The sequence below is a fragment of the Mangifera indica genome, chromosome 10, assembly GCF_011075055.1.
Source record: "Mangifera indica cultivar Alphonso chromosome 10, CATAS_Mindica_2.1, whole genome shotgun sequence".
Classification (NCBI taxonomy): Eukaryota; Viridiplantae; Streptophyta; class Magnoliopsida; order Sapindales; family Anacardiaceae; genus Mangifera; species Mangifera indica.
Window position 1 is genome coordinate 6,326,710 of NC_058146.1, and position 72,089 is coordinate 6,398,798.

Here is a 72,089-nt window from a genome sequence, read left to right on the forward strand (position 1 = left end):
TTTAATCTCATTCTTAATGTTCTTTTTTTTATTTACCAAAGCTTGAGACAACGTTATAGTATATAGGGGCCAATTAGTGAATCTTATATAGACAATTGTAATAATTCCATCATACATTAGTTGTCTTATGTATTCATATTGTAAGCTAATGTATCCAAACTTACCATTGTAATCTGACTAAATGTTGTAGACATAGTTACTTCATTATAATATGTAAAGGGATAATTGACATCGATTGTGACCATAACTTTATATCCAAAAGACCAACTTGTCACAAGGTTTGAAGTTGATATGAATTGTTTAGTCTTATGATGACATTAAGTTGCCCACTTGGTCAGCCCACCTAGATTGTATACACCTACAATAAGAAATATAGAAAAAGAAAGCTCAATGTACAAGAAAATTTTCAACCTTTTTATTAATATAAAAAAGGAATACAAAGCTTCTTGAAGGGAAATGTTTACACACAATTTCTTCACTATCTCCCTACCTTTCACAACGTTTATTTATAGGAAAATACAACTAGTAGATATCTCCCATTTTTAAACACCATCTAATAGCACTACTAGAGCATGTCTCAACCATTTCACCTCTTACATGTTGCTATCAAAGCTATAAACTTTGATTACACCATGAAATGTGTCACAAAATACCCAAAAATATTAAGGATACAATGCTTATGTTTTCTTGAACATTGAAAATATTCTACAAAATTCATGGAATGAACATTCCATATGTCTATAATATAATTCATGGAATGCCACATTCTATTCGTTTTATATGCTTCCAAGGTTCATGAAATGTCGGTTCCATCAATGGAACACCTACTCCATATAGAAAAACTTAAAAACAAGCTAGTTGCACCAAACCATTGTAGAAGGTTTCAAGTCATTTTGCTTTAAAATAACAAAAATTGAAATACTTATTCCAAACATTGATTTGTGGTCTTAAGTATGAAATGTCTATTCATTGAATAGACATCCATTCTGATTTTAGTTATGCTCATTTCTTTAACTTGAAACACTCGTTCTAATCAAATTATTAAGTGTCAAACCTTAAATATTATTTTCATATTACTTGCGCCTTTTAATCCTATTCAATGTAAATTTTAACTTGTATAAATATTACAATCCACCATTATATCTCACACTCAAGATGATGAACCTTTTGGTTTATTAAAAGACAAAAAGGGAAAATTTTATCCTTTCATTTTATTCACTAGCAACTAACACCTTAAATTTCTTGATATAACCACTAATGGGCGGAGATTTTGGGATATGAAAGTAAATGCTGGAATCTTTAGTCAGAAAAGCATAAGAACCACTAGTGTTACCAAAGTGGTTTCTTCCACTGGATCAAAAGATTTAGAATTGTGACAATGGGTATTGCAGTTGTACCAAATTCCAAGTAATTGGAACACAAACAAGACGAGCTGAAAGAGATGGGGCAGTCCTGCAAAGACCCACCAAGGAAGATGTAAATAAGCATCTACAAAAGACAACATGAGCATGGAGACAAAGTTTCCACACACCTGAAGTTCTTTTGCAGACTTAAAGAAAAGTGAAAGTAACAAATTGTTCTTTTGCATTAGATCATTGACCCATTTCCCTTCTCTTCCTCTTTTATATATTCTTTCTCTAATGAGTATGTTTTTGGATGAAAGGGAAATCTGGGATCCTAAAGTCTCCATATATATATGTATTTGCATAGTTATTAAAGCATCATCACTCTTTTTCTTTTGGGGTTTCTTGCTTTTATGCCATTATCATTTGAAAGTGATGAATGAGGGAACCAAGGAGAAGTTTAATTTGGAGTATAAGCCTTCATGTGGAGGTGTTTTTGGTTATGCTCTTTTTGGTCAAAAAGAGAAATTGAAATTTAAAGCATAACTCACCCGACTAAACACAAGAATGTGAGCGATAGACATGGTGAATCAATTTTGAAGAAGGTGCTACCTGCTTTTGAGGATTCATGAGAGACTGGATCCGAGCCAACACTTTGTGCTTTTATTTATCAGAAAACAATAATGGTTCAGTTTCTGTCAGATTTTAGGCACCATCGAGCTATGTGTGTAAGCTTCATTAGTGACTAATCTACTATTAATATTGTATTTATTGATGTTAATACTGCTCCTTAAAGGAGGCCCAGCCCTTGGGAGGTCCCTTGCAGAATGTGGAGGCCCAGAAAATGGAAGCATAATCTAATGATTATGTTTTAATTTAAAATTTTGTATCAAGTGTACTAAAGAAGTGTTCATAATAATTTGCTGCATTTTGTCATATCAATCAATATCTACCATATTAATTTGTATAAATATATCAAATCTATAAGTGTAAAGATCGAAACTCATATTATATAAAATCAATTGACTTGTTTTAAGGTTCAATTTACTACACTTTATATACCATCACTTATATTATTTTTTATTTGATAATAAACTTTTTAGTCTCCAACACCCTCTTTTAAATGCAACCTTCATAGATTGTTAGACCCGTCGTTTGGTTGAATGCGTTGTCACTTGATATGGAAAAACATATTTGGTATATAAGTGTGAAGATTAAAACTCATATTACACAAAATTAATTAACTTATTTTAAAGTTCAATATATCATACTTTATATACCATTCTGCTTTTCATTGAATATAGGACATTTTGGTCTCTCACACAATCTAATGCCAAGGTCTTTGGTCATATAGAAGGGCTAAACAGGCTTTACATAACAAAATTGAGCCAATAAACAGTAAAGAGGCTCAAGCCCACAAACATATAGCAAAAGCACTGGACACAAAAGCAACTACCCTTGATTATTGACGTGTTAATGTCTGATAATAAATAAAATGATTTTAAATTAAAAATTAAGTATAAAATTAAATTATCTAATCGCACTATTATACATCAATTAACACATGTAATCTTACTCATTACTGTCCGGTGGACCATTATTGATGAGGCACTAGATCAACAGAGTTATTAAATTAATTATGGTAAATTATTGTCTTTCATAATTTCAGCTCATTCATTTCAATAACTTGCCTCGCATAATAATTATAATTATAATTATGGGTATTGTTAATTGGCTAAATCATAACGTTAAATTTGTGCAGTCTAGCAATCAATTACTAATAAAGGGTATCTATTTTGGGTATATAAATATGTATACATTTATTTATATAATTATATGATTAAATAATTTTGAATTAAAGATAAAATAATATATAATTATATGATAACATATATAAATATATATATTTATATACGTAAAATAAATACATATAATATTACTCTTAAACTAATGCGTTCCCAATATTCTATGTTTTTTTCTAAACTATTAGAAAACTTAAGAAAAAATAGTTTGATTTGTCTAAAGAAAATGAGAATTTCGTATGTTAGTGCATGAATTTTGTCCACAAATAAAATTATGACCAGACCGACGGACACGTGTAACGGAGGCGGCAACACTACTAGACTTATTTAAAGTTTCGCAATTTAATAACAACAAAATTAATAATTGCTACGCGTAATTTTATATATAAATAACATCATATTATTATATAATTAGATAATTAAAAATTAAAAATTAAATAATATCTAATCACAAAGAAACATGTTATAATTTATATATAAAAATCATTCATATAGTTTTATTATTAATTCAAATGCTATTACGATTCAATAAATCTATATGCATAACTTTATATATAAACAATGATATATTATTATATGATTAAGTATTATTTTATCTTTAATTTTTAATTATATTGTCTAATTATATAATGATACGTTATTATTTATACATAAAAATTATACATTTATTGTTAATTGGATTAGACCAAAAAAGGACCGGACCCAAAGCTTGAAATTTAGGTCCAGCCCATAAACCTTCCGAATTGGGTTGTAAGCCTAGATATTAAACCTATAAACCAGCACGATCCAGACCAATCATTGATGAAAGTTATATATATATATATGTATATATACGTATGTTTGTATGTATGTGTGTGTGTGTGTTGGTTGTTTCTTTTATATAAACAATTTAAATTTTCTCAATTTTTTAATTTTTATTTATAAATTTTTTAAACTTAATTCTTTCATTATATTTTTAATTTTATTTTCTAAAAACTCTCTAAATTTATAAATAATAATTTTTTATATTTATAATTTTATTTTTATTTTAATTTTATCATTACAAAATATTATAAATAAATCTAATATCAAATAAATTCAATTTATTTAGATAATTGAATGATATATATATATATATATATATATATATATATATATATATATATATATATATATATATATATATATATATATATATATATATATATATGTTTGTAATTATAAAATATTAATTTATTTATATTATGTTATAATATTTTTTATCATATAACTATGGTATTTCTCCGTCACAAGTGAAGAATTATAAATAAAATATTTAGGATATTATTTTTTATTTTAATAATTAAAAAATAATTTATATTTAAATTTTTTAAAATTTGTTTAAATCGATCATATGAATTATCCTGATTAAGACTCAATTTGATTTGAAAGTCTATCATTGTGTGGGCCTATGACCCAACCTAAGCCATAACCCGATAAACTAAATCAGAGTTGGAGTTGGTATGACCCGACCTACAAACATGTGTAGTAGTTACAATTAATGCAATTTAGATTATCTATCACCTAAATACCGAAGGAAGCCCTACTATAGTAAAAGTCTTAGACTTAGATTTTTCCAATCCAGAAAAGAAATTGTTTAACAAATTTTCCCGGAGATTTTATAAAGCAATATGTTCCTTCTTAGGTTTCATAAATAACAACTAACCCCCTACCTTCATTATTCAATTAAGATTTTGCTATTCAATTTGTGGGATTAAGTGTAAAATATTAGGGTTGGAAATGAATCATCAAGCTGAGCCTGAACAAGGTTTAACTCGTTTTGGACTAAACTCAGTTTGAACTCGTCTAACTTACTCAATCATGTGTTTATGTTCAGCTCATTAGGTAATTTTACTACTTGTTATGGCTCGCATTAGTTTGGGTTCATGTGCACTTGCTCGAGTTCACACAAGATACTCATCTCAACTCTATTATTCGGCTCAACTTTAGGTTGCCATTTCAGGCTCCTTTTTTATTGCCAAACTTTTTGCATCCTTGGATATTGAAAATACACCCTTGAGATATGTTTGTTCAAATTAGTAAAGAAAAAAAAAAATCAAATAAGTGAGAATTCATAAATGATGTCTCGAAAACACTCTAAAAACAAGAGAAAGCAAAAGAACAAGAACCCATGTACCTGATTTGCTATTAAACACAACCCAAAATCGCAAACAAGTAACATGCAAAAATCAAACACGCCTAGATGAGTCGCAACCTCTTAGAAGAAATTTAAGTATTAGTTGTTCTGCAGATAACATATGAAGCATGTAAACTAGTATACTATTCTCATCAGCGGCGATAATTTGTTTATATGGAAACGTCAACAGTGACAGAAAGAAAAGTAAATAGGAGCTTGTTGTTTTATCAATGAGCCTACTGTCTCATTATCGATAAGTCTGTCATTTTGTTGTCTTTGGTCATCTCATATAACTAGAAAACTTGTCAATTTAGATTACACTTTGGCTTTGCAAGAATCGCAACTCACGAAGGTGGAGAAAAGAAAGAAGACCACATTATGCAAATTAGGTTACACACGAGATGACGCCATTTTTGGGGTAGGAATAAGTTATTCCACAAGCAAGCCATGCTCAGATCACAAGCTGAGCAAGATAAGCACCACTCACGTTTTGGCTTAGGCTAAGGTTCATTTTCATTTCAACTTCCCAACTTGTACTCGGGTTTGTGTTCATTGTCTCTGGTTTATATTTGAATTCATTTAAATCAAACTTATTTTGAGGTCAAACAAGTTTATTTTGAATTTAACCCTATAAAATATGTATATGTTAATTAATGGAAATCTAACATAACAGTGATTAGAAGAGGTAAATTGTTATATTTTATACCTGAATGGGAACTCTGTTGATTAATTAAACCCCAAAGGGAGCATTTAACTGAGAGAAGGAGGCAGTGAAAGTAACTTCTCATCTACCTAACTGATTCGAATTTATAAAAAGCATGTCCATGTCATCATTATGGTCTTCTTTTCCAACCGTATTTTCTAAGAAAGTTTTGTCACCGAAGTAATCAGAGTCATTTCCCTTTATCACAATTCACAAGTGAACTTTTCCTCTCTTGCTAAAAACATTGAAAGATTTCACCTTTATCTTTTAACTCTTCCTCATATCATAATCTAAACAGCCATGTACGGTTTAACGAAGCTAGGCACTGTGCTCACTATAGTATTTTCAGTCTCTCTTTTGGCGTTATTAGCCAATCTTCTTTATGTTTTATGGCGGAAGCAAGTTTTCCGGCGACGGAACAGCCCTGATATACCTCCAGGGGACCCGTTTTACAAATTTTCGTCATCGAAGGAGCAGCTTCTGTACTTTTTCTGCTTGAAGAACCAGTCCCGGATCGAACCCGCGGGAAACCCAACGGTTTCGGACCCGCCAGAGTCGGCGGCAGTGGTGGTGGCGGTTGACGATGATGACGTGGCGAATTGGCAGCTGGGGATGTACGGACCGTCGAGGGTTTTGTTCACTATTAGAGAAGAAGAGAGAGAAGGGACCGAGACGTCCGAAGCTGAGAATGATCAGAGAGCGAAGAGCAAAACGGTGCGTTTAGAGGGTGAGAGTGGTGCGGTTGTGGTAAAAGTGGCAGATGTTGGTGTTGATTATGACGATCCGACGCCGTTTTCCACTCCGTGTGCTTCGACTCCGTACTTCACACCTTCGCCGTCTCCCACTCACGTTAAGTACTCACCGGAAAACGACATGTCGTTTCTTAGTGTAGCAGTCTGTAGCGAGTAGAGTAAAAATAGCTACCTGGCTGTCCAGAAATATTGTCAATATATAAACTAATTAATTAATTAATTAATGTCCACAGAATTTTCTTTTTTTAGATTTTAATGTTTATTGCTTTATCGTAGGACTATTAATTCCTTTTTTCGAAAAGAACCAAAGAAAATCCGCATCGAATTGTTAATCAGAATCCTGAAGAAATTGGAAATCCATTATGTTTCAATGAAATTACAGTTTGTCTGATTAATCGCCGGAGAGAATGGCGGCGCAGGCACGGGATGAGACCGCAAACGCTGGTGAGGGAGAGTGCTGGTCCTCCGTGGGTGACTTGGGAAGAGAAGAAGTAAGTGTCAGCATCAGACAAAAATATAAATAAGGCAAAAAAATATTTTATTATTAATTCAATAAAAGAATATATGATTTGATTGACTTTGTTTAATATTTAATAAAATATTCTTATTATTATGGTCAAATTTTACTCGATTTTAAATTTAGGTTCGGATAAGAGATTTAATCGGTAAAGATAACATTTAATATTTTATAATTTATTTAATCTTGAATGATTATTTTTACCTCAAACTTTAATTAAAAAATCATTTCAAAAAACAAAAATATTATTACTAAAAAATTTATAAATTTATTACCCATCTAATTCATAATTATAAAAGCTAAAAAAAAATATAAAAAATCACTGTTATGTTAGTCTTCGCTTGTTTATAACCACAAGTGTCGCCCTCAACCAAATTTAACAAAATTTTTCATTAGTTTATTAAATTTGTTGGTAAAATTTATTTATTTATTTTTTTACAAAATTGTTAAAAAACTTTTTTTTTCAATATTAGAACTAAATAATAGTTTGTTCTCTAATTATTCACTTTTGGTTCATAATTATTAAAAAAAAATTATTAAAGACTATTCCTCTCTCACTATAATTGTCCTTACGTCGTCATTAACCTCCCATGTAACTTCTTGTAATTATGTGATTTGGCCCTTATACTATCATCACTCTTTCAATATTACGCACAACTTTCTGATATCGTTGCTCTTGCTCACTCTCAACTTAATTTGGATTGTCAAATCTTGTTATATATTACTTTTCGTTTAAATCTATTATTGACGAACTTTATTTTGATTAGATCTTATCATTTAATGAAACAATAAATTCTTATCCTATAAGTTAAAAAAAAAAACAATTTTTTCACTTTTTTGTTAAAATTAAATATTAATTTTATAATAAAAAATTATTTATATCATTTTATCAATATTATTTACACTCTTAATACAAATAAATTATCATTAAATACTTTTTTTTCTTTCTCTCTATCGTTTCATTATCTCAGTCTCTTTATCTTTTCGTGTGTTTTTGTCTTCAATTGAAAATTTTCCTTTCGTTTGGATCTGATATATTATTTGCGTTACTTGGAATTCCAATCTCTTCTTTGTTTAATTTGTTTTCGTTTAAACGTACTTATTTGGTCGATGGAACCGGGGATGAGGAGTAAGTAAGTGACTTTCTGTTTTGTTTGTTAATTAATAGACTTGATGTTCTGTTTCATTGATACAGAGCTTCGAAGATAGGGTCAGGTCAATGGCTAAGGGAGAATTGCAAACTTGTCGTCTTTCAATTGTTGTTCATTGTGCTTTCAGTGATCTTGCCAAGAAGAAGACTTTCCTCACCGCACTCTCTCTTTCTTCGGATCATACCATTTCTCATCCCAAACCAAAAAAGACTAAAAATTGAATAATCTGCACGTCGCACAACTCTGTATATTCATTATTCATTTCATGCTTAATATATCAGTTTAAGCAAGCTTATGGACTAATATATGTGTATGCTTGACTTGGGGATGATTAGTTTATACATCTACTTCCCTGTGATAGATAATATTTGAATTGGTGTATATCTCTACAGGATCTTGCATAGGTAACTAGGGGTGGATTCGGGTCAAGTTGAGCCTGAACACACCTTGGCTCGACTTTGATTGGAATAAAAAATGGTTAGACTCAAATTCAGTTGGAGTTCGTCGAGCCAAAATTAGATACGATTCGAGTTTAGCTCAAATAAAAAATAACTTAATTCGATTCGATTCAATTCAAGTTTGTCTTAATTTCATAGCTCGAATTAATTATTTGAATTTGTAGTTTGATTTAGCTCGAATTAATGGTTCGAATTGATGACTCGAATGTATGGTTCGGATTTATGATTCGAGTTCATGGTTTATTAACAAAATGATGTCGCTTTACTCAAATAATATTCAAAATTTCTTATTCAAGCCACATATTCGAGCCGAAATGAGTTGTGTTTTCAAATTGTTAATTTGAACTACTAAATTCGAGCTAAATTGAGTTACGAATTTGAACTACTAATTTGAGCCAGAAATTTGAATTGGATTCAAATTGAATTGAGTCAAACACCCCTTAGCTCAAGTTCGATTCGAATTAAAAACAAGTCAAATCCTTTGATTCAAATTTTAATTAAACAAATTTAAGTTGAACTAAATCGAATCAAATTAACTTTTAAAATTAAACCGACTCTGATCATATCAAGGCCTATGGGTGACAGGGTGTACAATAATGGAACTAAGATTTTATTTGATAGTAGTAGTATTCATGGGTGACAGATTCATGATCGGTACAACTCTTAACAACATTGACGATGAATGTTATTGACAAAAATTAATTTTAAATTAATTTTAAATTAAAATTAATATAAATTAAGAGTAAAAAAATCAATTTAATACAAATTTAGAGATATGTTATTTAATTTGAGGGTTTTCTCAAAAATAATTTTATAAAAAAAAAAATTATTACATTTTTTATTACAGGATGATATTAGAAGGATTTGATAGGTTTCGCTTTCAATTACTATCGTAGGGAAAACGCAAGACTAGGTGGCAGTCAACTGATAGCCAAGTTGGATAGAGATCTTGCCACCTCAGAATATGGCAAATTTTTGTTCCAACCGTATTGGTGAGTATTAATAAGGCGTAGGTGAATGCATTAAATTGACCGAACACTTTTCTAGCCGTTAAAAGTTAAATCAATTAATACTAGCGATAATGATTGAAAAAGTTATTTATTTTGCTTTATATACCTATATAGTTATTTTTTTATTATATAAATATAATTATTTTTTAAATTAATTATGTCATTAACAAAAAAAAAATTATAAAATTTGAGATTGACAGGATGATTGGTTGGATAGGTTGATCGGCCAATCAACCAATTTTTAAAAATAAATTGGTTGATAACTAATTTTTTAAAAATAAATTAGTTAGTTAGGTGTTTGACTGATTGACCAATTACTCAGCTAATTATTCGACCAACCATCTGGTTAACCTTCTCATCATCAAAGTTATTAAAAATTTTTACATTTTCATCTCATGTTATTGATTAGGTGAATTTTATGTCTTAATTGAATGAATTTTTGTTTGATTGGGTGAGTTTTAATTGAATGAATTTTAATTTTATGTTTTAGACTACATATATAAAATAAAAAAAAAGTGACTTAATATCCCAAAATAACAATTAAGATAAATAATGTATAGAGTAAAAAATAAAATCAAAATAATAAAAAAAATTATAATCATACGAAAACAACTCTGGTGAGAGAAAAAGAAATTCTAAAATGTAAGAATATGATCGTTCACATTTAAATTAACGTTTATATATAATTATATTTAATTAAATTAATCTATACAAATAAAATTTATAATTTTGATTTATCTCTAACCTTTTACCAAAACCTTTAAATACAAGAACTCACGTTTAAAAGCGAAATTAACCAAGAAAGGTCATCATATCAAATTCTTAAAATCAACCTTAACTTTTATTTGTGTTGATCTTTATTGTTACAATAATTGTACATTTTTGTTGTGTTAGTTTATTGTTAATGTATATATTATTATTTAGATATTTATTATTTATAAATGTTTAAATGATGTAATATGTGTGCATTCTGTGAAGGCATGCAATTTTCAAGATTTAGAGGTGATTAAATAGATCAAACAACAAAGAAACTTGATTAAATTCTCTCCACCATGTAATTTTTTTAACATGGATTTTTTCAGGTTTTTTAAATGAGGAGAGATACTTTTTTTTTTTAATTAAATTTTTGCACCATTAGGGGATTTTTCATAATTTTGTTTAGGTGACCCATTTAAATTACTAAAGCCCCCTAACAATGCAAAAAATAAAAAATAAAATAAACAGGGTTTCTAGCAATTTTTTCACATGTCAAAGTAACAAATCGTTCGATTGTTTCAAGTGGCTTTTCTTTAAAAAATTTATTGAATCCAACATAAACACTTTTATTCTCTTAAATTCAAATTATATATACCTATCATTCAAGACTAATCCCTATTGTCAATTAAACGCATAGAAAGTACAAGAAACTTATAGATGAATGTGTGATTGAAAAAATTGAAGAATGTGGCTTAAAGGTGTTAAGGAGAGTTTAGTCATTATATAGTTTGTTATGGTTTGTAATGTAATTTGAAGCTAAAGAGCAATTTAGTCTTTGCGCTGAAATGTAACCCTAAGTATATTAAGGTTGAGCGCTTGACTTGAAATAATTAAGTCGGCTCCCTTTACTCTGCTCTGCTCTTTTTTGCGATTAGGGTTCTGTTCTTGTTCTTGTGAATTTAGTTAAGCCAACGAGAAATCTTCTGGTTTTCTCCGATTATGCAAGTGTCTTGAGTCTTGATGAAGGCTTGGTAGGAGGCATTATTTCACGGTGTGTTAAAGTCATGTGAGGTGTAAATCGGAGGGTATTCTGTAAGTTGTAATCGCTTATGTTCTATAGTGGATTCGACTAAGAGACTTATCTCTGCCTTGGATGTAGGGTTTCAAATCGAAACCTGAACCAAGTATTTCTTGTGTCCTTATTTTTCTCTTGTTGATTTCTTGTGTTGTTTTATCTTATTTGACTGTTTGCTAATCTCACTAATCTTGTATAAACATACTTAACAAACCTAATTCAAATTAACAAGTGGTATCAGAGCCGGTTAGGGTTTCGTGTTTTGATTGATCGATTTCTGGTGGTTTTTTAAAATCTTTGTCTTTATATATATTCTCTAGTATTACTAATCTTGCTATATATATTCTCTAGTATTACTAATCTTGCTTCTTGCCAAAAGATTACAAAGAAAATTGTCAGCGAAGAATAATGGGTCCAACTAGAATCGATATCGAGAAGTTTGATGGCAAGGGCGATTTCAACATATGGAAAAAGAAGATGTTTACAGTACTGGTTCATCAGAAATGTGCAAAAGCATTGGGAAAACCATCTGATTTCCCTGAAGGTATGACTGATGTTGACATAGCTGAGGTAATGGAAACAACTTACATTTTATTAATTTTGCATCTGTCTAATAATGTGTTGCTAAAAATTGATGATGCTAATACTGCTGCAAAAGTATGGTTAAAATTCGAATCCCTATATATGACTAAATCACTGACAAATAAAATATATTTGAAAGAACAGCTATTTGGATTTAAAATAGACCCCACTAAGTCTTTGATGATAATCCTGATGATTTGCATAGAATTGTTATTGATTTGAATAGTATTGATGAAAAATATCAGATGAAAATCAGCCAATAATAATTTTGAATGCTTTACCTGAATCTTTTAAGGATGTTAAAGCTGCCATAAAATATGGGAGAGATTCTTTATCACTGGATGAAGTTTTAGGGGCCTAAGGTCTAAAGATTTAGAAATAAAATTTGAGAGGAAATCCATTGGGGAGGGCCTTCAGATTAGGGGCAGACAAGAAAAAAGGAATAACTCAACTAATAAGAAGTCATCTAGATTAAAGAAAACTTACTGGTTATGTCATAAAGAGGGCCACTTTAAAAGAAATTGTCCAGAGAAAAAGAAGGTTCATTCTAATAAATCTGAAAACCTAGAACTAGCAAATTTTCTTGAGGGGTATGGAAGTGCAGAATTGTTAGTCCTTTCTGAAGTAGGGTTAGATGAAGAGTGGGTAATGGACTCTGGTTGTACTTTTCATATGACTCCTAGGAAAGAATGGCTTACTGATTTAAAATACATAAATAGAGGGAAAGTTTTGATGGGTAATGATGATTCCTATGATATGATGTGATTGCTATTGGTAATGTCAAGTTTAAAATGTTTGATGGTTCTATAAAAACTTTTGAAAATGTTAGGTTAGTGCCTAAGTTAAGAAGAAATTTGATTTCTCTTGGTTCACCTGATTTAAATGGTTTTTCCTATAAATCTGAAAAAGATGTTTTAAAAATCATGAAAGGTGTTTTAGTTGTAATGAAAGGAAAACTATCAAATGGGTTATATATATTAGAAGGTTGTGTGGTGTCTGATAACATGCATTCTGCTCATGATAACTTGGATGAAACAATCTTATGGCATAAAAGACTTGGGCATATTAGTATGGCAGGCTTGAATGAATTGTGTAAACTAAAGCTTATTGATCAAAACAAGCTTTCTGATTTAAAGTTTTGTGAAAACTATGTGCTTGGCAAATCTCATAAATTAAAGTTTTCTACTGTCACATGTAGATCCAATGGCATACTTGAGTATGTGCATTCTGATTTGTGGGGTTCCCCTCATGTTCCTGATTCACTATCTCATTTATACTATTTTATGACACTCATTGATGACTACTCTAGGAGAGTATGGGTTTATTTCCTAAAACACAAAGATGAGGCTTTTGAGTGCTTTAAAGACTGGAAAAATCTAGTTGAGAACCAAACTAATAAGAAAATTAAAGTGCTCAAAACTGACAATGGCCTTGAATATTGCAACAAACATTTTTCTGATTCTTGCAAGAAACATGGTATACTTAGGCATAGAACATGTAGTGAAACACCATAACAAAATGGTTTGGCTGAGAGAATGAATAGGACCATCCTAAATAAGGTTAGATGTATTCTAGCTAATTCTGGTTTAGGCAAGAAGTTTTGGGCTGAAGCTGTAGCAACTGTCTGCTATTTGATAAATGGGTCACCATCATCTGTTGTAGGCTTTAAAACCCCAATTGAAATGTGGTCAAACAGACCACCTTCTTTGCATCACTTGAAACCTTTTGGATGCCTTGTCTATGTGCATGTTAGTCAAGGTAAACTAAACCCAAGAGCTTTAAAGGCTATTTTTCTAGGGTATCCCACAGGCACTAAGGGTTATAAAATATAGCTGTTAAAAGAGCATAAGTGTGTTGTTAGCAAGAATGTTACTTTTAATGAATTAAAAGTTTATAAAGATTTTTTCTCTTTAGAAGGAAAATCTGGATAGGTTCAGTTTGAGGTGGAGACACCTGTGTCAGGTAACCAAAGTGGTATTGAGTCTGCAACTCAGTCCTTAGAGTCTAGTAAGGGACCTGATTTGGGTTTGGATACAATTCGTACTTTAAAGTACAAAATCACAGACTTGAATCAGTAACCCTCACCACAGAGTCAAGTTGAGTGTCCTCATAACCTAGAAAAACAGAGTTTATCTAACTATCAACTAGCTAGAGATAGACCAAGGAGAGAAATAAGACCACTTTCAAGATATGCTTAAGTTGATCTCATCTCTTATGCTTTTCAAATAGGAGACTTGATTGAGATGAGTGAACCCCTGAATTACACATAAGCCTGTGAAAGTAAATATAGCTCAGATTGGTTAAAAGCAATGGAAACTGAAATAGAATCTCTAAAAAGGAATAACACCTGGTCACTTGTTGATAGACCATTGAAAGAAAAGGTAATTGGATGCAAGTGGGTATTTAAAAGAAAACCAGGTATTCCAAGAGTAGAACAACCAAGATTTAAAGCAAGGGTGGTGGCAAAAGGTTTCTCACAAAGAGAATGGATAGATTACCATGAAGTGTTTTCCCCTGTAGTGAAGCATACTTCAATAAGACTCATACTATCAGCTGTTATGTTATTTGATATGGAACTAGAACAGATGGATGTCACAACAACATTCTTGCATTGAAATTTGGAAGAACAAATTCTTATGGAGCAACCGAAGGCTTTGTAGAACCTGGAGTTGAAAACAAAGTCTGTTTGCTTCACAAATCTCTGTATGGGCTAAAGCAGTCTCCTAGACAATGGTATAAGAGGTTTGATGAGTTTGTTCTGTCTATTGGGTTTTTGAGATGCAATTATGATCATTGTGTGTATTATTTAAAATATGATGCTGGATATTATGTTTACTTGCTTTTGTATGTTGATGATATGGTTCTAGCTTCCAAAGATATGTCTGCTTTGATAAATTTAAAACAAATGCTGAAAACTAAATTTGTTATGAAAGATTTAGGGTCAGCAAAAAGAATATTAGGTATGGATATTGAAAATGATAGAAGTAAGAGATCTTTGTTTTTGTCACAAGTAGGATATATTAAGAAGGTATTGAGCTTATATAATATGTCTGAATCAAAATCTGTTAATGTTCCTATAGGTGCTCATTTTAAATTAAAATATACTATCAATCTGTTTACTATTGAATATGAATTTATGAATAAAATACTTTATTCAAATGCAGTAGGTAGTTTGATGTATGCAATGATTGGTCCAAGACCTGATATTGCTTATGCTATTAGTTTAATAAGTAGATTTATGAGCAATCCTTGTAAAGAACATTGGTATGTTATAAAATGGTTGATGAAATATCTTAAAGGTACTGCAAACCTTGGGTTATTATTCACATATGATTCTACTAACAGTTTACTTGTTAAAGGATTTTGTGATTCAGACTTTGCAGCTGATCTAGATAAAAGAAGATCTCTAATTGGTTATATTTTTACCTATGGTGGGAATATTGTGAGCTGGAAATGTAACTTGCAGTCTATTGTGGCATTATCCACCACTGAAACATAATATATTGCCTTGACAGAAGCTGTGAAGATGGCTATGTGGCTGAAGGGAATTACATTGGAACTAGGTCTGAGTTCAGATATTCCTATGATTTATAGTGATTCACAGAGTGCCATTCATTTTTCTAAAAATAGTGCATATCATGAGAGGACTAAACATATTGATGTGAGGTTTCACTTCATCAGAGATGTGTTGTCCAACAAGCAAGCATTGATTGAGAAGATCATGAGTAGTGTGAATCCAGCAGATATACTAACTAAAGCTGTTCCTGTGAGCAAGTTCAAGAAAACTTTAAACTTTCTGAAAATCTTCAAAATTGTGACAGAAAAATTGCAGAGAAGGTCTCCTAGTGGAATACACTTCTTTTTCAGTTTAAGCCAAGGTGAAGCTATGAAGAATGTGGCTTAAAGGTGTTAAGGAGAGTTTAGTCATTATATAGTTTGTTATGGTCTGTAATGTAATTTGAAGCTAAAGGGCAATTTAGTCTTTGCACTGAAATGTAACCTTAAGTATATTAAGGTTGAGCGCTTGACTTGAAATGATTAAGTCGGCTCTCTTTGCTCTGTTCTACTCTTTTTTGCGATTAGGGTTTTGTCCTTGTTCTTGTGAATTTAGTTGAGCCAGGGAGAAATCTTCTGGTTTTCTCCGATTGTGCAAGTGTCTTGAGTCTTGATGAAGGCTTGGTGGGAGGCATTGTTTCACGGTGTGTTAAAGTCGTGTGAGGTGTAAATCGAAGGGTATTGTGTAAGCTGTAATCGCTTATGTTCTATAGTGGATTCGACTAAGAGACTTGTCTCTGCCTTGGATGTAGGGTTTCAAATCGGAACCTCAACTAAGTATTTCTTTTGTCCTTATTTTTCTCTTGTTGATTTCTTGTGTTGTTTTATCTTATTTGATTGTTTGTTAATCTCACTAATCTTGTATAAACATTCTTAACAAACCTAATTCAAATTAACAAAAATGTTAAGCCCTCTTATTGCAAAATTTGAGTATGCAGTCATGACCATTGAAGAGTCAAAAGATTTAGAGATCATGACAATCGAGGAGTTATTAGGGTCACTTTGAGTCCATGAATTGCACATTCAAGAACATGTTGATACTGCAGATTGTGAACAATCTTTAGGATTGAAAATATCTTTTGAAAATAATAGTGGAAGATATGGAAAAGGTCGTGGAAGCCTCGCTTATCAAGTTCGTAGACGCAAATGTGGACATGAAATTCTAATCAAGACAACTTATTTACAATTTGTTGAAAGAAAATTAAGCATGCAGTGTTGGAACTACAAACAAGGCATTATGTCTCTGAATGTCCAAGCAATGATGACAAACTTCCAAACATTGCTAAAGGATTGAACAAAGGAGAATATGAACCAACACTTTGTTTGTTCATAATTCATCACTCAAAGGTATAGCAACATGCGATACCTAGACCAAGGTGCAAGTAACCACATGTGTGGAAGAAAGAAAGTCTACATTGTGTTGCATGAATACATTTCGTTGAGACTTGTTAGTTTATGAGATGACCCAAAGTTGACAATTGTTGGAAAAGGAAAGGTGGCCATCTAATAAAAAATGGAACCATGACATTTATCTTAGATGTTTACCACATCCTAAATATGAAAAACAACATCTTAAGTCTTGGACAATTACTAAAAGAGAAGCATATGATTTGCACAGAAAATAATTTCTTGGAATTGAGAAATTCACAAGGAAAACTCATTCCCCGAGTTAGAATGACAAAAAATCGAATATTTCTACTATATTTGAATAGCAAGTCAGAATATTGTCTCACTAGTATTATTAATAGTGAAACTGAGCAATGACATCTATGTTTTGAACATTTCCATGTTCACAGTTTGAAGTTATTGTCCACAAGCGGCATAGTATAATGTCTACCATATTTAAAAATAACTGAACATGTATGGCCACATGTGTGCTTAGAAAGCAAGCATGAACAACTTTTCCTATTGGAGTCTCATGGAGAGCACAAGCATCTCCATAACTCGTAAACACTAACATTTGTAGGCCTCTTAAACCTATATCATTTGGACATAAAATATATTTCACAATATTTATCGATGACTTCAATAGACTAGTGTGGGTTTGTTTTCTTCGGGAGAAATAACCTAGATTTGAAGTGTTCAAAAGATTTAAGGCTCACACCAAAACAAAAAATGGGAGTAAACTTGTAACACTTCATTCAAACTGAGGTGAAGAATACACCTTTATTGCATTCCAAAATTTTTGCAAAGATCATGTTATACAACATCTACTTACAAAGGTTTACACTTTACAATAGAATAAAATCATATAAAGGAAGAACCAAACAATCTTGGATATGACTTGGACACTACTCAATGAAAAAGCACTATCAAGAGTTTTTTGGGTTGAAGCAATGACATGTTCGAGATATTTGTTGAACTAGTGTCTAATAAAGAGTGTTATAAATAAGACTCCATAAGAAGCGTGTAGTGGAGTTAAACCAAGTTTAACACATCTAAGAATCTTCGAATGTGTTGCCTATGTACAAGTCCCTATTACAAGACAAATGAAGTTTGATGACCACAGAGAAAATTGTGTATTCATGAGATACTGTGAAAAATTCAAGGCCTATAAGTTGTATAATCCTTAAACAAGAAAATTGGTGGTAAGCAAATCAAGATGTTATTTTTGATGAAGCAACAATATGGAAGTGAGACAACACTGAAATACTAACACATCTAAGAACACAAATTTTATCATTTGAAGAAAGCATTGTACAGACTCAATCAAACTCATAGAGCTTGGAATGCATGAATCTATGGGTATTTACTAGCACAAGGGTTTGTAAAATGTCCATTTGCGCATTTAATGTACATTAAAATATGTGAGAATGGAGAAGTCATGGTGTTATGCATTTATGTTTATGACTTACTTTTAGAGGAAATAGTGAAAATATATTTGCACAATTTGAGCAAGACATGTTCAGAGGGTTTGAAATGACTGATAATGAAATCATGTTCGATTTTCTTGGCATACAAGCGCATCACATGGTTGAGGGAATTTTTATTTCACAAAATGAGTACATGGGATAGATTCTTGATAAATTTGGTATCAGTAATTGTAGTGTAGTCAACACGCTAGTCATAGTGAATCACAAGATATCAAAAAATCATGAATACAAAGTAAGCTTATATGTCGTTATATGGAACCTCCAAAAGAATCACATTGTTAGGTAGCAAAAAGAATTATGCAATATGTGAAGGGCATAATGAGTTTTAGTTTGTTTTATGCATATGGTGAAAAGCTTGAATTGATTGGTTATACCAATAGTGATCGGGGTCAAGATTTTGAAGAAAAAGAAAATTACTATAGGTTAGGTTTTTTTTTTCTTCTTCAATTGTTTTTTCTTGGTCATCGAAAAAACAAAGTACTATTGTGCTATCCTCATGTGAAACAGAGTATGTTATAGCTACCTCCACAGTTTGTGAAGTAATTTGATTGAAAAATTCATTGTCTACTCTTAACCATAACAAGAGACAATCTTAGTTTATGTAAATTACAAATCTACAATTAAGCTAGCAAAATATCCAAAAGAGCAAACACATTGATACCAGGTTTCATTTGTTTGAGATCATGTTAAAGAGAATTCCGTGAAGGTAGCTTATTATCACACGCTTGAGTAAGTGGTTGATATCTTTACCAAGTCACTATTTTAAAAGAGTCTTTCAATGCTAAGGAGCGTGCTTGGGATGAAGGAAATTAGTCTAAAGGACAATACAAACTGTTCTAGTTTCAAGGAGTGTTGAAGATAACAAACCAGACATGTTTGTGACCTGATCTTTAGCTAAAAATTAGTTTGACTAACTCTATTCTGTTTTGTTTTACTGGTTGTTTTTCTGTTGATTTTTAGGATCAGTTTGTTTAATTTTATTTGAATAAATTGCATATAACTCCCTTATAAAAGGGTGATGTAGATGAGTAGAATTAGAATAAGCAATAAGAGTGTTTTTATTTGATTACGAGTAATCTAGTTTGCTTTAAAGTAATTTTCTTTCACCGCCAAAGGAACCAACAATTGCCACTCAAACCTGATGGTCAATTTGTGACATTGAGTGTTTAACAAGGATGCATAACACAATCTTAAATTGCAATAAACGTAGTTGCAAAGATATTCTATCATTAAGACCAAAATTATAACTTTTTACAAATGCTAGAATTAGATCTCCACCGTAAAAACATCACATAGAATGAACAAACAAATCCAGATTTAACTAAGCAGTTTTCATAATATCTTGATTTTGAATTAATTCCTAGTGACACAGGATCTATGTATCTTTCTAACTGAAAGAAAGCTCTACTTTTTAACCTAAATAAGGTTTTTTTTTTTTTTTAATTTCTATATTCCCATTGAACAATGGTAGCTCATTTAAGCAACTCTTGAAATAATTGTACAAGCACTCTAATCGACTTAAAATGCAATAAACTTCAAAGAAAGAAACTAATAACAGATGAATACTAGAAATATGTCACATGCGTTGACTCCAAAGGATAGTAAAAGTGGTAGAGCTACAAGATTCCCCAAGAAGAGAGTCTGAGTTCAAATTGCATTGATCTCATAACTAATAAAACTCTGAATTATCTCATATAATGGTTGTGAGTCCAGTTATTATACTTGAGATTTATCTAGTTAGCCAAAATTCAGTTTTGACTCAGTCCTGGGTAGGTTCCAAGTCCTATATGGTTGGAACTAGAATCAGAATCAATAGCATCTAGTTCTCCCAAATCTAGAATTGAACCTATCCGGTGTTAGTCAATTTTGGGCTCGAACCAAAATCGACAATCAGTCCTTAACGATTCCATTTTTGAGTGAATAATTTACTTACCCTGTCAAATCAAATTAAACTACTTTAAATTCCAAATAAAACCAAACAAAATTGAAAATTTTCAACTTATCAAGTTTGGTTTACAGCTCTAAACTTTTTAATAGGTATTATGATGCAAATTATCCTAAGGGATTTTTCAGATACAGTAATAAGAAGATCATCATTATAATAAAGGTGTTTACAATGATGTTTTTATATAAGTTGCTGTAATCCACAAATCTAAATACTGCATTAACAATAATTGTTTTTTTAATAAAAATAAATGATATTGCAAAAAATTTATTCATTTTGACTGCTGTTATTGAACATAGAGTAAATTTAAGATATATTTCCTTGCATGCCTCTCTATCCTAAAATCAGGTATTTTTTCACACAGCACAGCCACGGCCACTGGGGTCTGCTAATATATTCGCTCCTTTGATGTCTCTGAACACGATTAAAAGGAATCCATGAGCACAATAAAGTTCCAATATGATTAACAGACATAAATATCAGAACGAGATAATTGCTCCTTCAGGGGTACCAGAAGTTCCAGAGCAAAGAATATTAACAAGTACACTAACCTGTGGACAATACTCTTAGCAGGTAAATGATCAAGCCCCAACAAAATCTACCAAATTCTTGAAGAATTTTATGAATGGAACTGCCAGAAACATACTCAAAGTACATACAGAGTTTGTCATCTACCAGCTGTTCATAACATAAAGAGCCAAACGTAAGTTAAAATGATCCGAGGCCTTGATTTAATTCTTATATGAAGGTCCACCAAATACAACCTCCTAAATGTATTCGACAAATCATAAACATTTGTGATCATATTTCTAAGTTTGTGTTTGTGCACATATATTATATTATGTGACCGAACATATTTTTAAAATATGAATTTTATCTTCTGAACATGATAATATATTGATCCTTATCTTTTGACATAATATTATTATGATGTTTATATTTGGATATGATATTATCATTATGCTTGTGAAATTATTTTGATCATTATCTTTAGATAAAACATTATTTTAACAAGATATAATTCGATAGACTATATCTTATATTCGATATTATTTTATTTATATTTATTAAATATTGATCATCCTTTAAAAAGAATATTAGTTGGGCCCTTATTGGTTGGATTCTGTCAAAAATTATCCTAATTTGATTTAATTATAAAAGGGACAATTATGCTATTTCATTGAGAAGGAAGGTAAGCATCCTTCGACACATATACAACCTTCTTCCATTTTAGTTAGAACCTAAATATTTTTTGTTTTCATATACGTGATATTTCCTATAGTTTTTGTGCAGGATTCTCTTTGTTTTGCAGCTTAGTGTTGGGTCTTGTTACCCTGATTTCCTCTTAAGTTTGTTCTTACATGTTTATCTCTTTATACAAAACTGACATACAGTAACAAATTTGCTATTCATTAGGGCAAGATTAGAACTAAACTTATCTAATGCTTCTTTAAATAATGTGAGCCCAACTGGATTTGATGGGTTCACACTTGGTATAAAGTTGACTCCAGTTGTATCATTAACTTTGATAAATGTGCACGCAATTGAGTTTGATCTGAGACCAACTCTTGTTCTGTTCTCATAAGTTTTTCCTTGATTTAACATTTTATCTAGCTTGTGTTTTCCCTATACTCAACCTTTTTATGGTAGTCTTGGTAAGGCTAAGCTCCCTTACAGCAGAATTAAACGACGATTGTTTGTTTGGTAAATCTTTGGTCAATAAGGAAAATTTTCATTCAATTCAACTTTTTTCTTATTCTAGTTATTTTTTTTTTTCATTCAATGCTTCAACCATTTTAATTTTCTCAATCATTTAAAGCCATTGATCATACATTTGATCATAGGCATATTTGCAGCAAATGTCACAAAAATTCTCAATAGACTTAGACTCGAGGACTCATTTCCATCTTTGCTAGACTCAATATCATTGAGAGTTACAATCATTGTTTTTATTTTCTTTTTGAGTGTGTTGGCGCACATGACTTGTACGTGACCATAACCCGCATAATTTCTACATTGAATTCATATTTTTCATCTTCTTTAAGAACCCTAATATAGAAGTATTTAATTCATTTCAAACCGCAAAACTGAATGGAATTATTAAAATATTATAATTTAGTATATAAAATAGTTTGATTTAAATGGATAAATAATAAAAAAAATGGTTTACAATTTGGGGTGTGGTTTGAGCGGATAAACCAATTTAGTATATAAAAACGGATAAACTAATTTAGTATATAAAAAAATGGTTTCAAACTAAATCAAACCATAAATCATATTATTTTTTAAATATATATAAGCCAAATGACTATTTCCCACCCAACATTTAATGAAATGACATATTTTCATCATTTAAGTTTGAACAAACTAATTTTCCATTCATAAGTTAATTTATTAAAAATTTTTGCGTAAAATTGTTAAAAAAGAATTTAAAAAAAATCCTCAAGCTAAATAACACTTTATTTCTAAAATTTTATTAAATAAAATTTCTCTAATTTATATTAATTTCAATTACAAATTAAAGAAAATTACAATTACAAGTATAGATTTGGACACTAATGTGTGTAATCATATATTTGAGAGTGAACTGTAATTTTTAAAAATTTTAGGGGTATTAATGACTTTTCAAGGAGTTTTGAAAATTCAAAAAAATTTGAGATTATTTTTTAAATTTCTTAAATTTTAATATGTCCTTCAATAGTTTAAAAAACTACGGTTACACCTCTAGAAAATTAACATAATGCAACAAATTAGAGTTTTACACCACTTGTTTTTTATTATTTTCTTTATGTATATGTATTTTATATATTTATTTTATATCCTAGATAATTATAAATCAATTTTTATTTATTAAATGAAAAATATTTGAAATAAATTATTTTTTATAGATTCAAACTGTAATTTAAATGAGACTAAACTGTATGTTTTAGTTTAATTTGAAACATATAGTTTGGTTTAAAATTTTTTCAAATCGTTTTTTTCAATTTGGTTTAAAAGGTTCTTAAACATCATCAAATCAAATCATACGTGCTCCAAAAATCTAGTAATATTTCCTTCTCCAATTCTTGATATGGAATATTTTTACTAAAATTTTGCTTCCCATTACTAGCATTTATTTTTGCATGTTTTTTTTCTAAGAAATTTCACATAGTCTTTGGTCAGCATAACAATTTTGTTTTCATCAAAATTTTCCAAATCAACACCGATTCGAGCATATTATTTCTCGACCATGTGTGACGACACATAACAAAACATATTGAAATATACATGCCAACATATATTAGGCCAATCTTTTCTGCAATAATGCGAAAACAACAAAATATCCATATTATTGAAATTTAGTCGACCACGGTAGTCATTGCCTACTATTTGAATTGGTCGACCAGTTCACCAACTAATCGACCAAATTATGGATTTCCAAAATTTACTTATACACGAATTCAAGGAATTCGACCAAACTATTTTGATCTGATGGGTTTATAAAAACATGAAACACATTCTCATGGATCTTAAACGTCTTAGGCGATGCTCTTAATCAATTATCATTTAAACAATTACACGAGAACATAATATCTGAAAAAACAACCTTTTACTCACAAACCACCTAAATTCAACTGCTCAAATTAAAATTAAACTAAATTTATAAACAAATCAAAACTAAAATAATACTTCAACATGTTATATGGACCCTCAAGCATTCATATCAAAACAAAATTAAACACAAATATATTACAATTACCAAACAAACAAACAAAATTTTATCTGGATAATTTCAATACCCTCAAGCTTTGATACCACTGTTAGGTTTTCTAATGCATTATAAAACAAAAATACAAGAAAATCGTAGTGGAATTAATCACAAAAACATGAGAAGCTTGATCCCAGAATCAAAGGTTAATTATACATATAAAAATAGAAGGTCAGAAATATTCATATGTATGTTTGGAGGTTTTTTCTCTTCAAATTTGTCCCAAATATATCTTTGATTAAAATTGTTTCCGTCGTAAACTCTATAAGACTTTATGTGTCCACACAAGCTCTCAACGATGACAAAGGGACATACAGGTGCTAACATGTGATAATAGTATTGATGAAGAAAATATTTTTCCAAGGAGAGAGAGTAGCAGCAAGGAGACAAATATAAGAAAATTTTCTCAAGTGGCTAGCTCTTCAAGGTTATGGAAATAAAATGAATTCATATGACAACCCTAGTGTTTTCTTCATAGACTCTACCCCAATTCTTATGGTTAGTTGCACATTTGGATCAAACACTTTAATAATATTAATTTGGCATTTTAATTATTTTTCAAATTTTATTTTTAAATATTTTAAACAAAATTTCATAAATCTAAATTCACTAACCCAAGATAATTCGCTTTTTGTGGCTTTCACCCTAATAAAACCTCTTATGTGTGACCTATAGGGTCCCCAATATACTAAGAGTAAATAAATTTGTGATTAATCTTCAATTAATTATTTTTTCTATTCACAAACCATGAACAACCTCTACCAAGAAATTATGATCACTAAATATGCTATGAATCAGTGTTAATTGATATAATCTTTTAATGGTATGATTCTTGTGCAGTCAAATCCTTCATCATATTGGTTTCTCAACAAGGGTGGACATAGAAATAGTGTCTATCTTAATTATCTTGATTCTTGTCTTGACTTATAAAAGAGCAATTGGATTTAATTGGATTCAGGCTTCCATCCAAATCCACTTTATGGCTACAAATTTTATTGTTCATAATCGTTAATTAAATAACATCACCAGATATATTTCTTTCATACTTAAGAATGATGAATCTTATAATAATTATCTATCGCTTTGTTACACTTCTCGATGTAGCTAACTACTACTATATTTATAACCCTTTGAAAAATGCCACTTTTGGTTAGCATCAAACTAAGTAAATTGATGCACAAAACGTTTCAATGATCTCAAGTCTAAAGATCGTATGCACTACCACCTATTAGAAGATTTATTCCACAAATATTAAAGTTTATACATAGTTATTTTGGTGGATCCATCCAGTGGACATGCAATTAGCATACAATCATATGTTACACCGGGTTGACACCAAGAACCTCGACATATGAGATATGTCACCACCTTTCAGTAAGGTTGTTTAACACTATGATAATTTTACTATATTATCTGTGCCTTTGATTAGAACAATATCAATGCTATGCATATTTTTAGATTGGCCACCAACGTGTATAAGGTATTCACGATCAAGCGACATGTTGATTCCCTCGTTTCAGTTTTACCAATCCAAAAGCATTCATCAAACATATACATACACAAATTCATATGATTAACATATGAATAATTTGTTGTTTAATAATTAAAAAAGTACATTCTGGGATGATAATTACATAAACAACCTAAATAGATAGGTTTTATAGCATCTACTTTAACATGATCAAAACATAATGTCATACGATATAAGAGCAATGACTAATTGACTATAGTGTAAGTGAAAAATTGTTAGAGTAGATTTTCTAAAGTCAATCATCTAGTTGATGTAATAGTATTAAATTGTAAAATTGTATCATGTTTATATCTTTAAACTTTACTTCATTAGTTTTTACATTATGTAATTAGATTAATGTCTTTAGGATGTTAGAACTGTGATAAAGGGATTAATGTGTCATTGATTGTGAAAACTCTATGTGTACAAGTGGTGGCTATTATTAAAACATTCATAGTCTTAGCATTATTCTATCCAAGGGCATAAATAATACAATTAGTATTATCATAGTATTGATTGACTTGGTGTCAAAGGTGAAAGTGTTTACTAACAACCTGATGTAACACATAGGTGTGTGTTGAGTAAACATGTTCATGCTAACCCACCAAAAAGATTTCATATGGCTAGCAACCTTTGTATTTATGGAACATGTTTTTTAACAAACAATGATACATGTGGTTATTTAACTTAAGGTTTCTAGATTGTTTTGTACAATAATCAATACAGTGTGGCTTCAACCTAACGTAGCCATTGAGAAAGGATCATCAAAATGGTGGTAATTGGCCATTTTGAGAGATTTATTAAAACAATAGTGGATTAATAGAAAAATAATCATTCTTGGATATAGAAATAAATAACTCGGTAAGGTCTACTGACGAATGTCATCAACCACTCAAATCTTTGGCCACATGGGATTAAGTCGTCATTTAATCTAATATTATTTGGTTGTTGTTATAAAAGGTGGTCAATGCAAATTCAGGGCTATTTGAGATAAACACTTCTTCTATGCCTCAACTTTAATGATATATAGATTGATGAATGGATTGTATTGTACGATAATTATATTGTTGACAATTTCTTGTCTATTACTGACATTTCATCATCTAGATAGCTATGATACTTAGCTAGTGGTCAGTCTTGATCTATGTGTTGATTGTTGATCGATTGAATATTTATCATGAATTATTTCACTACCAACATGATTGAGAGCCTTTAAGTTATCCACATAAAGGGTAGGATAAGAAATTTAAAGGTTTTGGGTTAATAGAGTGAACTGTGTTCGGGTTATGAGATGATGATTTTGAGCTTTAAAACATTATTGGACTTTAATTAACTTTGTCCACTTAAGGAATCAAACTAAAATACCCTGGAAATAGAAGGATTGGAATGAGCTAGTAGAAAGTTGACTTTATCTAATTTTGATTAAGGATAGTTAAATATTATATTAGTGTCACATCAAATGAATGAGCATTCATGTCGACCGAATGGTCATTCCATATCTTTACTTAGCTTTATCCAATATCTTATTACATGTCCTGAGAATCAATTATGAATTTAATACGAATTTGCATGAATGATTGTGCATAACTAGAGAGTGGTTGTTCGGAGTATGTGTCATACAATTTTACCAACTTTATCACACTTGTAATGAACATTCATCCTTTTGGAAAGCCCGTTCATGAGTATGTATATAAACAAATTGTATTGCAATCTGTTTAGTTTAATCTTATTCCCATACACTCTCTAAATACTTTTTCACTCCTAAAGGTTGCAGCAAACCCTTATACCCCTCCATTGTCTCTTTTAGTTCATGCGCCTCAATCACCTTCGTGCCATCGTGTGTTGAAGTGGAGAGCGATACACACAATAGTTCATCATTAAAAGACAAAGAAGCCACCAAACATTAAAAAATATTTAAAACGCCCTATGGTTGGCTTTAAACACATGATATGCATTTGACCCGGGATATACTTCATAGATGAATTCTATGTATGAAATTTTTTAATTTACTTTGGCTGTCCTTAGTAGAATTTTGATTCTGTGACATATCCAACATTAAGGTAGTTCTATTAAATGTCAACTTTACATCACTTACCATTACTAAATCAACAAAGATAAACAATTTATAAGGAGTGTATATATATATATATATATAAACACACCGACAAAACTGTCCCCAAGTCTAGAGTGCACCTTAAGCTTAAAGTTACTAGATTTGTTCAGCCGCTTAGCAATTCCTCGAAGAAACCAAATCCATTCACATGTAACTACTCCTCTCTCTTACGGTCTATGCCAACTTCATTACACCCACAACACCCTAACTTTCTTCCCCATAAATATCATTCTATTCTATGAATCAATACGCTTTGTCTACCCTCATTATAAAAATTCCCATTCTTAAATTCCATTAAAAACGGTTGATGCGCAATAGATAGATTAAAAAAGTATGACTTCTTCCTAATGGGATTTTAAAATTAGTAGTACAATCCCACATGGAAAATGACTTCTTCCTAATATTCCAAACTCCAATCTCAAAAGTCCTCTCTCTTTTTCTTTAATTTCTTTCTTCTCATCCCTCTTCTCTAGTTTTTTTTTTTTTTTTCAATTGGAAGAAATATATAACAATAATATAAGTATACAAGCTAAGATTATTAGGTGTCAAGCCGAATAAAAATATATTACCAAATATTTTGTACCTTCGAATCCCTTACAAAGCAACCGCGTGAGTTGAGTTTCTCTGACCTTTCCTACTCCATTATAATTTCTTATATAAACCCTTAAACCTCCCATTCTTGAAACACCGACTCTATTTCTTCTTCTTCTTCTTCTTCTTCTGCAACAAAAATAAATTATAAATTCTCAATTTCTCTAGCTCAATTATGTCTGAGAAACAGCCACACTTGAATGGAGCCTATTACGGCCCATCAATTCCCCCTCCCAAACAATACCACCGCCCCGGCCGCGGCTCAGATTGCTGCTGCGGCTGCGGCTGCTGCCTCTTGAGCCTCCTGCTCAAACTCATTCTCACCGTCGTCTTCATCGTCGCCCTTGTAGCCTTGATCATCTGGCTCATCTTTCGCCCCATTAACCCCATAAAGTTCCACGTCACCGACGCCTCCCTAACCCAGTTCAACCTCACCTCCAACGACAACCTCCAGTACAAACTAGCAGTCAACATCACCATTCGCAACCCGAATAAGAAGATCGGCGTATACTACGACCAAATCGACGTCAGGGCTTATTACGAAGGACAGAGATTGGATTCGAATGAATTGAATCCATTCTATCAAGGCCACAAGAATACCAGCGTTTTAAGCACAGTTTTTGAAGGTCAGCAGTTATTGCTTGGTCAAGATCTTCAAGATTTTAACAAAGAGGAGCCTACTGGGATTTACAGCATTAATGTAAAACTCCACTTGAAGATTAGATTCAAGCTGGGCAAATTCATCAAGACTCCCAAGTTGAAGCCCAAAATCGAGTGTGATTTAAAGGTTCCTATGAGTAACTCTACTGCTGGTTTTACAGCTACAAAATGCAAGTTGGATTTCTGATTATCAGAGAGCCGATCGATGTTGTTGATGATGTTGATTGAGTCTTCAGTATTATTTTTTTCTTGCGGGTTGATTATTCATTTGTTTTTGTGCGTATAGACTACGTTTGACAATTGACATTATTTATGTTGATGATGTTTGGGGAAGGTTACATTTGTTACCTTTCTTCCTGTGAATAAATAATGAATTTATTATTTCTATATTTAGATGATTAAATATAAATTACATGTTGGGACTTATTTTATGGGCAATTACTAACCAACTTCTTCTGAGGTCCTTAACTGCAAAAACCAATTACATCAAGGAGTACTTATAATTTTTTCCCAAAGCTCGAACCAAAAATATATATACATAATATTACTCAATCAAAAAGCAAACTACATATTTTATAAAACCGAATTTTTTGTCTCAGTACCAATTGGTTGTTGTAAATGTGTTTAATTTTTTTAATTTCTCGTCATTTTATTTTTCTTTATAAGTAAACAAAAATTACAATTAAGAATATTGAATTTAATGAATAAAATTAATATAATTACAGTACCAAATCAAGGTTCAACCAAACCAAAACTGAACTTTTAATATTAAGTTTGAGTTAAGTTTGTGAAAAATTGTTGAATTTAAACTTAAGTTTGAATTCAGCCTTATTGAATTAGGCTAAACTCGAGTAAGGTCAAAATGTTTAACTTCACCCTTATTAAAGACAAACACATTTGGAGGCAAAGACTTAGCTATGCAGTACTCAACAGAGTGGGTCATGGTCTTGGCAACCCAGTGTTCCAAGTTGTGTTGTTGGCTGACACTGAAGAGTAAGAGTACACATGGCAATGGGGTTGGGTCAGCCCAATCTCCTATTTTGGTTCAATCGGCAAAATTGTTGGGTATGTTAGGTCCGTGGGTTATGCGGATTGTGCCCAAACTGATCTAATACTATTTAATTTATAAAAAAATCATTAATTATTAATCAATAGAATGGGGACTCAAAGGTTAAAATAAATTAATTTCATGGGGAAGGTACTATTCAAAAGTAATTAAAATTTCGAAAAAAATATAAATTAATATAATAGAAATCCAAAAGACATTAATAATTAATTATTAAGGAGACCTCAAAAGTCATTATCCAAAAATAATAAAAATTTGAAAAAATATGAATTTATATCATAGGAACCAAAAATACATCACCCAATAAAATTTTTAAAATGTATAATTTAGCAGGTCTACTTATAAAAACACACAAGCGGATTTGATAAACTATACGAAAGTACTATCCAAGGGCTCTTCAACTATGTTGTAAGCCCTATCATGCCAATGGATCAGCCCCACCAATTAGGCCCGTCAGTCGAGCTCTGGGCATGATTTATTGCCATATCTACTCCATAGTAGTAGGAGGTTTGAGAGTCCTGACGAGCTGGCACGCCGATAGGCTCAAGTGATCAAACCAGGTAGGGTGTTGAAGCTGGTCATTCAGTGGATTTGGGTGGGAATTTATGAAAGAGAAAAACAGGAGAACAAGTAAATTGTGGTCATATTTTGCATTTGATTTTGGCTTTTTGGATGTAGCTTTTATTTATAAAAATTATATGGAGAAGAAAATGAAGTGAGAGTTGAATTGAGTTATGGTGACGTCCGAGTGGATGGCCAATGTTGACTACATGGGGAAGATGATGAAAAATGGAGGGCGGACAATAAAATCTTTCTCCTCCTTCTTATTATTATTATAAAACAGAGGGTAGAATTGTAAGGTAAATAGTAAAATCTTATTCAAAATTGATTTGGTCGACTGATTTTATTAAATTTAATAGTTCATAAAATGGACATTTAAATTTTTGAAACTTGCAAGTGTGAGTTTAGAAATGGATTAATAAGTCTTCTGGCCTTTATATAATTTCATCCTAAGATGCATAGTATTTTATCATTAATAAAATAACAATTATTTATTTGTTATTAATATGTATATATACATATGTATGTTTGAGAAATGCATTTAGATTGATAGAATTGTAACGAAGTGATCAACATATAACTTGATTATGAAAAACCTATAAACACAAATGAGATCGATTTAAAAACATTCATAGTTTCAGTATTATTCTGACCGATTATACATATAATACGATAAGATTATCCTAGTATTGAATAACTCTACTAGAAGGTAACGACATATCTGATGTGTCAAAATTGTTGGTGTCAATCTAGTATAACACATAGATAAATGTTAACTGCATTATAACTTGAGTAACCCATCAAAGTGATTCCACATAGATGGTAGCTCTAGTGCTTGTGGAATAGATCTTCCAATAGACATTAGTGCATGTAATATTTAGACTTGAGATCACTAGAATGTTTCACACACTAATTGACATAATTTGAGACTAGCCCAATGTAGTTTTTTTTCGAACGGTCATCAGAACAATAATAGTTGGCTATGTCAAGAAGTGTAGTAAGGTTATAGTGAATCAATAAAAAATTTATTACTCTTGAGGTATAAGACAAAGATATCTTGTAATACTATTTGATAGACAACTATCTTCAATGAAATACATAGCCACATTATGAATTGGGGTTGATCTCTTAATCCAATAATACTCAATCGTTGTCTAGAGAGTTAAATAAAAAAGTCAAGGGAACTAGGTAGATACTATTTTGTACCTCAATCTCTATGAAATGTTAGAATGATGAAAGGATTTGAATGCACAGTAATTGTACTATTAAAATATTACTTCAATTAACTCTTATTTTTTATATGTTGGGTGGCTACGATGTCTTGTTCATAGTCTCTGAATAAAAAGATAATTAATTATATATTAATTATAATTTTATTTACCACCACATATTAGAAAACCTATGGGTCACCTACAAAATAAGTTATTAGCCATGAATTGAAATATTGAGGTTTAATGTACAAAAAGTAAATCATCTAAGGTTATCTTGAAGTTGTTGAATTTAGATATTTGAAAATGTGTTTTAATTTTTTATATAAATGTTAAGAATATTTATGAGTTTGATTAATATAAATTAAGAGATTGGGTTAGAGTGAGAAATACCTATTGTCTGGTGGTAAAGAATATAAAAAGGCTACTAAGTTTATCATAAGAAGGGAAGAAAAATAGGGAGAAAAGGGAGGAAGGAAATATAGATATGATATTAGATAGAACACACGTCATTTTTATCATTCTTGTATTACATTTAAACTAGTCGGAACATCGTAAATATAGGTATTCCAATCATCAGACAAATCACATAAAAACTTTGGTGTCACACCTATTTCAATTAATCTCCTCAAATATTTCACGCACTCGTAGCAGACATACTCAAGTCTTTTTAGATTTTAATTGCTGTTTATTTTGCACAAGATTTAAAATTGCATATATTAATAGATGAAAATAATTTGCACTAATAAAAATAAATAAGTTAAAATTATAAATAATATAATCAAAATTAAAATTAGTTCAGGGTGTGAAAAATAAAGAAAATTTGATTTTGAATATAAATGTTTAACTCAATTAATAAATAAATATATAGTTATAAAAAAAAATTAATATTACATTGATAATCTTTTAATAAGAGTGAGAATTAGATTACATTTTTTATTACTAGCTATATCATCAATAATGATATTTTATTAATTACAAATCAAATAAAATAATATAAATAATAAAAAATAAATTATCAAAATAATCTTTAATCTTATCAACTAAACTCCTTGTGAATACAAGGAATAATTCATGTGCAGGAAAACACCATTATGGTCTTTCTAAGAGGTGTCAATACGCTGGGCTGTGTCGACTTCAGCTCGACCTATGAGGCTAATGGGTTGGGTCAGGCCTGAGGCCCATACAATAATGGGTCTTTGGGTCAGGCTGACTCATTGATATGTGAAGACCCAATACCCTACCCATATAGTAATATGCCTTAATTGGGTCATGTTAGGCTGGCCCATTTAAACAATATTTTTTATTAAAATTTTTAAATACAAATTATTTTTCAATTATTAAAACTGATAACAGTATCCTGAATATTTTATTTATAATATCTCACATATGATAGAGGAATATCATAATTACATAATGAAAAATATTATAAATTGATAACATAGTATAAATAAATTAATTTATATACTGTATAAATTAAAAAATATAAATAAAATATATATACCACATATCATTTATCTACTCAATTTTAACATCTAAATCTCTGAATTTTTTAAAGATATCTTATCACACAATTCAGTATTTTGAAATCTTTGAATTGCTTTATATAAAATAAATAAATAAATTAAAAAATTAAAAAAAAAAAGTAACGGCTTCTGTTTTTACCACCAGGTAGAAGCCGTTTTGCTTCTACATTGGAGAAACTTGCCACAGAAGGAAAAAAAATATTTTATTTTATTTTTTACACAGTATTAGATTAAATCAGGCAAGCATATAAGTTTAGTACTAAAGCCCCAAACTCGGTCTAACAGGCCCGTGGCCTAACCCAACACGTTATAATATCGAATCAGTCTTTTTATATCGGATTTTATAATCGTGTTTTGGGCTAGGCCTCTCTTGGCCTAGCTCAGTTAACATGTCTAGTCTTTCCTCTTAATCATGCAGAAAAATTCAGCTAATACTAACGCTGTCAATACGGCAATCATCCTGATCATTGCTTCTCTGTTTATTAACAGTAACACCTAATCTATTTGTTAATTGTTCGATATTTATGAATAATTATTCATATTGTTAATTATTCCATTTATAATTAAACCATATTAGGAAATAAAATACGAATAGTCACTCAAACTATTTAATATGTAACCATAATCAAGAACCATAAGATAATAAATAAATTCGTTATTTATTCACATACAAAAACGTAACAGATATGACCATAAATAATATATAATAACAATAAAGCTATCACAAAATCCGGCAATAACAGCTCAAATAAAAAATACAAAAAAATAATCTGTATCAGGGAAATAACAAAAGAATAAGAATATCCAAAAACAATGAGAAGTCCCTAAATAATATCCCTTCTACTCATCATCAGAAATCAACCTTGCATTTCGTAGCAGTGGTGAGAGCAGAATCCACAGGAAACTTCAACTCACACTTGATAACCGGCTTCAACTTCGGCGTCTTTATCTTCCCCAACTTGAACCTAATCTTCAAGTAAAGTTTCACATCAACAGAGTAAGTTCCAGAAGTTCTTTCCTGGTTAAAATCTTGAAGATCTTCATTAAGCAAAAGCTGTTGACCCTCAAAAGATGTGCTCAAAACACTGGTGGTTTTGTGGCCCTGGTAAAATGGAGTCAACATTTTCGAATCCAATCTCGCGTCCTCGTAATAAGCCCTGGCTTCGATACGATCGTAGTAAACACCAATCTTTTTGTTTGGATTGCGGATGGTGATGTTGACTGAAAGATTGTACTGGAGGTTGTTGCTGGAGGTGAGGTTGAACTGGGTTAATTGGGCGTCGGTGACGTGGAACTTGATGGGATTAATGGGACGAAAGATGAGCCAAACGATCAAGGCGGCAAGGGCGACGATGACGATGATGGAGAGGATAATTTTGAGCAAGAAGGTGAAGAGGCAGCAGCAGCAACCGCATCCTGAGCCACGGCCGGGACGGTGGTAGTGTTTTTGGTGGGTGGTGGGTGGTGGGATGGCCGGCCCGTAATAGGCACCGTTCAACTGGGGTTGTTTCTCAGGCATAATTGAAGGCCGAAAAATAAAAACAAATTAAGCAGAAGAATTAAACTAAACTGTTTTGCTCAAGAAGAATGAATGAGAGAATGTGTTTGAAGAATGAGAGGTTTAAGGAGTTATATATAAGAAGTCATAGGAACGTGGGAAAAGGAAAAGAGACTTGAACTAAACCACCGCGTGTGCGTGTGTAATTTTCCAAGTAGAAGAAGGAACACGGCAACTGTCTGCGTCAGTTAACGCGGTTGCGTTGTAGGCGATTTAAGAAAGAAACGACATTACTTGGTAATTTCCTTTTTTCTTTTTATATATAAAAATAATGTTGAAACTCTCTTTGTTGAAGAGGTCTTTGATGGAAATTGGAAACAGGCTGCCGTAAATCAATCATTTTTGCATATTTTAATTGGTTTTCTGGCTCTTCTCTTTAACTTGTGAAGCATGATAGAATCTATATTCTATATGTTAAAAAAATATTAGACAAAATTATGTAAATTTATTTTAAGTAAATAAATTGATATATATTTTATATGTACTATAATGTGATTAGATAATTTTAAAATAACGTGAGTATATACATATTTGTATATTCAAAATATGTATGAATAGTATTACTGAAAAATATAAATTAAAATTTTCAAATTCAAGCATAATTAATTCATGTTAATAGAATATTTTATCTTCTTTATTGGATAGGAAATTATTAATGTTAATTGATTCATATATTATTGTTTTAAATAAATATTTTCAACTAATAGCATTTATAAGTATACAAAATCAAATCTAAACTATATAAAATAATATTATTTTTTAACATAATTAACCTATCAATTGTCAAATTAAGCGGAATGGAGATCTCAAGTTAGTGTAAAATTACTCTTCTTTCCAATTTTGATATAAGAATGAATTAATAATGGATATATTTGAAGAATGGATCAATTAAAAGAGAAAAATCAACAAACTTGCGTGTTGGTTAGAAGAAAATAGACAGAAAAATGAAACAACACGATCCATTTAGTCAGCAATTAATCTATACTGTTTAATAAAAATGATATACACTTGAAAATAACTCAATATGAGTCTGAAGTTTCCACTGAATACGATAACTACAAACGAAGCTGACAAAGTCAAGCATATGAAAATGAGGATAACCGGCGAAGCCAATGACTTTTGTGTATGAATAGGAAAGCAATCATAGAAAAGTATGAGGCCCCATCTGTGAGTCAAATTGGAAGGACAATACTAGATTAGAAGGACTGATTCCATCCACACGTAGGTTTTCAAACTTACGCTATCGGTGGGAATATGTGCTCGATATTAAATAAGAAGACCTTTCTTTTGGAATTTATGAATGCTTTGTACTTGCATTGCAAGCCCTGAACCCAGAATTCGATGCCCCATCAATTCCTAGAATACTAAATTAGGTGGACGATTATTTTCCATTTAATATTTGTTTGAATGATTTTTTTTGTTCTTAGACCTTAAATAAATATTTTCTCATTTTTTGTCTTTTTTGGGTCAATTTTAATTATGAATAGTATTTAAATAAGTTTTTTTATCAAATATTGAATCTTAAATGTTAATTTGAAAAAATAAAAATTACTTATTTATTCTTCTACTATAATTTGTCACAATTCTTCATTTTCTTCTTTAATTTTCATCTCATCACACCTTTCAATAGTCCTTAACCCTGTCCTCCTGATCTCCAAGATTCTATCTCAAAACTGATTAATTGTTTGTTTCTTCTATATCTCATACACTTCTTCTTCTTCAATCTTACCTCTATCTTTCCAGTCTTAGTAAAAATTCCTGTTGGCAAACACAAGTTGAAGGATTTGTTTGTTTCATTGTTATCTTTGTTTAAGGAAAAAGATTAAAAGAACGGAAAAGATAGGATGCAATCTGATGGGGGGATTATGGTTGAGGAATATAGAAGATGTCGAGACATTTTATGATGAGATTTGGAGAAAATTATGAAGGAAGGTGGGGTTGCAGCTGTGGGGTGAGCCATTGTAATTCTGGCTAAGATGAAGGAGGAAATTGTAGAGGCTTTAGCAAAAATTGTTGCATTGAGTGGCGGTGGCACTAGGTCAATTAAGGCAACGTCAAAGTGGTAAATTTGACAAAAACTGGGGTGGGATAGTAGAGATGGAAATTTCGGTCTGATTTTAGAGGTTCTGACCCTCTTCTACTCTAATGGAGATGGGTCAGAGACAGGGATATATGTATCCCCTTCTCACCTTGTCCCTGCCTCTGTCCCTGTCCCTGTCCATGTTCCTTTATATTAATATATTTACTGAAAATATTAATATATTTTTATAATTTTAGATTATTTATGTTTTTTAAATTTATTTAGGATTTTGTTGTACACATTAATATGATTAATATATTATATTTATGATATTTTAAATAATAAATTTATTTTAATTTTATTTAATTTTATTATTTAATATATTTATAATATATTTAGAGAATATAAGAGAAGATTTTTTCTAACATGTGCGAAAAGAGGATTTTTTCCTGTAGGACGAAGTGAGGATAGAGAAGACATTTTTTTCATGGAAAAGGAATGAGTCAGAGAAAAAAATTAATATCCTCCACAAAGACTGGGACAGAAACAGAGATTAAGAGCCCTTCTCTGCTCCTGCCGGTTGCCATCTCTATGGGATAGGTTGTCGAAAGGGTAGGATTACCACTATAGATAATCAAGACTGTGCTGGCAACAGGGTGTTGGTGGCAACTGCAAACAAATGACAAATTTGTGAAATAAATTTAAAGGCTACTTTTATTATAATAATATCATAAGTGTATCAAAGTGTTAAACTTGCTATGACAGTAGGAAAGTGTCATTTTTTGAATTCAAGAGTGGGCAATGCATTAAGGTAAAAAATGGGTGGAAAATACTTGTTCTTCCTATTAAATGTTACTAATTTCTAATTTCTTTCATACGGCTTAGATAATATTTTATTATCAAAAATAAATTATCATAAAAATATAGTGAATATTATTATGGGGCAAATTGATATTTTAAAAATATTCAAAAACCCCCAATTTTTTTAAATTTTAAATAACCTCTAAAATTTTATAAAAACCCTTGATAGTTTCAAAAATTAAAATTCATCCCTTAATATATGATTATAAGACAAAGACGCATCTATTTATAAAAAGAGAAAAAGAAGAGATGAGAGTGAAAGGAAAAGAAATTGAATGGCTTCTTATATAATTTGGATATTTAAAAAATTCTTTTTAATTTTTGTTCATTTAAAGTTATATGATAATTTTGAAAAATGAAATAATAGAGATAAAATTTTAATTTCACTATTTAATACTATTATTTCATTAATAGAATTTAATTTTGGATGAGAAGTTGTAATTTGTGCTTTTATTTTTGGGTGAAAAATGTTATTTATGTCAACTAGGGGTGAACAAATGGTTGAAGCTAAACCTTGGGTTGGAACATGTGATTCACTGTAGTTTAAAACTGTGGAAGGAAACAAATAGTGAAGAGACAAAAATTTATTGTTTATGATATAAAATAAAATTTGACTAATTTTTTGATTTTTCATTACTAATCGATTAACTAAGCACATATTTTAAGAATAATATTATATGTATTTATTTTTTAGTATATAAATAGATCAAAAGACTTATTCTCATACAAGTTATAGTGAAATCTCTAACTTTTACTCTCTAATATTAAAAAACTCAAGCACTTACCCATAAACAAATTTATGTTAAAAATCTCAGTTATGGTTAAGGGTAAAATTGTTTTTACTAAAAAATTTAAAAATAAAAATTTTATTAAATTTTCTTTCTAAGTTTAGAAATCTAACAATTTTTCCTTAATCCAAAGTTTAAAAACTGACAAATATCTCCTAAGTTTGTTCCTCTTTTCTCTAATGCCAATTCGTAGTCTTTGACAGTCGGTCATCCTCATTTCCATCTTATCTCTCTCTTCAGTCACTTTTTCTTTCCTTTCTAGTTGTCTTCAATCGAGATGAAGACAGGTCTTCGTCTGAGATAAAGACGCATCATCTTTGTCTCTCAGACAAAGATGACGAGTCTTCATCTAAGATAATCAAAGACGGTTTCGTTTTCAAAGAGGGAAGGGAGAGCGACTAGAGGGAGAGACAAGGCGGGAGGGAGGATGACTGACGATCGAAGAGAGCAAATCGACATTAGAGAGAAGAGGAACAAACCTTAAGGGTATATTTGTCAATTTTTAAACTTTGGGTTCAGGGAAAATGTAAGTTTTTTAAACTTGAGAAGGAAAATATAATAAAACTTTAATTTTTAAAATTTTTTTAATAAATGATAGTTTTACCCTTAACCTTAACTGAATTTTTAATAGAAATTTACTTATGAATAAGTATTTGGATTTTTGAAAGTTAGAAAGTAGGAGTTTAAGATTTCACTGTACATTATATGGGAATAAGTCTTTCAGCCTATATAAATATGTATATAGATGATATATCATTATATAATTTGATATTATTTTATTCTTAATTCAAAATCATCTAATCACTTAATGATATATATTAAATCTATATTTATTTATATATTCAAGATAAATACTTATAATTTTATTAATATTTTAATTATAATAAATAATTATATTAAGCCATGTGAACCTAAACAAAGACTAGAGAGTCGAATCTCACCTAAATCCCACCTGCTCCAAGTACTGGAAGGAAAACTTCTATTATGTTTACGACTTGTTCGGTAATATTAAAATAGATTTTGTCAAAATCAAAAAAATGATAAGGAATATCTTATTTTATTGCTTCATTTTGTCAAAAGAAAAATGTAGTCAATGTCATGGAAGGATATTTTCAATTTGATCATGTAATAGAGAAGACAAAATGTGTCGTAATTGGATTTATTAAAATTATATTGATTTAAAATATTATTATATATAACGAAGTTGATGAAGAATTTTATGAGGGAATACTTTATTATTATACAAATATAACATATCTATTTGCCAAGCAAGACCGTCACCCCAGCGGTTGACAATGACCCCAGAAAGAGACGAGGGAGTTTGTAAAAGTTGGGCCCCTTTTGTTTATTTATTTAATATTTGCATAAGAGGAGGCTGGTTTAAAGTGACTGTCACTTTTTTTTAAGAGAGTATAAAAAAAAATCCCAAAGAATAGGGAAACTTAATTTAATTATATTTTATGGTAAATATTATGAAATAAGTTGATTGGTAAAAAATTGGAAAGTTAATTTGTTAAATTTATTTACAATATTTTTCAGTTTAGGTAAAATTTGAAGTATTAACACAACATTATTGATACTCTAAGTGATATATGTATACATAATTTTACTATTTCATATATAATAAAATACATAATTTAGATATACAGATGATATATCATTATATGATTAAATAATTTTAAATTAAAAATAAAATAATACTTAATTATACAATGATATATTATCTCTGTATTCAAATTATATACAAATATATATATATATATATATATATATATATATATATATATATATATATATATATAGTATTGTTTTTCTATATATAATGACCTAAATTAATGAATCTTAAAACTAATTCACTCCATGGTAATAGTTTGGGAGTTAGATTTCTAGAAATAAAACAATAGTCCCAACAAAGGTAATAATAAATAATATACAATCTTTTTATGCATTTTGAAAATTAATTATTCTTATTTTTTTATCACGGCAAACCAAAATAAGGTGTTTGTAGTTCACCACATTTTATTATAGGCCTACTTTATTGATATGGGTCTTGGCCCATTATATAGATTTGTAGCAGACATAAGCCCAACTTGTTAGTTTCTTTCTACTTGGACTCAGATTTGAAAGAGACCAAAAACTTCTGTGCCATTACATGTTGAAGGGATTGACCTTGCCCAACTTATTTAAAAACAATAAAACTATTTGTATGTATTTTTAGTACATGAATAAGTATATAAATGATAAATTATCATATGATTAAGTAATTTTCAATCAAATAAAAAATATTATTTAATTATATAATAACACATCATGTGTACCTTTTTTTGTACTTAATTATGAATTATTATAATTTCATTGATTTAAAAAAAATGATGTACCTTTTATTATTTTGGTCATTTATTTTTTATAGAAATTTTTAGAGACACAATCTAGACAATGTTTACTCATGGATCTTATTTGCCCCAAAATCTTAATAATCACTAATTGTGTGGATACAACATATACCAAGTGCATGGTTATGTATGATCTCTATATAAAGAAACATAATTTTACAATTTCACAACTTTTTGCCTAATACACAATGGTCACATCCATTTACCCCAAACCCCCACTTGTTCACAAAGGTCCTAGCAAACAAATTGTGTTTGTTTGAGCCTTTGATGGTTCATGTTTTGTGTGGACATCTGAGGTACAATCCTAAGCTTAGGTTAAGAGTGTAGATTGGTACATCTTAGCGATCAAAAAGATGAAGGAGTCACTCACATAAGTATGATTTCTTGATACACCCTATGGATGTATGAAATTAACATGTTAAAATCACATATCTATTAAACGGATCCCGATTGTGTTTTGTTGTTATTTGTACAAATTTAAAATTGCAATTCCATTGTGCATGGTTTGATTTTGCACCCGCCATAATTCCCAACAAATGACATATTTAAAAAACGATATACCAAACTTGCAATTGGTGAAAACTTACATATCAAAGTGCTTTTCTATGAAAAATCTAAGAGAAAAAATCCACATCTTTACAATAAGAATCTATTGTGATGGATCATGTATGGTGCTTGGCTTAAGTCAAAGCACATATGTGGACAATATGGTAAAGAGTTTTAGCATGAAAAAACATCCAAGAGATGATCTCTTTTGACATCTCACGATGTAAAACTCTTTAAAGAGATTTGTCCTTAGAAACGAGAAGAAAGAGAAAAGATGAATGAAACCCATGTGTATTCGCAGTTAGATCTATCATGTTATGCACTTGATTTGTTGTCTCTCATGCTTTGAGCATGTACAGTAGATATCAATTATATCTAAGTGTCACTAGACAGTTGTTAAGAACATTCTAGAGTACTTTGTAAGAAATAAAGATGTTTTTTTTTTTTTAATTTATAAGGAAAAAGAGAAACTCACTATAAGATGATACAATGATGTCAATTTTCAAACTGACAAGAATGATTATATATCACAATCTAATTATATATTTTGTTTAAATGGTGTTGTAGTTAGCTAGAAAAACTTAGAACATTATAACTAATTTTACGACTAAAGCTAAGTACATTGCATTGTTAGATATAGCCAAAGAAGCGATTTGGATCAAAAAGTTTGTAACTAAACTTCAAGCAATTTTCAACAATGTTGATTTGGTTGATGTATACTGCAAAAACAATGGTGTCATTGCTCAGGCTAAAGAGTCAAGGTCTCGCTAACAGTCCAAACATATTCTCCAACGAATTTTACCTTATTAGAAAAATTGTTTAGAATGGTGGAGATGTGCGAATGTTAGGTTAATTCAAATGATAATATAATTGACCCATTGGCAAAGCTTTTGTCACAATAGAATCATTAAAGACACGTAATATTATTTCGTATTAGGCAAACGATCGATTAGCTATAGTGTAAGTGAGAGATTATTAGAATAGATGTTCTAGAGCCAATTAGTTGAGGCTATTTATGCAATTTCATCCTAAGTTGCATTGTATTTTATTATTATTAAAATGACAATTATTCATTTGTTATTCATATGTAAGTATGTATATATGTTTGTTGAATGTGTAATTTTATCATGAGAACCTTATAAGCACGTATGGTGATCGATCTAGAAATATGTGTAGCGTCAATATTATTTTGACCAAGAACACAAATAATAGTTTGTCTATCAAGGTGATGAACAACCAGACCAAAATGTAGCAACATATCTTACGTGTCAAAGTTGTTAGTGTCAACCCAATGCAACATATGGATGCATGTTGAATATTTGTCCAACAAATTGACCCACCATGAAGATTTTATATATATTGTAACCCTAGTGTTTGTAGAATAGATCCTTTAATAGACGATGGTGCATGCAATCCTTAGACTTAAGATCACCAAAATTTTTCATACATCAATCAGCTTAGTTTTACATAAACCTAATATAACATTTTTCAAAAGATTATCGATATAGTAGTAGTAGTTGATTATCTCAAGAAATGTGACAAGGCTTTGGTGAATCAACAATCACTTTTAGGTGTATGAGAAAGATATCTTGTGGCAATATTTGATGGATGACTGCAACTAATTAAATTTTTTGTCATAATAGGGATTAGGGTCGATGCTTTGATCCAATTATACTTGGTTGTTGCCTTAGAAGCCAAGTCAGGAAGTTAAGTGAATTGAAGTAGACATTACTTCTATGTCTTAATCTTGATGAAATATTAGAATGATGAAGAAATTCGATTACACAATGATCGTGCCATTGAAATGTTACATCAGTCAACACTGATTCTCTATATCTTAGATGGTTGTAATATCTCGTTAGAGGTTGCTAATAGTTTGTGAATAAAAAAATAATTAATTATAGATTAATATACAAAAAGTGAATCACCTTGGTCATCCTAAAGTTGGTGAATTTATACATGTGAAAATGTGTCTTAATGTTTTGAAATAAATGTTAAGAACATTTATGAGCCTAATTAATATAAATTAAAGGATTGGGACAAAAGTGTAAATTCTTATTGTTAAGGGTGAAACAATAAGGAGGCTATTAGGGTTATTATATAAATTCACCATTTTCATAACTGTGGTACAATGTTTGGATAAAATCTTTGCTTCTATTTTTCATTTCCACCACTAGGTGATAGGCATTCGCTAGACTCGACGTAAGATTAGTGTCAAGGATCTGTTTTGAGAGTGCTAAAAACTTCATCTAGTCTCATCTAAAAGTCATATATCTTTTCGTTTTCACTTACAACTACAAATAGTTTAAAGGCCCCACATGTCAATAGATTACATCTCATCCCAAATGCCTTAGAGTTTGTCGTAATCTGCTACTACTGACATCTTTTCCCGATGTAAGAGTGAAATCGCTCGTCAAACTTGGGATGCTCTCGGTGCACTGCCTTAACCGAATCGATCTTTCAAGTTGCCCATTGCATTGCTATGCGCCTTTCATCTAGCTTAGAGATTATTCCATTGACAAACCCTAATTTGTTCTTAGCCCACAAGGCAATGCTCATACTATGCACTGTTGTTGGTCTCGTTGAGGAGATTACTTACAAATATTTATCTTTGACTATTTGAACGATGCAAGTAATACGAAAGAGTCATATTAGTACTCAATGATCCCATCGTGGTGGTTTTTACTTGACTATTGTCACCCTTATTCTCATTGATCTTCAATATGGCTGGATGATATGAGGTGCAAGTCAATAAGGTGTTTGGGTATCCATACTCTGACAGGATGAAGATTTTGGAAAAAATATATTGGTTTTTTAATTATTTTTTATATGAATGTACAACTATATATGCTTTGTTTATCCAATCAATTTTGGGAGCAAAAGAAAATTTGAAAACAAAAGAAAAGAGATGAAAGGAAAATGGAAAGAAAATATTTAGTTCAGTTATCCTTCAATCATGAAATTTAATTCTGCAATATTTCTTAGAGTGAAAGATGAATAGAATTATAGAATAAGAATTTAAGTATTTCCCTCAACAGCAATATACTCTATTAATCCGATTACTCAATCCTAAAACCTTTTATCTAACCTTAAGAAATTGTATCCTTAATGAGATAAGCTATTGTAGGCCAATCAATATGGTTTACTAAACTAGGTTTGGTTTATTCAAGTTCAAGCTCGAAAAAAATAAATTTAGGCTTAGCTTCAAGCCTATCTATTTGCACCTTTGTTTTTTTCTTTAAAAAATCAAGTTAATTTAAATTTTTTTAGGTTTTTGTTCTATTTTGAATATATCTTTTTAACTTTAAAAACAAAAAAAATAAAACACTTTTTATAGGTTTGAAAATTTGGCAAGTATACCCTTACTCACAATGAATTTTTAGACTCTATCGAGTCTTTGAGTTTGAATAGTCCCCATTTAAGTCGGATCACGGTTATTGAATTGACAAAATTTTTTGTCCAAACCTATTCAAGACCCAAATTTTGTTCATCAGGAAATCAAATTTTATTAACTATACAATCTCGGACTTATCCAGCCCAATTGACAGTCTACGCTCATGTAACTTTACTCCCAACTCTACGTAATTAAATAAACTTTAAATTTCACTCTTGAATTTAAAGAAGAAAAAGATAACAAAAAAACAGGGGCAAATGCACATGGGTTTATATTAGTCAACGAGGTCATAAATGGCAACTTGTCGAAGAAGGTTGTTCATAGAAGCCACCACTCTCCCACATGCACTATTCTATGTCTTTCCCAAAATCATATAAAAAAAATTAATTGAATAAAATAACTTTAAAAGTTCTTCACCCTTTTGTCCTAACAATCGTGGGTTTAATTTAAAGTTAGGCAGGCAAGTGTTTAGGTGGGGATAAGAAGCACTGAAAGTGTTATAAACATATATAAATAAAGAAATAATCAAAGTCGCTGTCAATGATCATCAGTCGGTGGAAGAATTGGTGAGAGATCAACCCACTTTCGTAACGAAACACTACCCTCCCAATAATTTAATTAACCTTGCGATTCACGATTCTACCATTTGGTGTGACAGTGTCCGTAGACTAGGTTGGACCATGGATAAGTACTTCAAGCATCATAAATTTTCTTTTTATATTTAGGCCAAAAGACTGTTTCCCACCCTAGGGGTTGATGCATGCCCACTTTTTATTGGTTAATTATTAAAATTTTAAATACTTATTTACCTATTAAATTTAATTATTATTATCATTAATAAAATTTTATTTAAAAATTTTATTTAAATTAATATTTTAGAAATATTTTAAAGTTTTAAAATATTTATTGTTGTCTCATTATTTTATATTTTCCATATTTAAAAATTAACTTTATTTAGGGGATCATGTATTGTCTTTATTTTTCTTTGGTTTTTACTGTTATTTTTACCTTTTATAGCTGCCAGAAGATGAAGACACTCCCTATTTATTTATAACTTTCTATTTTCTTTTTCCCTCTCCATTTTCAATTTCTTCTCCTTTCACATTTCTTGGCGGTCCAAAAAACCCAACGGAAGTTGGCAGATCAAAAGGTGACTGCTTTCACTTCCAATCTGTGAGTTGTAAGCTAGAGGAGAAGCAGGACGATGTATTACAGTACCACATACAGTAAACCAATTATATATAATTTACATTTATAAAATATATTAGAATATATTAAGATATATTATCCTAATTTTGTCAAATATTAAGATATAAGAATTGTTATTTCATCAACAAGACAAAAAATTCACCAAATCGAAGAACGTCCATGTCAAGAGCAGAGTTCATCCTCCTTGTCTTGAAGAAGAAATTGTAAAAGAAGTTGTTCTTTTTGAAACTCGCTTGCCCAATCCATAATCTCCATCTCCATAAGAGATTGAAGTTGAAGCTCACACCCTCCACCGCATCCACATACTCATAATAGACAATCTCAACTCATAAGCCAAAGATTTTATTTTGACAAATAAAAACGAAGAAGAAATAAAAATTTTTCAAACGTCTCAAGTGTCTAAAATATACAACATCACCGAGAGCTTCTCAAATGCTACTAAAATACCAGCCCACCACTCACAAATCTCCCGCTGAGGTACCCAAAAAGCGTCCTTACAAAGGAGAAAACTTGCGTAGAGTGAAATCCATGAAAAAGAGCGCAGAGTTGTCAAGGTTAGCTAAAGAAAGTGTCATGTCATATAATGTGAGGTTGAAGTCAGCGACGACTAAGGCGATGGCAGAAGTATGAGGCAGCTGGCTACAAGGGCCAAAGAAGTAGTGATGGTGGTTCATGCGGGGAAGGGTGGCGGGTGGCGTTTGAAATGGAGGGTTTGGGTGGTGGCGAGAAATTTTATAAATTTTTTTAGGGGCAATATGTCATACAAAATTAACAAATCTAATAATTCAATTGAAAATTTTAACAAATTTTTGTCTTTTTGTTAATTTTATAAAAAAAAAATATTAGCGAAATTTATTAAAAATTTAAAACATGAACGAAAAAATAAAATTTTTTAATTTAAAATGATAAAGAATTGTAGTTAAAAAATAGTCATTTGGCTTATGATTAATTAATAAATTTACAATAGATACATTTAAAAATAAAAGAATCTTGGATATCATTCATTCAACTATAAAACGATCTTAATTTATGGCTAACTACTTATTTTAAAATTATAAAAAAAAAATCATTTTTATTATATTAGTGTCTTGACTTATTTGTTGGATCCAAGAATTAAGAAATAATTAATAAATAGAGGACAAGTAAACAGTAAGTAAAGGCACAATTGAAAAAGCCACTAAAAACCCAAAGAAAATGACATTACAACCTCCCATTCCAAATCCCGATCAAGCAGTCGGCACTCAATTCTAATCTTTTGGAAAAAAAAAAAAAGACAAAAACTGATTTATTTTATTATTTATAATTTTCTTTTTCTAAATGACATCTTCACAAATTGTAATTTTGCTATTTGTTTTCATTTCCTCCCTTTATTGTTCTATAGCAAAATGTACAATGTAATTCTTAATAAAAATAAGAAAAAGAAATATTTAAAAAAAAAAAAAAAACTAAACGGTTTGCAAAAGAGGAAAGAGATAACGCTACTTTAACGGAACCATCTTCTTCTTCTTCTTCTTCTTCTTCGAGCGGTCAGCCATCGTTTACACATTCACACTGCACCTCACTACAAGCTGATACTTAACGGCGTTATTCGCGAGGGGAATCCCGGCTTGCTTCGACCCGAAATCGATATACGCCGGGCAATTCACGTGCAAATGGTACGTCCCCGATATAAAGGTCCCAACTCTCCATCTGACCCGTCCATCAAGCTTGAACAACAAAGGAATAACCCCAGTACCTTCATCTTGGCTCAACAAAAGAGCATTGTACGGCGCCACAGGCACGTCGGTGCCGTAAACAAACGGTGACCAAACATTAATCTCGTTGCTGCTCTGATAAGTGGGAGGAATCGCCGTCCGGTAGGTTATTTGTTGGCTCCGATAAGTGGCGTAAACATCGAGCTTGTCGTAGTAAACACCGATATTGTCGTTGGGATTACGCGAAGAGATGGTGATTTGGAAGTTGCAGGTGAGGAGGTTGGGGGAAGAGACGTTGAAGGCGTAAACGGTGGCGTCTTGGAGGACGAATGTTGGTTTGGTGGGGCGGAGAATGGCCCAGACAAGGAGGATGACGATGAGGACGATAAGGATGAAGACGAGGATGCCGGCAAAGATTCGACGGAAGAGTTTATGGCGTTTGCAGCCGTGGTGGTGACCACAGTCTCCTTTCGTAGACATGGCGATGGTGGTGTGAAAATGGAAGTAATGAAGATTGTTGCTGTTGTGGAAGGAGGAGTAGTGTGTTGGCTGAATTTATATATAAAATGATAAAATTTTTATTGTAATTTGGTTTAGTTAATTGGTCTTAATTAATTTCTGTTAGTTAACTAACTAAATATACTAATTAAATAGTTTCTTTTTTTTTTTATAGTTATCATATTTTAATTTTTTAAGTTAATTATCGCCGGTCGATCAACACATCAGGCACCATATTTTAATCACTATCCATCTATAATATTTTAATTTTTATAATTAATTGTCGGTCGTTGATGAAGGAACACAGCATTTTAAAGAGATCTGAATGTCAGGACCGCAGATTACTATTTAATTTTGGCCAGAAGGCCTATCCCCTCCCAGGTTTGATGTAAATCCAAATTTTTATCCGTCCAATTTTTAAAAATTTAAAGTTCTATTTATAATAAACTATTAAAATTAATAAATTTTGTTAATTATAAAAATAAAATTATTATTTAATTAATACTTTTAAAAAATATAAAAATTTATATTATTTTAACTTATAAATCATAAAAACTAATAATTTTTTTCGTGATTAAACTTTGAAAAGTTATATTTTCCCCTAAGGTTTCAAATTTTCAAATACACTTTTTCGGCTATCCGTCGACTTCTCCCACGCCTCTATCCCACCCGGTGATGTCTCTTTCTTTGTGACAAACTCTCGACGCACATATAGAATAAACGAAGACATTTATTTTTGTCTATTCTCCTGGAATCAATGAAGATGCTTGTCTTCATCAATTCGTTTAGAATCGACAAAGACTATCATCTTCCTCCATTCCAGACAAATCAACGAAGACGCTAGTCTTCATCGACTCCAGACATGTGTCAAGGGTTTTTCATAGAGGGAGGGACATTGTCAAGTGGGATAGAGGTGTTAGAGAAGCAGGCCAATCATAGAAAAAGTGTATCTGAAAATTTGAAACCCTATGGGGGAGAAAATATAACTTTTTAAAATTTAATCCTAAAAAAAATTGTTAATTTTTAGAATTTAAAGATAAAAATGTTACAGATTTTTAAAACAAACATATTTGATTAACTTAAATAACTCATCAGTGAGATTTTAAGTTTTTTAAAATTGATGTGTGAGAGTTTAAAATTATATAAAACCTTGGGTGGGAATAAGTGTTTTGGCCTTTAATTTTGCCCCAACTCATAAAGTTTTATTTTTATCTTTATTTTTATTTTGTTTGATAAATATTTTGTTAGATCCCTTAACAAAGTTTTTAATTATAGATTACAATGATCTAGCTACAGAATTATTAATAATCAATAAAAATTATTAATAAATATAGCTCTTATAATTTGAAACTTTGTTGTAAAATTATTGACCCACTGATGGTAGTTGTTATCGATTTTTCTTAATAATTAAGAAAGTGGAGCACACTTTTACATTATTTAATCAAATTCAGAAAGGCAAAAAGGCCCTAAAAAAGGATTAATTACTTTTAGATCAAAGTATGGTGAAGTGCAATCAGGACCGTTGAATCTGTAGTGGATGGATTAGGAGAAGGCTGAAAGCCGAAGGAACACGTTACCCATGAAGCAAGGAAAGGCCCCCAACTCACCAGCCACCGACTTCTGGCGTTTGTCTTCACTCAATTGAAGCCTAACACGTTGCATAAAATATTAATTAAAATAATTATTAAATTATATTTAAAAAATAAATAATTTTTTATATATGAATTGATTTATATATCACTTTCGATCTATCGATTATGACTAAAAAGCTCAAAAGGACTATAAATTATTTTTTTTATTTATGTTTTTGTTTTCTCCAATGTTGATAGGATGAGAGATTTTCCCCTTGACTAACATTAGTTACAATTTGATGAACAGCTTTTACTTACATCAACACTAATTAATTTAATAAAGTTATGTGTATTGAATGTATAATTAAAAATATAAATAATATATTATTATATAATTAAATAATTTTAAATTAATAATAAAATAATATTTAATTATATAATTATATATTATTTATATATCTAATTATATATTTAAAAATATATATATAATTTTACTCATAATTAATTACTCATTAAGAATCATATAAATTATAGTTGTTAAACCCTTCAGAGATAAGATAATATAGGTTTAAATCTCATTTAATGATATATCAAAATTAAAATTTTAATTTATCTAATTATAAAATTAATCATTAAATTTAAATTTTATTTTATTTAATATAATTAATTTAACTCAAAAAAATAATAACTGAAATGAGATTTATCATTATCAATTGTAGTCAACATCTTGACTGATGGAAAATATATTTTATTCCATAATGAGAAGGAAGACTTGGGTCATTTAAATTAATTTTCAGTAGTCTTTTCTCAATCTAAATGATTACTTTGATGATTTGTTGACATTTCACCTACTTTAATTAAGACATATATATATATATATATATATATATATATATATATATATATATATATATATTTATTTGGTAAGTTTCTATCTTTTTATTAAATTAATTACAGCCACCCTCCTCCTATTCTAAAGTATAGTCAACTATTGTTGCAACAAAAAGTTACCAATTTTCTTTCAAGCCAACAACACAACCTTCTTGTCCAGTGGGTATGTAATTCATTTATTTCTTTATCCATTTCTTACTCCCTACCTAAAAACCCAGTTCATATATGGTGAGAATCAAATCAATCTCAATACATTATAACTGAATTTTTAAATATAATTTTCTAGTGTTGACCCTTGTATATGCTTGTTTCACTATAAAACCCCTAACCCCTAAACAATTTTAAGACATACTCTCTTAATCATATCTTGATCAAAACGTAAACACAGTTAAAGTTGTAAATTACGATTAATAAAAATATTATGAATTAATTATAAATGAGGCGGAACTTAAATATATCATAAGATCTTTAAAAATAAAATTGAATTTATATTAGAGATGGTTCTATTTGGGTTATGAAATGCAGTAGCACAATTGGAAAATATTCTAAATGAGGAACCCTTTTGCAAAGATTCTAATATGATTCTAAATGAGAGAGAAAGTAAGGAGTGAGAATAGGGGATGAATGATGCAAACTGAAAAGCAAAAACAGAGAAAAAAATAAAGAACGGCGAGGATCATTTCCTGGAAGAGTGTATAGCTTTGCTTTTTGCACTAACATTTAGGATTTGGCCTTGGGCTGATACTGGCCCCGTGTACCTAGAAGATTAAGTCCCCACATCAAATCCTCTTCGAACCTCTAAATTCTCATTTCTTACTTCCCCTTTCATTTTATTTTATTTTTGAAAATTAAGTCCCCACATCAAATCTTCTTCGAACCTCTAAATTCATTTTTTTGGGTAATTACCTCTAATTCTCATTTCTAACTGCCCATTTTTCTTTTATTTTATTTTTTAAAAATTAAGTCCCCACATCAAAGATCCTTTTTTGTTATTATTTATTGCAACCATTTGACACTAGTTGCACTAGAGCAACTGCCACAATAATCAATTGTCGAATGTGAAGGTTGTTATTATGTGATTAATTTTGATCATATAAATTTTAAGATAGTAGTGACATCAAGCATCAATCGTACTATAATATATATCACAAGTAGATTTTTAGTATAATAAAATAAAAATTGAAAATAATTTATTAAATTATGATATGAATGACATTATATTATTATAGTATTATGTAATAATACTTTTTTTCTTTCGTTATATCCCTTTCTATCGGAGTTTTCCACCCAATTAGTAAATATGAAAAAAAGTTGTATGTGGATTATATAGTAAGATATGTCAAATGATAAAACTACGCTACAAAAATACAATAATAGAATTTAGATATAAAAAAAATATAAAATATGTATATACGAGTTTAATATGATATATTGTCAATAATATGTATTTAAAATATAATAATATCAATACTAATTTTAACATTTTTCTTATAACAACAAGTTAAAATTAGTATAATATTTCAAATCAAATTATTTAACTGAACATCATACATAATATAATACATAATTGATTTTCAAATTATAATTTTAATACTTTTGAAAGGTGCAATATATGGAAGATTCAATTATAAGCTTTCAAAAACATAACATAGCTAATTAATAATTCACAACGGTTTATTTTTTCGATTTTGCATGAAGAAATTTAACAATAATATATGATTTATATCTCTCCTTCTATATAATCGAGTCAGATTTAAGTTATATGGATATCATCGTCAACAAAAAAATAAAATAAAAAACAACGTAGAAGTAAATATTAATTAAAAAAACCTAAACCTAAATTAAAAAGTATAAAGAAATTATATCATATTTCTAAAATTTCTATTTTGTCTTACATAATTTACATTGACTTAGAAAACCTTCAAGTCTAGTGATTCTGTTATAGGATAAGATTAATCACACATATATTCTTATATAGATGGAAAAAGATTAAATTTTAATATCAATGATGGAGATGAAAAATGATGAATTCATCAGACCATTATCAATCAAATTAAAGTTTTATTTATAACCAAAACAATAAATGTTAAAATATGTCATTGCAAAACCATTCTAATATAAATTTGACAAAGTAAAAAGTTTTTTACCTTGATTAAATCACCTATGTGAATTTTTGTTTTAATAAATTGAATGATAAAATGATGAATTGATGATGAAAAATAGAAAATCATAAACGATAAAATGACTAAATCTAATTTTACACACACACACATATATATATATATATTCCGCTTATTTCAAAAGGGAAGTCGAGGTAGAACTTACAAACTCACTGAATTGTGATAATACATATAACCTAAATAATAGTGATAATTTATTTTTTTAAAAGTTAACAGCTGATGATGATCTATCATACAATACGCACAACATCCACCATGGATTTAGAGAAAAAGGGGTTAAGAGATGCGATGACCTTTGCTTGAGCTTTTAAAATCATGGCGAAGGAAGAAGACAAAGATGGAAAGTGTAAAGAATAAAGAGCATGAGAAAGAACTCTTAAAGGGAAGGGAGTTCTTTTATGGGCACAAAAATCCAACCCAAAAAGTAGAAAATGAAAGAAGAGGGTTTTTGGGAATCCACTCACAAAGTTAAATTAATTTTAGTCAAAATTTGAGATGATGATGAAACAAATTTAATTTGCAAGGTTTTGATATCTTTTTTGACCCTTCAATTATAAGTTATGAATTAATTATTTAGAAGTGGTGGTTATTTGAATTATGAGATGTAGAATGATTTGAAATGTTAGCATCAATTGGAAGAAATGTAACTCATAAAAGGCTGCATTTTTGCCCACAAATCCATGACGGTCTATGAGCTGGCGGATGGCATTGCACAAACCACATTTATGCGATCATCACATGAATCTATATGATTTTTGAATGGTTTTATGCACAAAAATTCAATTATTTTAATCAGATTTTTAGTGATTTTCTCATAAAAAAAAACCACTAGGGAGGGGAGAAGATGTTGCCAGAGAGAAACACTAAGAAGAAATATTGCCAAAAAGATAAAATAAAATTTTAAGAATGTAGTGTAATGTTTCAAAATTTGAGAGGGGTAACTGTTTATTTTAAAACATAAAACCCTAAAAAGTTTATATAGTGGGGATGAAAGATTAATATTTTAAAATTACGCTAGATGATAAATAAGTAGTTTTTTAAAATTAAAAGAGAAAAAAGAAATAATTTTTTCTTTGTCTAAATAAAAATTCTATATAACGATTTTACTATTCACTGTAATAGTCAAAATTAGCCGATGAAAGAATATTTAAATTTTTGAAAATTAACAAATATCACATTAGATTTTCACTAAACTTTGGATAGGAATAAGTCATTTGGTCTATTTCAAACTAATAAAATTACAATTTATGATTTGATTTATAAATCAATTTAAGCTTCGAGATGAGATTGCGGAAATTTCAATCAAAATTGGTGTTGCATCAAATCAATCTGAATTTATTATGATGTTCTGGTAAACAAAAACACCCTCCGAAGTTCAAAATCAAATTTAATTATCGCATGTGTTTTTGTTACTATATTAATTTTATTTAAATAAATTGTTCAAATTAAGTTTAATTTATTATTCAGGTAATAAGTCAAAATGATTAAAGATAGCTTTCTGGGTAATTTATTATACAATAAAATTATGTGGGTAATCAATATACATAATTAGTAACATATTATCGTATGATTAGATATTATTTTAACTTTAATTTTAAATTATTCAATTATATGATAATATATTATTAATTATGCATAAAGTTATACACGTTATTTGTGCATATAACATTGCTCTTTATGATAATTAACAAGTATACTATTTGTGTTCTTTTTATTTAAGAGAAAAGAAAATGTAAACGAGAATATTGGAATGAAAAAAAGTAAATATATGTTATAAATCTTGAAAAAATCACATCTCAAAAGTTAATTATTAAGATCAGTAAGCTCAAACCAATATAAACTTTAAGATAATGTTATTGATGATATAAATCTTGAGATAACTACACTTGAAAATTAGTTATTGAAATTAAAGAGTTAAAGTCATTTAAATCTCACATTAAAATCTTATACTTTCTAATGTAAGATCAAATTTTCATATCTTATACTTAAAATTGTAACATACCACTAAACTTTGCAAGCCTTACACCCACGTTGGTTGGTTATATATTAACCTTGAGTGGCTGCAATGTCAATGTCACCATCCTAGTTGTGCGAATACAAATAAGAGATGTAATGACAACTTTGATATTGAATGATTTGAATCTTTGAGAGAATCACATCCCGAAAAAACTAGTTGTTGAGATTTGAGAACCTAAACTATATAAATCTCACATTAGACATCCATATTTTATGTTGACCCATTGTGTGTTTTGATGAAACAAATCAAGTAAAAATGATTATAAATTGGATTAGCATTGTTATTAAGGTGTGGCTTATATCATGAACGATGTTTGTTTAGTTTGGAAAATTCATAAATAGTGTAAAAAGTGTCTAGAACGCCCATATTCCACTTCTAAGTTGCTTGTTTAAACAAGCAATGACCTCATTCCCTTGTTCCTTCATGATTCCACCCAAATTTGAAGATTGTAGATGAAACACCCATTCAAGAAGAAGAACATCAGTTCAAGGAGATTTCAAGTTAATAAAAATGCGTTTCAGTAAATTGCGCAAGGCTTGAACCAAAATTAAAGAAAATTAAGTTTAGTCAAGAGTATCCGTTCTATCTCAAGAATAATCTCATTGAATGATTTAGACACTTAGAATAAAATTGAAATCCAAATTATAAAAATGTCTATTTTAAGTATTAAACACGCGTTCTTAAGATAATTCCAAGTCATTTCACAAAGAATGAGACCACCCATTTTCAAAGAAAGTTGGATAATTTCAATTGAGCATGGAGCACATGTTTCAAAAAACTCACATCCTTTCATCAATATTTACTCTCTCAATGCCTAAATGATATCCTTTCAGACTTTGTAAAATTCAATTTGGTAATTAGCCTAGTTGAGAGACAAAAAAACTTAAGAGTCTTCGTATCCACCATGCTTGGATAAAATTTCAAACAAACTATAATACTAGACAAAATCCCATTTCAATTACTGTATAAGATGGAGTCCCGGATAACTATGGCCCAATCACGTAAGAAACTAACTTCCCGATTGATATTAAGTTAATAAAACTTTAAAAAAACTGCCTTGAATTATTAGACGTACAAGGCTTGACATAAAAATTCTGAACTACTATGAATACTTAAACATTCTCCTTCTCTTAATTTTTTAATTAACCACATTTATATAAGTTAATTTTTACCTAGATTGCTTAATTAAATTTGATTGTGTATTTAAATTTTAATTCTACATTATTTTTAAAACTCTCGTTCACCTTTCTAGAAGTATTTGACCATATAAGATTTTATGTTTTACAATGTGAGATTACAGATAACAACTTGATTCTAAAAATAAGATCTCCGCTTGTATAAAAAGAAGATTTTTTGATATAAACAGGGATAGAGATATGAATAGTAACAAAAATAATCTTTGAAAATGAGATTGGGCAAAAACATTTATTATATTTTTATTTATTTACCAAAATATCATTACTATGATAATATTTAAGTAGAAGGGACGAAAAAAGGGTCAAGAAGGGGTGAGGATGAAAAGAAAATTATTTCTAACAGGTAAGAGATAAGGAGGGAACAAGGATTGACCCACCCAACAAGGATGAGGATAGCCATCCCCATCTATCTTCTCTTTATTATCATTTTTAATCATTTTTATGTTGAATCCAAGTCTCGTACCTGAAAGATTAAGATTGTAACAATTTGATTAGTAATGTTATTTTATTTTGATTGAAACTAATAAGAGATCAAATTTTTCAAGGTATATATTCGAAAATAAAAATTTTTATTGTTGTGCGACTAATCAATATGGTTTCATAGATTTATTAGTTTGGATAAATTGAAATATACATATAAATTTTTATATGTTTTGAAGAAAATTCATGATATGAGGCTCATGCCATTTTTAAGTACATTACCCTAAAGTCAAGCCATTAAAAAAACAATGTTTCACAGGGCAGCACGCAGGATGAAACTTTATATTTTTTCTCAAAATAAATAAAATAAAATATAATTATATATAAATAATACCTTATAATTGGTGATGATATTACTCATACAAATATGTCAATTTTTTTTTTTAAATTTTACTAATGCTTAGTTATATACCATCTATCAACGCGGTTAAAAAAAAAAAAAAAAGAGTAAAGATGCATGAACCGATTATCGATCGAATATTTTTAAGTAAAAAATTAATTTTTCAAGTGCCATTACACGTCAATTGATATAAATTTTAGAACATTTTGTCAATTGACGTAACATTACTTAAAAAAGTGACAATGATTGTCCTTCGATAACCTTTTTCTGCTGGTAGCCTACCAAATCAAACAAACAAATTGAAAATGAAACCCAAAATTATGTCAATTCAAGAAGTTTCTTCCTGGCTTCATACGCCAATTATTTATTATTATTTTCTTGTATTGATCAAGGACCCATCTGGAAGAATGGCAAGTCTGCTACCAACCTTTATCAATAGATTAATCAATCCTACTCTGGACTAGACACAGTAATTACAAACTAATCACTTCCTAATCTCTTCATAAACTGTTCTTAAATTCATCCAATGAAGGTGGTGGTCCCTCTTATAGCGACTAAGAATCTTACCAAGCTAAATAATTGATAGACAAATGCACACGTCAATTTGAGTTTTGTCCAATTCCTTCAGCTTGCCCTTCACGATACAATGCACTATAATGGATCAAGGGTCTCTTATTTCAATGCTTATCCCCAAAGTTTAGAAAATTCTGGCCCTCTTGTCTAACTTCTAAATTATGCCTCACGAACAAAAGGGACAAAGACAAATTTGAAGTTATCCCTGCATGTGCGCATGCACTTTAGATATTGATCATTCAACATGTGGATTAAGTGTATATATATAAAAGGAAAAATCCTAATAAGCATATGAAGATTCCCATCAACATTTTTCAATTTGATCTTGATTTTGATTTAATATGATTCAATTTGATTCTAATTCGATAATATTCTAATTTAATCTGATTCTGATTTTGATTTGATATGATTTGTTATATATTACTTTTTTTATTTCATAATATTACGATTCTATTTCAAGTTAAATTGTAATACTATTATTATATAGTATATTGTTAATAATATTCATTCAATTGATCTTAAGAAATAGCTTAAGTGGCAAAAAAGGAAGGTCCATGTATAAAAGAGTATAGGTTTAAGTCTTTGGTGATATATTAAAATCACACTCTTGATTTATGTGATTTAATGGTTGTACAGTTGGTCACTGAATCCAGAATTTGTCTTACTCGATTTGATTAATTCGATCCTCAAAATGACAATCTGACTTTAATGAAGTTTCTCATATATATATATATATATATATTTCACAATTGATTGATTATTTTGTCAAACAAAATAAGAATGAAATAAAAGGATTTGTAAATTTAGAAGCATGAGATCTAAGGGATGAGTTCGTGCATGGTTCAACAAAAGAAAAGGTGACATTACCGCATGAGCTTTTGTTCTGAAAACGAATCAAAAGGGAAGAATATCCAACCCATTTTTGGTTGCCAATTAAAGATTATGATAATCACTTAAGTTGAAGAACCAGACAAGCTTACAAAATGTATTGGGCCCTCGATACCAAGCCCACATGCTAACTTCTGTACAACACGGTCACTTTTCCCATCCAAAAATGGTTGAAAACAATATAATTATATACATAAATAATATATAAAATTTTATAAACAAATAATAATAAATTATAATATAATTAAATATTATTTTATTTTTAATTTAAAATGATCATATTATATAGTAATATGTTATTATTTGTACATATAACATTACTTTTGTTATTAAAATTAAATCATTGATATATCTGATACAATAATTATAAGATCAGTCATTAGATTCGATGGTCTAAATAGAGTGGGATTCTTCGTCATTGGAAAAAAATTAAAAAAAGACATACTAAATCAAAAAAAGACAGGGGAGAAGACTTTCAGAAATTTTCAACTTTTTCTTAGGCATTTCTCCAAAATTAAGTACTTCTCAAGATACTCTCTTTTGTAAACAACATTCACGATATACCAAAAAGCTTTTCCAATGTCCATAATAGCATAGTCATGGATGGAGACCATTTCACAATAGGTTAAATTATATTAAAAACTTTTGTGTGTCTCATTCACAGCACTTTTGGATCATTTCTACCTATTATAGTGAATAATAGAGTATATAATTAATCCTAATGCCACTATTGTAACTTATATTATACCAGACTTAAAATTACGTATATCAATTGGTAATGAAAATCGCTTCAATGCTTGCTATGAATATGGGAAGATATTTACTTGACTTTTCTTTTATTTTAATAAAAACAGCATAGACTAATCCTTTTATTCGTAGTAAAATGTCTCCATCCAAATTCTCCATATTATTATCGTATCAATACGGAATAACTCTCCCAAACTAGACGTGATATCTAACAATGATTATAGGATTATTTAGCGGTTTCTTGTTCTTCTTTTGCCTAAGAAAAGCAGTCTCTTGTTTTTGTTTTGCCTATAAAAACATAAATTCATTTTTTATCTCAATTAAGTATATTAATTTCACCAATATTCTCTCCAACATCTTAAATCTTATTCACAAGAACGTGGACAATATTAGGGATGGCAACGGAAAATTGTGGGGAGGAGATCTCAATCTTCATCCCCATTCTTGTAAAGGATATCAATCCTGATCACCATTACGGAGATGAAAAAAATTTTCCATCTCTTTCTCACAAAGAAAAATCTTTCACATCCCCTCCTAGTGCCCATTCATACAAAAAAAATCTTCTTCTCGTATCCTCTAAATATAATATAAATATATTAAATAAAAAAATTATTAAAATTAAAATCAATCAACTATTTTAAATATCATAAATATTATTTATTAATCACCTTAATATATATAACAAAATATAAATAATCTAAGACTATAAAGATATATTAACATTTAAAAAAAAATATTAATATAAAAAGACAAGAATGAGATAAGGATGAGAATGGAGATAGCAAAAGGATAGAGACACATATACTCTCGTCCCTAATTATGAGGATATTTTTTGTCGTTTTTCTCATTTCTATTAAAAAATTCTACCTACATTTGGGTCAAAGGTCCTAAATTCATACCAATATTGTCATCTCTACACAACATATCACAGATCCTGCTAGTAAAAATGTGTCATGTGATTTGATGGAATTCCAATCGCATCTTTATGATCTCATCCAATACTGTCTTACCTTAGAATGCGTGGAGTTGAAAAAATTAACAAGCATTATACAACAATGCAACCTTAGAATTCAGAAACTGACTTTCAACATTACTATTGTGACTTTCAACAACCAGAATTTAAACCAAAAGCTAGGAAGCAAAATTGATGTTTCTAAACTCAAACTGCACAACACTATATTCAAAGAGGCCCCCCATACAAGAAGAAACAAAAGACTGCAACAATCCATACCATCCCTCCCATGGTATAAGCTTTATACATTCACAACTAGTTACTTAAAAGGGGAAAACAGAACATATATCGATGGCAGTGGATATCAGTAAAATAGATAGAACAGATTCAACAAACTATAAGGAAAATCTACTCGCAGAGAACTGACTGTATCACCTACCAAATCTAACTAATATAAAAGAAAGAATAAATCAAACATTAATTTAGTGCAACATATTCTCATCAAAATTTCTGGCGCAACCAAAGAGTTTAGTTCTTGAGCTTGACATAAGTCATTGTCACAATAAAGCTCCCATCAAAAGTCACTAAATCATGATTCACGAACCTAACCCAAGCAAATTAGTAGCTTAAAATGCAGTACAACAAACGGAAAACACAGCACAAACCTTACAAGCAGTTTGAGCTTGATCTTGTGTATCCCTCAGAGCCTTAGAACTGAGCAGCTCCGGCCTTGAAACTTGCCCACACCCTAATATAATTTCCGTAGTAATGGGCAAAACTATCAGAAAGTAAGTCTCAGAACAATCATAGAAGACTTTCCAGACCTTTGGTTCTTTAGTAGGGAAGTCAATACCTCGACTGGTAGTCTAAAGTATAGCCACTCATCTCTCATGAAGAAAGAACTAAAATTCCAACCCTCATTCATACAGGTAAAGAGATACTCATAAGAATCCCACACTCACAATAAGAACAGGATTATAATGTCTAGCTTAAAAAATTTGAGTGTAGCCTATACAAAATGAAATGTAAGTATCGATGAAACTAATTAATAAAAATGAAAAGAACCTACTAGAAACTATACAGCATAGAGAAGAAAAAACACAGTTCCATGTTCAAAATAACATACTCAACAAAGTACAAATCATACTTAAGAAGCATGAGAATCTAAAGATTCGATAATCAGCACAAGAAACCAGCATTTTCTCCAAACTTCAACTCAAGGAAAGTATGTGCAGAATCCACACAAGTATCACCACAAAAATACATGCCACTTAAAATGAAGAAAATAAACCCAAAACAAAATTCCTATCTGATAGAATCTGTGATAACAATCTCTTTCTCACTTTCTGTCCAATGATCTCAATTTTAGGCAAACAACCTCTCATGAAAAACGCAGAATGCATACCACTTGAAGAGAAGACAATGAACCCAAAACAAGATTCGTTTTCTACTAGAATCTACTATAATGAACTATTTCTCACTCTCTGTCCAATTATCTCAGTTTCGGGCAAATAGCCTCTTGTCAAAAACACAACACAAGATAAGGAAAACTGTTTAGCATATTCTATTCTTAGGAATCATATAAATCTGATCAAACTAATAACATAATCATAAATTTATGCAAGTTTTGAGGTATTTGAAGAGTTCCATTGAAGTTCAAATGACCTTATCCTTTATCAATATAATATCACCATTTAAACAAGAAACCAAGGAGTCTAAATCCAATTCATAACAAAAATGAAATCCGCCCCAAATTAGAAGTGACATGAGAATTAAAACTAAAACTATTATAAAATTTAATTACAAACCTAAAATTTTTTTAATCCAAATCGGTATCAAATCATTGAAATAAAGTTGATTAATAGTTCACCTAATTTAGTTCTTTACATAGCAACCCGGCATGGATCGACCCGACCCGTTAGGTTTCCGTCGAACCCAACATTGTTCGAAAGCCCAATATTCACACCCTCACACGACACTTTCATCGAACGCCACCTCATCTCCCACCACCCGGTTTTAAACTGGACCAACCCTAAGACCCAAACGTCGAAATCCACGCGCCCACGCGTCTTCCGGTCGTTCTGGATTCCACTCACCACTCTCTGGCCGACATACTCGTCCACGGCGCGCAATTGGAACTGGAGCTGCGTCTCGTTCCCCTTCTCCTGCGAGAACGGAGCTAGCTGCGTCGTCGCAAGCTCCGATCCGGCGTACGCCACTACCGCCCGGAGGGAGTTGCAAGAGATCACGAGCTTCTCGTTAGGATTCTTAACCTGCAGGATGAACTGCCACGTGGCCGAGACGGAGGATGTTGACTCGGTGGTGTTGAACCGGGATACAGAGCCCGAGTCGACTCGGAACTCGGGGAGTTGAGGTCGGAAGACGAGCCACGTGATCAAGGAGACCAAGGCCATGACGGTGAGGAACGCGATGATTATCACGATCAGACGGCGGAGAAGTGTGGAGCCAGCTTGACGGTCACGATGATAGTAGGAGGAGAGGTCCACGTGACGATGAGATGTTTGTTGGAGTGGCGGCGGAGGCGGTGGGGCCGCGTAGGCGTAGGCGACCGGGTAGCCGGTGACGGTCTTGTCAGTTTGGGCCTGGACCTGGGCTTGGGCCTGGGCCTGAGATGATGTCGCCGTTGTTGACATAATTATATTTTTCTCCTAATTTTCTTCTGAAAGAGTGAGGCTTTTCCAAGGAAACGCGAAGGAAAAATAAATAAAGACCAAAAGAGTATACAACAATTTATTTATTAAATATTAATTAGCTTGGGAGGGAATTTGAACGCCACAGAGCTGCCGGAAAGGAACAAGATGAATGAGCTGTTATGTACACGTGGCATGTTTGGAGGGACGGGAAATTTTAAGTAGTCGTTTAAGGTAATACGATACCGTTTCTGCTTGTATGTGTTGAATTAGGTGCACGGCATTTAAATTTTGATTCAGTGAAAAGACGTTGCTATCCTCAAGTTTATCAGAGATTTGTCTAAAACCTCCTTAAAATCAACCGCTAATTCAAACATGAACATACAACGCATCGCCAGTAACCGTACAAATAATTGTTTCAAGAAAACTCAATTAATCCAACTTTATTTTAATTATGTTATATAATTTTAAAAGTCAAGAGACTTATTCTCATTAAAAATTTAGTTTATTATCAAATTCTCGCATTTTAAATTTTAAAAAATATAAATATTTATATATCAATTATTAAAATTAATAAAATTTAAGAATATAATAATAATTTAATTAATAATATTAAAAATTTATAATTCTAAAGATATATAATTTCTCTCTAATCTAAATTTTGAAAAATTATATTTTTCTCGTACTTTCTTTTCTTCTTTAGCAATCAAAATCTGACCAATAACAACTTCCCTCCTCCGAGGGCTTTGAAAAGTTTTGGACTAATTTTAAATCATATAGATAAAACCCCAACTTTATACCTATTTATTTTCCTGTCTAACTTTAGAATATTAGTCTCTCCAAGTTATTTCCATCCATATTTTATCTAAAAATCAAATCAAAATTAAAAAAAAATCATACATCAAAATTATCTTAATCCAATTAAATAATGCTTCATCATATTATTTAATATATTATTTGAATTTGATTTTAAAATTTTGAGATTTTAAAATTTTGAGATTTCTTTGTATATTAATGAATCTTACGTTCGTTAATTTGTAAATTTTTGTAAGTTTTGTTATTGTTTTGTAGTTAATTTAATCAATAAAATTAAATATACCTATTTTAAATATATAAATACATATATATATACTTACAGTGTTATTATGTAATTGAGTGATCTTCAATTAAGAATAAAATAACACTTAATTATATGATGACATATATAATTATTTATTTTAATTTAATTATAAAACTATTTATTTATATTAAATTTATATTAGAATTTAAAAAAAAAAAACTTAGTTTTTTAGGTCAAATTAGTAAAAAACAAAATATTTTGATTTTTCCTTAAAAAAAGTAGGCAGTAGCAGCGGGTAGGTAGGATTTTTTTTAAATTCAAATTTTTAAAAACTTTTTATTTACTTCCAAACATACCAAAAAAAATTATTACATTTTATGTTTCTAAAATGACAAAATAATTATAATGTTTTAATTTATTTTCAAATATATTAGAAGATTTTATGATATGTTATATTTCCAAACTCGCATAACAATTAAAAATACATATTTTTTAAGATTAGGAGGATTTAATGACATTATATCATAAAATCTTATATTATATTTAGAAAATAATTTAATAAGATTACAGGGATTTCGTAATAATGTAAATTCGATATAAATAAACTATTTATACAACCAAATTAATTACAAAACAACAACAAAAACCAAAAAGAACTTATAAATTAACAAAATAGGATTCATCACTATATAACAAAAAATTAAAATTTTAATTTCAAATCTTAAAAAAAAAAATCAAACGATATGATATAAAGTAACACTTAATCATATTATGACACATCATCTGTATACCAAAATTATATACTAAAAATATATATACATAATATTGTTATAATTAAAATAAGGTTGAATTAATTAGTTTCCCTTAAAAAAATTCTCTGAAATACATTATAAAAGCCATATAACTAATAATCACACATACAAATCAAAATAATTAAACCATGTGCACCCTCAAAAGAGATTGGTGATCGACCAACATGTTTTCAAGGTTAAATTCAAATAGAGTTAATTTAAACTTAATTGTTAACTTAGTTCAATTAAGTCTGAAATGAGTAGTAACGACTCAAGTTAGATTTGAACTTAACTAAAAAGATATTTTTTAAATTTAAAATTTATACTTTTTAATTAAGAAAAAAAAAGGATTTGAATGATGTTGAGACAAAAAAAAAAGTAACATTGATATGTTGGATTTGGAACTGGATTGAATTTATTTATAATGAGTGAAGTGAATTGTTAAAATGTCTCTCGATTTTTACACAATGGAAAGATACACATTAATAATTCACTTCACTCATTATAAATAAGTTCAACTCAATTCCAAAAATCCTACAACCAAGGACAAAAACTCAATGGGTATGTTATGTTTGATTTATCTTTTATTACAAAAAAAAAATTATAACATTATTAATACCTCGATTATATTTCATATTTAAGGTAAAGATCGTAATCAGCTTACTCTCGTATTAATTGTCATGTCACATTGACAATATATTATAATATTTTATTATTTAACAAATGAAACAAGATAATACTACTAACAAAAAATAGATTATTAGGGTAATCAAATATTATCTCGAACTGAATGACCTCTAAGAACACGCCCTATTTATTATAAATAAGATTACTATTTTCCTCTCACAACACAATTCAATTTCCCTCTAATTTTTTATTTTATTAGAGAATATAATTTTTTTTCTGAATTAGCAATTTATAAATTTAAAATTAATAATTAAATTTTAAAAAACTACAATACCAAGCCAAGCTCCAAATTAATTTATCATATTGAGTTTAAGTTTGACTCTATCAAAACTCATCAAGCTCAAGTCTATACTTAACCTCAACTCCTTTGAGCCAAGGTTTAGTTCAAATTCACCATCTTCGAGATGCCCGAGGTGATTCACTCTTAATGTATTAACTTTAATCTTCTGAATTGTAACAATCAACTCTTAGAGTGTGTGACCAATAAATTCTTTAATAAGTTAACAATAAATAAAATCGTAATTAATCTTCAAATTGATTAGTGGTTGGTGATAAGTTTGTTATTTGCCAAGCCAATACAAAACAAAATATCAATAACAGATTTTGCTTGAAGTAAATAGTAGTCTAAATGATCAATAAAAACCTTCAACCTTCGGAAATAACTTAGAAGTCTAATATCTTTTATTCCAAATTGTGCAAGATGTTATTTATGTCATCAATTATTGGAAAAGTGCTTCAAAACTAAACTTCGAGTGAAAAAAAGAACATAATTTACTTCTTATATAAAAAACACCCAATCATATGATGACATATATAAATATATATATTTATGTATTTAAAATAAACACATATAATATTACTTATAATATATTCATCTAGAGTATTACTTAAATTACAGCAAATTTGGTAAGGAGCTCATGTTGATAGTTGGAGTAATGTTGAGCCAAAATGTTTTATTTGAAGTATGTAAACAAGAAATGTCCATTTATAAATTGAGAACATGTCTAGACTATTACAAGAAATATCATTCACAATTTCCTATGTAACACTCCCTTAGGCATAATTTATTGGATTGACTTTCCTTTAAGCTTCCAAAAAATCAATCCAAATGAGTAAAAATATACAAAATTCCAAGAAGGAACTCAACAATTTAAAGAGGAATTAATTTTTGTTTGCATCAATATAACACAAATGGCTGCAATTTTCTAAGAAACAAAAGCAAAACATAAATACCAAGACTCAAAGCAACCCCTTTGTACATGTGGCTAATAATTTCCCTAAATTTCTCACAACCCGAAACGCTGTCGTATAGTTCATCTAAAGTAACTTTTCTCTTATGTACCAGATCTCATCTTTTTTAACTATCAATACCACCATCCAACAATCTTAAAAAAGCAGACCGATCACCTAACCGACTTTTTAACGGGTCGGGCGATGGGACCAGCGGATGACCTGAATCCGTAAGTCACAGCATCGTAAACACACCCGTGAAACCCGAAATCTCTGCCCCTCTCTTTTGCCCTCACGCACTCCTCACACACCAGAGCACCGCTCTTTAATCCGTTCCAGTTATTGTCGTCATTTTTATTGATAGCCCAAACCTCACTATTCCTTTTTAGTAACATAAAATTAGCAGCAGGCTGCTTCTCCGGCTTTTGCCGCCTCTGCCGCCGAGACCGAGAATCTCGCGATCGTCTCAATGAAACGAGAAAGTATCCGTCAGTCTCACAACACATCAACGAGAAATTTGCCTTACCGGTGATCGGAATCTTCCGAGACGTCTTCGAGTCCGCGAGAAAAACAGAGAACTGGCTCGGAGGGATTCCAATCTTGTGACTGAGAAACGACAGCAAAGTCTTGTAATCAAGGGAGGGGTAAACGACGACGTATCCGATGTTAGTTTCACACTCGCCGTCGAAGAAAAACACCGGGAAAATGGCCTCCATAGTGAGAAAACTTCAACTTTTTTTTAATATTGCAGTGTTTGTGGGAACTGAAGAACAGGGTAAATGAAAGGGCTTTTATATAGAGTTGGCGCGGGGTAATTGATAAAAGGCGGTGAGGGTATTTTCGGAATAGAAAAAGCGGAAAGATAAGAAGGAAGTGGTATCTTCGCGAGACCTTGAGATTAAAACTTGGAGCCCAAGAAAAACAAAATAACGGAAACGAAAACGACGACGCGTGAACTAGCTGTGTATAGTAGGAGTGAGTAGAAATTCCCCGTTTTGTCGGGGGAAGTTGAATACATTTTCGAGTGTGCCACTAGCAGTGCAGCTGTCATGCTATTATATTTATAAGCCGAAATACCTTTTCCCACCCAAGGTATAGTGAACACACCTTCCACCCTTCAACTTTCAAAAACTCTAATACCCACCCATGAATTAAAATTTGTTAAAATTTTTAATTTTGATTAAACGTGAAATTGTCATTTAACAATATTATTTATAAAATATAAGTTTATATCATTTTACTTTCATAAATTGAAACACGAACAATTTACCCCCAAAAAGTGGCATTTTTCTCATACCTAGGGTTTCAAATGTTGTAAATAAATTTTCAGTAAATGACGATCGATATCTCTCCCTCTCGATGACGTCTCTTCCTTTGATGCTTTCTCTTTGATCAACGATATCAAGATTTAATGAAATCCAGACAAAGTTTTAAAACTCTTTGTTTAGATCTTCATTGTCCAAATGAAGTTGATTTCATCTAAATGATAACGACGGTCTAGAGGAGTTGTCCTCCTCCAAACAAGGATGACTCCTCATCTAAATCGTTATCTAGATGAAGTTGATTCGTCTGGATGATGAAAAGTTTTAACTTTTCATCTGAATTTTATTGAAGAGATTAATTATCGTTTATTGAAAATTAGTCAACGAAATTTGAAATCCTAAATAAAGAGAAAATATCACTTTTTAAAATTTAATTTTAGAAAAAAATATTAGTTTTTCAAATCAAAGAGATAAAATAAATAAACTTTTTATAAAATATTATTATTAAATAATGATGTTATCCAAATCCTAATTAAAAATTTTAATAGATTTTACGCATAGGTAGGTATTTAAATTTTTGAAAGTTGGAGGATGGAACTGGGGCTGTCACTATACCTTGGGTTGAGCTAAGTCTTTAGGCCTATTTATAACGGTAACCCCATAAAAGAGGGGCTATGTTGTCGTTTAGTGGGCTGGAACTTGGATTCGCGGTCCGACGACGGGTATGAAAGAAACGTCCGGATTTGTCTCGTCAACTCTTTCGAATAAAGTCTACGGGCTCTCCTCTGCAACTCTGAACTAATTCTACAATAATACGTGGCTGTTTTTGATTGGTTAATTCTTCTTTGTAGAAAATTTTTGCAGCTTCGAAGATTCATATACACATGGCAAGGGCCTCAAGTGGATTTGATTCATTTTTTCTTGAATTTAGAGCTAAAACTTGAATATTTATATTGTTTTAGATTCATTGTGTCTTCAATTTTGGAATGATACGGTGTCATTGTGCTCATAAATTTCAAAGCGTTCATGGGGTTTAGTTAGGGCTGGAGTCTAGGTCTTTTTTGGCTCGTTTTTAGACAATCAAGTCTCAAGCTTGGCTGAAGCTCGCAATTTACATTTGAATCTCTAGACCTGCACCCTCATAAAAAATCAGTCCCAGATATTCCTATGCATACTTGAATTAAATTAGCCAAATAACCCACCCAAAAAATTTTTTTTTTTCAAGTTTTCACATTTTATCTTTCAAAAATCTATATACCTATTTATAAACTGATAAGTATGTAAGTTTTAAGGATAAAATTGTTATTTAATTAGTAATATTAAAAAAAACTGAAATTTTATTTTTTTCTCTTACACCCTAAAAACTAATAATTTTTTTCCAACCTAAATTTTTAAAAATAGTTTTTTTCCCCTAAGGTTTCCAATTTTTCAAAGTCAATTTTTTCAGTAATAAAGAGACTTCTTCAACAATCTCCAGACAACGTCTCTTCTTTTTCGACGTGTCCTTCTTTCGACATTATTTCTATGTTGTGTTGTCTTCAAAGAATGAAAATGACTTATCTTCATCGTCAATAAAGATCTCGTCTTCGTAAAAAATGGAGATGAGTCATCTTCATTATCTAACGACGATGATGCTACACAATGCTAGAAGAAACAATGTTGGAAAGATGACACACCGAAGAGGAAGAGACGTTGTCTAGAGATCATTAAAAAAATCTCTTGTTATCAAAAAAATTGAATTTGATAAATTGAAAATCTTTGAGGAGAAAATGTTATTTTTGAGAACTTAAGTTAAGAAAAAATTATTAGTTTTTAGGGTTTAGAGTGAAAAGAAAAATTAATGAATTTGGTTAATTTTAACTACTTATAAGTGGATATATGAGTTTTGAAAGAAGAAGAGGGAAACGTGAGAAGAATAAACTTGAGGTGGGAATAACTCCTTTCGCCATTAAATTAAATTAATTTTAAATCCATTAACTCTGCCAACTATTCCTAGAAACTTGAATAGTCCTCCTCAGGATTTGCTTCCCATTCTACTTTCATTTTAACCAATAGTATCCTGCCACGTATTGAAAGCACGGTCACCTTGTATTTTACCTCCGGGGCTGTTACCATTTCTTGTCATGTTGAACGGCCCAAACAGCCAAACACTTGCAGGCATGTGCTCTTTGACTTTACATCATATGTTTTCTCAAAGGCGAAAAAACTATGCGGGCCCAAGGTTTTGTGTATGTTCGAACTCTTACCTATCAGATTTAAAAAACTCAAATACATATCATTCCATTAAAATTCTTAGTTGGATTAAGAGTAAAACCATTATTTACCCAAAAAATTTAAAAAAAATTAAAATTTATCTTATTTTTTTATAGTTTAAAAAATTAATAATTTTTTTTATTCAAAAATTTGAAAAGTTATTATTTCGTCTTAGGTTTTTTTCTCTTCTCTAACTACCTTTTCCATTCCGAAAGACAACCAATGTTTCCCACCTATCTTCCTGTGTTGACTGCTTGAGAGGCACATAAAAACCTAATGTGGAAATGTCACTAAACCCTAAACTCTAATTACACTAGTTTTGGCTCTTCAAATTCTAGATTTTGTTACTACAATAACTACAATTTTAACTCAACCTAGACATTTCTGCAAAGGATGCAAAAGATACCAGACCAAAGGTCGGTCCCTCTGGAACGTCCCCGTCAGTGGCGGATGCCGGAAGAACTGAAGAGGTACGTCCATAAGATCATCACCTGATCATCATCATCTTCACAACAATGATGAAAATAACAATAATACAGTTTCTTCAAAGTGTTTCGGAAATGGGATTGCAGATGAAGCCATTTCTTCACATAGTTTTGGAAGCAAAATTAATAGCAACATTTCAAGTTCGGGTTCTTCTGGTTCACATATTAATCTTGCTCTTGTTTATGCAAATTTCTTCATTAATCAACAGCCGGAAAATTCCAAGGAGATGAATAATAATAACAGAGTTAATTACTAGCAGCTGAAGATCTGAGTTTTAATAATAGGGAGGACTATTTCCCACCTAACTTTTGATGCGTTTTCAAAATGTCACTCACGGCAGATGAAAATCCACTTTTCCCACCCATGACCAAACTGTTATCCAATTTTTTAGTTAGAGATAGGGGCAAAATTGTCATTTACTTTTAAAACCTTAAAACTTTAAAATTTTACCGTTTCCCCCTCCAGGTTTTAAAAACTATTAACTAACCCATCCTCAAAGTTTGAAAAGTTTAGATTTCACCCTTAGGGTTTGCTTCCTTCTCCGGCCACCACCGACGCCCGACGCAATCGATCGATCTCCCATCTCCGACTACAAAGGATGATGAAGGACGACCCTTCGTCGCTCAGATCTGGACGACGAAGGATTGTCTAGATCTGGAAGAACAGACGAAGGACGGCGAAGAGTCGTCCTTCGTCTCTTCGTCGCATTGTGTCCGTCTTTTCGTCGCACCGTGCGACGAGGAGATGAAGATCTCTTCATCGCACCATCGTTGTCGCACCAGGAGAAGGAGGAGGCCGGTGACAACGCCGGAGATGAAGTTGAAGAATGAGGGTGAAACTGTTAGTTTTGAAAGTTATGGGGGGCGGCTGTATTTTAAAAAATATGGAAACCCTAGGTTTGGGGGTGAAAATGTGAGTTTTCAAAGTTTAAAAACTTTAGGTAAGGTAAAATATTAGTTTTTAAAACCTAAGGGGGGTGAATGGTAAAACTCTCACATAAATTTTGGGATGAATTGTACAGACTAAATTGAGGGGTATTTTTGTCATTTCATCTAATAAGGGTAAAATAGATATTTTATCTTTATGCAAACAGATATCATCCATATTAACGACTCATGGGTGAAAAAGTGAATTTTTATCTGTTGTGGGTGACATTTTGAAAACGCATCAAAAGTTAGGTGGGAAATAGACCTTTCTCCCTTAATAATAATGATCCAATTTATTACAGTTCCATATTTCAAGATCAATCAATATTGCAGAGTACTGAAGATCA

The 72,089-nt window shown here is 30.4% G+C and overlaps 5 protein-coding genes across 5 annotated transcripts; 2 read left to right on the forward strand and 3 right to left on the reverse strand.

Annotated features, from left to right (window-relative positions):
- Positions 1–6,303: 6,303 nt before the first annotated feature.
- On the forward strand, positions 6,304–6,912 carry LOC123227861. Its single transcript, XM_044652985.1, has one exon. The coding sequence runs from the start codon at positions 6,304–6,306 to the stop codon at positions 6,910–6,912; it is 609 nt and encodes a 202-aa protein (XP_044508920.1).
- A 21,723-nt stretch (positions 6,913–28,635) lies between these two features.
- On the forward strand, positions 28,636–29,628 carry LOC123227129 (NDR1/HIN1-like protein 3). The gene has a single exon (XM_044651816.1). The coding sequence runs from the start codon at positions 28,755–28,757 to the stop codon at positions 29,424–29,426; it is 672 nt and encodes a 223-aa protein (XP_044507751.1). The 5' UTR covers positions 28,636–28,754; the 3' UTR covers positions 29,427–29,628.
- A 4,612-nt stretch (positions 29,629–34,240) lies between these two features.
- Positions 34,241–35,215, reverse strand: LOC123226901 (NDR1/HIN1-like protein 3). Its single transcript, XM_044651464.1, has one exon. The coding sequence runs from the start codon at positions 35,117–35,119 to the stop codon at positions 34,451–34,453; it is 669 nt and encodes a 222-aa protein (XP_044507399.1). The 5' UTR covers positions 35,120–35,215; the 3' UTR covers positions 34,241–34,450.
- A 12,423-nt stretch (positions 35,216–47,638) lies between these two features.
- Positions 47,639–48,613, reverse strand: LOC123227075 (NDR1/HIN1-like protein 1). The gene has a single exon (XM_044651706.1). The coding sequence runs from the start codon at positions 48,541–48,543 to the stop codon at positions 47,908–47,910; it is 636 nt and encodes a 211-aa protein (XP_044507641.1). The 5' UTR covers positions 48,544–48,613; the 3' UTR covers positions 47,639–47,907.
- A 13,549-nt stretch (positions 48,614–62,162) lies between these two features.
- Positions 62,163–63,267, reverse strand: LOC123227096 (NDR1/HIN1-like protein 10). The gene has a single exon (XM_044651744.1). It carries the CDS (start codon positions 63,048–63,050, stop codon positions 62,280–62,282), a length of 771 nt encoding a protein of 256 aa, XP_044507679.1. The 5' UTR covers positions 63,051–63,267; the 3' UTR covers positions 62,163–62,279.
- Positions 63,268–72,089: the final 8,822 nt, after the last annotated feature.

Excerpts from the sequence above, each read along its gene's own strand:
- LOC123226901 (XM_044651464.1), bottom strand. The coding sequence starts at position 35,119 with ATGCCTGAGAAACAACCCCAGTTGAACGGTGCCTATTACGGGCCGGCC.
- LOC123227129 (XM_044651816.1), top strand. The coding sequence starts at position 28,755 with ATGTCTGAGAAACAGCCACACTTGAATGGAGCCTATTACGGCCCATCA.
- LOC123227861 (XM_044652985.1), top strand. The coding sequence starts at position 6,304 with ATGTACGGTTTAACGAAGCTAGGCACTGTGCTCACTATAGTATTTTCA.
- LOC123227075 (XM_044651706.1), bottom strand. The coding sequence starts at position 48,543 with ATGTCTACGAAAGGAGACTGTGGTCACCACCACGGCTGCAAACGCCAT.
- LOC123227096 (XM_044651744.1), bottom strand. The coding sequence starts at position 63,050 with ATGTCAACAACGGCGACATCATCTCAGGCCCAGGCCCAAGCCCAGGTC.